This window comes from Setaria italica, chromosome V (genome assembly GCF_000263155.2).
Source record: "Setaria italica strain Yugu1 chromosome V, Setaria_italica_v2.0, whole genome shotgun sequence".
NCBI classification, from domain to species: domain Eukaryota; kingdom Viridiplantae; phylum Streptophyta; class Magnoliopsida; order Poales; family Poaceae; genus Setaria; species Setaria italica.
In genome coordinates this window covers 45238601-45306949 of record NC_028454.1, presented here as the reverse complement: position 1 = coordinate 45306949, position 68349 = coordinate 45238601, and the positions used below count along the sequence as shown (strand labels likewise).

Here is a 68349-nt window from a genome sequence, read left to right as displayed (position 1 = left end):
CCAACTGTAGTGGCTATCTGCAAGCTTGCCCAACCACTGAAACCAAATTTAATTGCTCGTATATCTATACTAGGCCAGCTCATGGTGCGGAAAGCATCTCCTGTGGTCTGTTGAATCTATTGAGGAATCTGAAGAGGTCCAAGAGGAAGAACACTCCAGAATTCTCCCAGAGGTCATTTGAAATATGGAACTGTGCCTTTGACATTGCTTAAATTGTTTGTGTTAATTTGGATGGATTATAACAATATATATTGATGTATCATCTGCTACCCCTTTCCTCTGCCCTGCTTCTGTAAGCTTGTAGCCTAAAGCAGACCATAGATCCATACATGTTTATGATATAAACTGAAATCTCATACCAATACTCGTGTATTATTTGTGATTCCACTTTATCTCCAGAGTTCCAGAAGAAATCACTATAAAGACAGTGGATGGTAGAACCTTTCAGTTAGCACATGCCAAGTTTCTTTGTAGCTATCATTGTTGGTTATACAGTACATATCACATAACTTATTGACAGAAAGTTGCATTATGACATGAATTTAGTTACACATAACTTGTGGACAGAATCTTTGTAAGGCAAAATAAGTGTCTATCAGCGAAAATTGAAGCTAACTGTATAGTAGTATTATAAATTGGCACATCTCTTCACTAACTTGTCCATTTTGTTTTTATACTTCATGTTACTACATCTGGAGTGCGACTGCATCCTTTTCCATTTCCGGTATCCTTCTCATGAGAAATCTAATAGAAACTCAACTTCTGGACTCCAGATAATTTCAATGACCTTAAATATCTCGATCAAGCTCCTTCCTTCCGCGGCAAAATGCATTACTGTAGATATGGTGCACACTACCGGTGAATTTATTTCAGAGTTGCTAAGTCTGACGGAAAGCTCAATAGTTGACAACAAGGTAAACTTTTATCTTGTACTGTGGTAGAATTAACTTGTTGAAATGGCAAAGCCAGTGGCAAACTGGCAATATATCCTGTATAAGTCAAAGATCAATTTACTGAGAAAGATTCTTTTAAACTCTTTTGCTATCAGTTCTTTAGCAGAAGTATTGGCATATATGTGTATGATTTCAGCCACACTTTACCTAATCTTGTATTATATTAGGTTATTATATGTGTTACCTTTTCATAGATATTCTCCCCTTTCCTAAAAGTAGCGCGCTGCTTATTCGAGTTAAATTTGTTACCATTCATATGATGCCCATATTCAAATTACTTACATATCTTTTAGCAATTTCAAATGGGATATTACATGAAATATTGGAAATTCATCATTAAAATGAACTTCCTGATCCTTAGTCTTGATACATCTTATCAGCATACTCTGATCATATGAATATGAGATAGTGGGTGTTCTTTTCAAACTCTTGCTGTGTTAATGTTGCAGAAATGATGTCATTGTATAATCTCTCTGACGGATATATACAACAACAACAACAATAGCCTTTCAGTCCCAAGCAAGTTGGGGTAGGCTAGAGTTGAAACCCAACAAGAGCTACAAATTAAGGTTCAGGCACATGAATAGCTGTTTTCCAAGCACTCCTATCTCAGGCTAAATCTTTAGGTATATCTCTGACGGATATATGGTCACAGAAAATTCATGGAGCTGCGCCAGATATCGCTAGGGCTGCACCTGTTTTTCTAGATGAAACAACCAAGCTGTGCTGGGCATACTCTGAGGCTGCAAAAGCAGATAACTGCAAAACGAGCATACCTGATGAAGATACTACTGTGAAACACATCGAACAAGGTCTTGCTAGTGATGTGACCAGGATTACATTATCCACTATTCAGACTTTGTGTAAATTGGGAACCTATGCAGCATCCAGTGGTGGAAGCCAGGTGACTTTGCTGAATGTATCATGGAAGGGTGTAGTCTCCTTACTGCAAAGTGGTAAAGGAATGATTGAAGAAAAAATAAATGTCAGAGAAATCATCCTAACCCTTCTCTCTCTGTCCATAAAATCTCTGAGAGTTGCTGCCGAAACATGGTGCATGCCGTTACCAGAAGCCATTGGTACCTCTGAAGCCAGAAGGGCATTCCTACCAATCAAGTTTTCTTGATAAATGCTGTAAGGATTTGTTCAGCATATCCATCTGAATCGATGATTATACACAAGAATATAATCAGGTGTGCACTAGTGATCACATCCGCAAGCATTTTACTCAGCAAGAAGCCACAATTGAAAGCAGCAAATGAGGCACTTGTTGAGTTGTTGGAGCCAACTTTATTTGTTTTACTAGATACACTTATGAAGTCATCTGAAGTAACACCAGATTCCAAATGTCAGCTTGCACGTTATTTTTTTGAAAACGAAGAAGCTAATAGTTCAGATCACATGAGACAAGCTAATCAGATAGAGATAAATTTGGCTTCATTGGATTGCATTTTCTCTACGGATTCAGATGTTGATCATAGAAATAGAGCACTTTTACCTGCTGAGTTAGTTGTGTTTTTACACCTTCTGCTTCCTCGTGGTTGACAGAAGTGGTGGTAATTGAATTATCTAAAAAGCTACAAACTCTTCTTAATATCTTAACTTCAGAAGACATCTACTCATATGTCCTTGGCTTTGAAATCCCTGCCTTATATGGTGCAGACCATTCTCCCGCAGTAGTTTGGCAACCTGTGTATGCTTCTCTCATGCAACCCTTGAAGACTTTTATGATTTCTGCTGTTGCCTCGAGTGCAGCTTGGAATGAGCTGGAAGCTTTCTTACTTGAAAACCTTTTCCATCCCCATTTCCTTTGCTTGGAAATTATTACAGAACTATGGTGTTTCTTCATGCGTTACGCTGAAACTGAGACTTCAATTAATATAGTTAGTCAACTATTCCTCCTGTTAAAATTTTTGGCATCACCAGAGGAAGTTCTTGTGCCTCTCAGTACTTTGCGGAAGGTTGCACGTTCATTGTGCATAATCTTGAGCTATGCATCTTCGGCAACTGTTGATCGAGTATATACATGTGCGCTGAATGATGAAAACTCTTCCAAGTCCTCGATCTTACACTTAGCATTACTGATGGAAGGTTTCCCTTTCGGTTCATTATCTGGAGGTATAAAGGAGCTTGCTGTGAAGAAAATGTTTAGCTCTTTTGCTGGTTATCTGGAGAGCTACTCCAAGAATCATCGAGCAATCAATGCTCCACCTTCTAACTGGGGTGTGATAGGATTTCCTGTACATGCTCTAGCCTCTGCGTTGCAGCGTTGGTAAGTCCTTTCTCTTGCTGGTAGTATTTTTCAGTCTGATGATGGTGGCTTTCTTTTACATCCGTACCGTCTTTTTCACAGCGAGATAAAGGATGATAGTATCGTAGATGAGAAGAGCATCACCGCTATGTTTAAGTTCACCATCTCTCTCATAAACATGTATGGAACTGCACCAGATAGTGTTAAGGATCACCTCGCCAAGCACATTAGCTCCATGTTGGATATTATCCCAAACACGAGGCATCTTTGCGCATTCAGTGAGATGGAGAAGTTGACTTTGCAGTTGCACACTCTGTTCTTGTCCTTCACATCTGGCAGCCATCCCACGCTGATCGATCACGATTTCAGCCAGGGGTTGGTGTCCTGGCGAGACTTTTGGGGGTGGTGCTGAGGTGACCGGCCGGTGCCATCGCCGGTTGCCACCGGTGTTATGGGCTTGGAACCAACCAGTTGCATGGTGGTTAGGCCGGAGTCCCGAGTCCCGGTCCTGTATGGCGACTTCACTTTACAGTCAAAGCTTCACACGTAATTTTTTTTCTTCTTTCAGAGAGTTGTTGACCCATAAAAAACCGTCAAAGGGAATGGGAATATCTCTGATCGTCTGCAAATTCGCAGTGCACGGTGGTGTCACCCACAACGTTGATCACGAGTTCCTTCTTGATTCCCCACGTTGATCAGACAACTGAAATTACAAGCTGCTCGTGTTCTTGAGTTTTCAGTTTACAGGGGCAGTACTGTGGTAGCATCTAGCGTGCTTTGTCTCCTCTGCTGCGTGTTACGTGATTCTTTTTTATTAAAGGTTTTACGTGATTTACATGCATGGCGCATGGTTAACCGTCCATCAAGCTCCAAACAGTTGCGCTACCTGAACGGTTACGGTTAGGGTAGGTGCCGTCCGTCCCTTCCGACACTAGTCTCAGACCACTAGAGCACAGTAGCTCACTTTTGGGCTTGCTTTCTCTAACTGACAGAGACCAAGCATGCCGCTGCAATTAACGTCCATAAACTCGCTCTGCTTCTTAAGCGATCGCCGGATTAGCTGCTTAAGCAACCTAGCGCAGCTGGTGAAGGCACACATGCCGCTGGGTAGGGTAGTCAATGCTGATGCCATGCCCTGGGTGAAGGCACACTCTCAGGGCTGGCTGAGTGAGTCAGTGAGACTGGAATATGACTGCGTAGACTTTCAGGTCTGGGTGAAATGGCCTTGCCTGTCAGTGCAGGAGGAGCTCACCGAGTGCAACCGCGACCGGGAGGTCTCGGGCGTCTTCATCACGCTGCACGACGGCGCCAACATCTCCCACCTCACCGGCACCATCGCCGGCCCCGCCGATAGCCCCTACGAGGGCGGCACCTTCACCATCGACATCCGCCTCCCCGGTGAGCCGCCCCTCCTCTTCCGATCCCTTCCCCCACCTCGCGCCTTCCTTCCATCGGATCCCCCCTCCACTCGTCGGCCTCGCCCTCGCGCGCCTGGAATTGCAGATTATTATCTTGCCATTTTGTTACATGTCTCCCCTTGTGCTCCTAAGTTCTGCTGCCCTCGCTTAGTTTTTTTTTTCAGTACAGCTCTGACTTATCCTCCAATCTATCTTGAAGGCACCCTAACATCAGTAGCCAAAATGGGGCAATTTGCTTGGACATTCTGAAAGATCAGTGGAGCCCAGCCCTTACTTTGAAGACAGCACTGCTTTCCCTTCAAGCTCTGCTTTCTTCTCCTGCACCTGATGATCCTCAGGATGCTGTTGTTGCACAACAGGTCTGAACTGGTTGTTTCCTGTTGTGGTTCTATTTTTAGTGCACTATATATTTAATTTTTGCGATTTAAGCTAAAGTTGGTTGAGAGTTAAATTGCCATAGCCTGTCAATGGTGGATTCCCAGAAATGAGTCAGAATGACTGTTTATCCAGAAAATATGTTTCTGCTGCATAATTGCCTCGTCATGCTGTTGGTTGAATAACGTCATACATTTTCACAGCAAAGTAAGCATGAGATTCAATGTGAACTTTGTTGCATCCATCACATGAGCTTGTGCCTGCAGCGCACTTGGCAATTTTACAGTTGTAATGTTACACAGGTGAATATGTTTGTGGTAGTCCTGTATGTTTTATTTTTCTGCTATAGAATTTTTCCACTAGTGCAATTAGTCCTGTATGTTCTCCATGTAGTGCTAAAGCAGATGCTAGACTGCAAGATAGGGCGTAGCTTTGTTTTATTTGGTTTTCAGCAAGCTCGTATGCATTTAGTATGGCCCACAAGGATATATAACGCTTTATGTAAAGCTGGGTGTAAGAAGTTTCTAATAAACCGTTTTTACTATGACGTATGACCATGTCCTCAGCCGAAATGAAGGATAGCAAATTCCAAGGAAATACCTCTTTGATATATTTGTCCAGCAACACAGCTAAGTTCTTTGTTGGAGTGTACTAGTGATGTTGTGGTTGTTACTTTGCTAACAGACTAGGCCACTAGGCAGTCCCAAAGGAGGCATTATATAGCCTACAGGATGGGCTTAGTAACTTCCTTCTGGAATTTGTACTGCAAGAATTAGTCCAGTGATGCAGAGTGTAAAGCATAAGCTCTGAAAATTCACTGCAAGAACGAATGGAACAGTGCGGACCCATAAAGCTGTACAAGAACTTGTGAGATTCTTAACTGAATTACTATTGCCGACCTTCTCCCATTAATTTCTGTGTGTTGATTCTGTTTCTGCAGTACCTGTGTGATTATCCAACATTCGCTGCTACGGCTCGCTACTGGACATAGGCCTTCGCAAAGAGTGCGCCCACTGGCATGGAAGAGAAGGTACTGACAATACTGCTCATCATTTCATTGCGTATGTAAGACATGTACATGTTGATGAGCCTTTTTGTTCGTGCGGAGTACAGGTGCAGAAGCTGGTTGAGATGGGCTTCCCAGAGGATCTTGTGAGAAGTACCCTTAAGAGTGTCGATGGGGATGAGAACCTGGCTCTCGAAAAGCTCTGCTCTGGCTAAACCACCCTATGGCTGATATATGAACTGTAAATTGCATCCCCATTGGGTATTATATAAGAGAACAATGCCTGCTAATTCTCCTGCTCTGCCATTTCAGTGTGGCCGTTTATTAAGACAATATATATAGGGGATTGGACCATGGGACTGAAGCGAAAACTGAAAACTGCTTATGATAACTCCAGAGTTCATTCATTTTCTTGTCTCACATTTTGATTTTATTTGTCCAGTCGCCTGAATTATCGGTGCTGTGACGTGTTTCTCTTCGCTCATGGAATCCTGTTTATATTTGATACAAATCATCAGTTTTACACAAGTCCGAGCAATCTGAATGTGACGGGTAGCATCTCATATTTGATTTTCACCATGTCCATTGTTTTGTGTCTGAATGTGATTAGTCATGTGTGCTACTAGTCGTTGTCTGAGATGCTTGTGTTTCTGTTGGTTTTGCTTGGACGCATCTTTGTGGCCGGTTACTTACTCAGCTGCGGATTGCATGCTGCTGTTTTACGCAGGAAATTCCTGGCACAGCATGCGTCAAAAGTTTTTTTATGCTTTTGGAAAGGACACGCGTCGAAATTTGATTCGTTTGAAAGAAGAGCATCAGGCATGAGGTCGGATTAAGACATGACGATGTCACGCTTGATTATTTTTCTTGTGGGTTGCATGATAAATACTGCCGAGTCGCGGTTAACTAGGATTACCTGACAATGATTGAGGCATCACAATCGCCGCTCGTAGGCGCCCTGTCTTGCCGGTTATTTGCAGTCACGGGTGTTTATGATTCTTAACCTGGTTGATTGAGGACGGAGCAGTGTGTGGTTCAGCTACCAAAACTGAAACCTGTGATGAACTCTTAATAATGTAACTTTATTTTCCTACGGATAGGTGGCAGAAACTATTGGCTAGCTACTGCACAGCTACGCTCTGTAGCACTAGAAAAAAAAAAGGTTGGTTCTTCGTCTGGTCTGGCTGTTCTGTTTGGTCAAACACGTCGAAACAAACCTCCAAGGGTTGACTAGTTCCAACAGGTCGAACTTGGTGGTATGTAAAAGACGGGCGCGTTGACTTTGAACAAGTGTTGTGTGGAGGCGTCAACACAGCTAATACAAGTCTGCCACCCTCTACTACGACGCAGTTAGAAGAAGGAAAGAAAGGACAAGTGAAACAGCGAGTCTTTTCACTCTTCACAGCCACGGTTTCACGCAGAAAAATCTCGAGGTGGCCACACAAGCACGATTTGACACGAAAATCCCAGAGGCTATCTGTCTGGGTCGAGTGCCAAGCGCTGAGTGGCAACTAGGACGCCGTGTTTCAAAAAAAAAAGCAACTAGGACGCCGGAAAAGGATCTGAAAATGGCCGTGCACTAGCGCAGCTTCCACATCTGTCTCCACCAAGCAAGCCAATTACCCAAACATCACACGCGTCGCCCTCAGCCATTGAAGACCGGCCGGGCGCTTGCTTGACCCCAAAAGCAAGGCACCGCCGCATCCATGTGTTGTGACGAGCAAGCACTATACTTTTATACTCGATACTACGAGTACTTTGCAACCTCCAGAGTCAAAGACAGGAGATGTGTCTACAGGGAGAGGAGCAACGACGACCATGACTGAAGATGACATGCACGCTGACACTGATCATATCACCAGAACGCCAGAGCACGAGCGCGGCGACCAAACCGCACCATCCTTCACATCTGGCAGCCATCCCACGCTGGTCGATCACGATTTCAACCAGGGGTTGGTGTCCTGGCGAGACTTTTGGGGGTGGAGCTGAGGTGACCGGCCGGTGCCGCTGCCGGCTGCCACCGGTGATGGCAGGCGGCCGGCCAGGCAGCCGTGCGTGATGGAGTTGGAGCCAACCAGTTGCATGGTGGTTAGGCCGGAGTCGGGAGTCCCAGTCCTGTATGTGTATGGCGACTTCACTTTACAGTCAAAGCTTCACACGCTTTTTTTTTTCCTTTTTTCAGAAGAGTTGTTGGTCCATAAAAAACCGTCAAAGGGAATGGGAATATCTCTGAACATCTGCAAATTCGCAGTGCACGGTGGTGTAGCCCACAACGTTGATCACGAGTTCCTCGTTGAATCCCACGTTGATCAGACAGCTGAAATTACAAGCTGCTCGTGTTCTTGAGTTTTCAGTCAGTACTGTGGTAGCATCTAGCGTGCTTTGTCTCCTCTGCTGCGTGTTACGTGATTCTTTTTATTAAAGGTTTTACGTGATTTACATGCAAGGCGCATGGTTAACCGTCCATCAAGCTCCAAACAGTTGCGCTACCTAAACGGTTACGGTTAGGGTAGGTGCCGTCCGTCCCTTCTGACACTAGTCTCATACCACTAGAGCACAGTAGCTCACTTTTGGGCTTGCTTTCTCCAACTGACAGAGACCAAGCTTGCCGCTGCAGTTAACGTCCATAAACTCGCTTTGCTTCTTAAGCGATCTCCGGATTAGCTGCTTATGGGGTGTTTGGGAGGAGGGGACACTAGAAGTATTAAACCTAGACTAATTACAAAACTAATTACACAACCTCTATGCTAAATCACGAGACGAATCTATTAAGCCTAATTAGTCCATGATTTGACAATGTGGTGCTACAGTAACTATTTGTTAATGATGGATTAATTAGACTTAATAGATTCGTCTCATGATTTAGCCTAGGGGTTCTGCAATTAGTTTTGTAATTAGCTTATGTTTAGTCCTAATTAGTATCCGAACGTCCAATGTGACAGGGCTAAAGTTTAGCCCTGGTATCCAAACGCCCCCTTAAGCAACCTAGCACAGCTGGTGAAGGCACACATGCCGCTGGGTAGGGAAGTCAACGCTGATGCCATGCCCTGGGTGAAGGCACACTCTCAGGGCTGGCTGAGTGAGTCAAGGCCTGTTTAGTTCCTCCCAAAATCCTAACTTTAGCACTATGCAAAAAGAAGATTCTCCATCACATTAAACTTGCGGTACATGCATAGAGTACTAAATGTAGACGAAATCAAAAACTAATTGCATAGTTTTATTGTACCGAGACAAATCTTTTGAGCCTAATTAGTCAATGTTTGGACAATAATTTACAAATGCAAACGAAATGCTACAGTTGCACATTTATGGCAAAATGTCAATTTTACTACTCCCAAATTGGGAACAAAACAAGACCTCAAGGCCTAAGTGAGGCTGGAATACGACTGCGTAGACTTTCAGGTCTGGGTGAAATGGCCTTGCCTGTCAGTGCATAGGAAAACAATCTCCTTTTATGAGGAATTGACTTGCCATACATGCGACCAAACGGTATGATTTGACAGCCTTCGTTAACACCGAGAGAGCAAAAGGAAAAGGAAAAGGAAAAAAGATGTCACTAGGGGGCGTTTGGATGTCAGGGGCTAAACTTTAGCCCTGTCACATCACACGTTCAGATGCTAATTAGGAGGACTAAATATGAGCTAATTAAAAAACCAATAGCAGAACCCATAGGCTAAATCGCGAGACGAATCTATTAAGCCTAATTAATCCATCATTAGGCGAATGGTTACTGTAGCACCACATCGTCAAATCATGGACTAATTAGGCTTAATAGATTCGTCTCGCGATTTAGCCTAGGGGTTGTGCAATTAGTTTTGTAATTAGACTATGTTTAATACTCCTAATTAGTGTCCAAACATCCGATGTGACAGGGGCTAAAATTTAGCCCCTCCCTGCCAAACACCGTCCTCCAGCGTCACTGCAGAATGCAGGTGCTGTTTAGTTGGGCTGAATGAATGGATTCGTGGCTGTTGCTGCAAGTAACTGTGCCGTGGAACGGATGCACGCAGATGGCAACTCTTTAACAACCCATCCAACCGGCCGTCGGCCGATACGATCTACATGCCCCTAATTTTGTCATGGACAGTCTGAACAATGTTTGATCGAGAGAGCATGGAGAATCTTGCGTGAATGCCCAACTGTTCTCAGGTAAGCTCTACATGCGATGGCAATACACACATCGACACAGGTGGATGGCAACTCGCGAACAACCGGAACCGCCTGAACATGATCTACAGGCATCTAAACTGTTTGCAGGTCATAATCTAAAACGAAAGAAGCTATTTGCAAGAAAACTCTTAGATTGCCTGAATATTGTTCAGTTGTTTCAACCAGATTAAAGGATGAGAAGTCAGGCAGTTATGATCTACGAAGTCTCGAGCACCAAATCTGATCGCTTGTGGAAGGATTCGGTGACTGGTTGGTGTGTGAGTGAGCAGAGCACTACCACTTATAACCCAATAATGATCTCCATCATGCTATCCATACCATACCAACAGCAGTAGCAGCTGCTGATTGCTGAATCGTTCGTCGTCCGGCAGAGATCGATGTGATTCAACTAACCCCTGACCTAAAAGTTTGGCCGCCCACTCTCACTAGTCACTACTCACTAGGCTGGGCTGGCTACACTACACCAGTGTGATGTTACTGTCAGCCATGCTGTGATGCTCAAACCATGGCTGCTGGTATAGCTGACACGCGGCAGAGGTGCAGGGCCCGAGATCTGTGAGAGTGTGCCTGGCTATTTCGACCCGTCAGGGATCAAGGGAGGGAGATTTCGATCGATGATGCAGGGGAAAGGAGAAAGAGAAGGCTGCAAAAGGAGGAAGAAGTTCTGAAAAGAGGTACTGCTCTACAAATTTGATTTCGGTTCCTACTCTGAAAGCTACTGTACGTGCATGCGGCAGGTCCATCACGCATGCATGGAAAACTGGGTTCAGGATCCAGATATCCGTGAGGAAAACAGCATCTATTTGGAAACTTGCTTTGTTTGTATGGAAAAATCGTATACCTGGTAAATGAGGGGGATTGCTTTTTCTATATAATTTACGGTAGCAAAAATGAACGTACATGAGGGATTTAAAATGAATTTTAGTTGTTTCGCAAAAAATGCATTTAAATTCTGCTGCCGGTCAGTAGTATGAACTGAAATATATTTATTCCCGTGCGAAAGGAGCTTTTGAATTTTGCCAGCACTTCCGTGTCAAGTGTGAACCCCTTAATTCCCGGGAAACCTTTTCTTGCCAAACAGATGGGTCCCCCTCATCTATCAACTCTAATCTTCAAACACTACTTATTGGGCACACAAAAGGACTTAACACAGTAAAAGCCGGCCATTTTACTAACCTTAGAGCAAATCCTATTTACCTTTCCATTTTTTTAATAATTATTAGGATAAATAAATAATCCATCCCGACTCACCCTAAATACATACAGCAATTAGATTGATACCAATAAAAGAGATATTGGGACATCCCATCAGCTAATTATTAGAAAGATATTTATTGGAAGATTACTAAAGACGCTTTTATTGTCCTACATATGATTCCATAAAAGAATCCTTCGAGATATATTATTTCATAAATTCATGTAAGGTCTTACTTGAGATGGCATCAGGATGAGAACCATCTGTTTTCTAAATGCATTTTTTCAAGCTGTTTTTTAAGTATATGACCTCATATATTTTAAAAGGAGCGTGTCATACTTGGTAAGTCTTTCTAAATAATTATTTAATTAGCATAGAATGGTAAAACAAATCATGCATAGCTTAGGATAAGCTAAACAAGCCAGCTTGGAAATGGTACAAAAGTAGAAGGTAAAAATTGTTTCCCTTTTTCTTCCTTGTTACAGAGCCCATGCTTGGATTGATAGAGGCTGTAGACCGGCCTGTGAGCACACGACTTGTGTGTCTCGAAACCGGGTGTCTGCCTCCAGCACGAGAAACATTATTTGCAAAAAAATGTAATAGTTTTCACATTTTATCCAAAAGTCAAGCTGCACTGTAACACTCTGGCAGGTAGTCCAAAATCCAGAGTGCCAAACCGTCATCACAAAAGACCCGTCACGTAGCACACAGTTGAGGCGGTCTCCCATTTCCCTCCCTCAACTTCCCGCGTCCTCCCGTCGTTTCCTCGCAACCGCCCCACGCCGCCGCCGGCGACCGCCCGCGCGGCACATGACGGCGGCCCCGCCATGGGCTGCATCCTCGGTAAGCTCTCCACGGCGCCCGGCTCCTCCCTCTTCTTCCCCGCCGCCGCCGCCGCCGCCGCTGGAGGAGGAGGGGAAAAGGCGGCAGAGGTGCAGCTCCAGGCGCCGCCGCAGGAGCACATCGCGGCGGTGAGGAAGGACGCGTCCGGGTGGCCGCTCTGGCTCTCAGAGGCCGCCGGCGACGCGCTCCGGGGATGGGCGCCCCGCGGCGCCGACGCCTTCCAGAAGCTCGAGAAGGTGAGGACGATCCTTTCCGCCGCGCGCCCGTGCTTGCTGATCGGCAATTAATTACCGGAAAAAGTTTGGGCTTTTCATGGGAACAGCGGGTTGTTGGGGAAAGATTTGAACTTGCCTTTTCTCATCCTTGTTTCGATTTGTTCGTGCTTGTCGTACGCGATCGTCGGTTGTGGAATTCGGCGAGTAATTTGAGTTCTTGCTTTTTCTGGTTATCGTAATTGAGTTGTTGGCGTGTCACCTACTCCAAAAAAAGTCCTTCCTCACTTTCTTGTTCTGAGTTCAAGAGAGCAATGGATTCTTTATTGTTCTGTTATTATGAGTTGTAAGAGTCAAAGAGAGAAAATAAAGCAAATGATGATCTCAGCACATAAACAAGCTCCGAATTCCTAGAAGTGCTTAAAAATAAGCAGGGATGAGCAAATCCCCAGCTTTCCTGAGATTTAAAAACGACACAGCTCCATCATCTACGTTCATACTTTATATGCTTGTCCGTGTCACAAGAATTCGTAATTCGTAAGGACAAATGGAAAAGGTCAACTTGCAATGTGTCTATTGATTCGATTGGAGTACCTGTAAGTGTTATCCTCTCTGGTCTTTTCAAAGAAACGAGTTGCTGTAGATTTTTTTCTAGCTTTTTTTTAGAGCCGAGTCAGTGAAAAGAAAGAAATCAGTTAAATTCCATTGCTTGCCTCATTCGATTGGAGATATTTTCTAAAAAATGGTTGCGATCTTTTTTCCCTGTGCCGCCAGATTGGGTCAGGAACGTACAGCAACGTGTACAAGGCGATTGACGTGGAGAGCGGCCGCGTGGTGGCGCTGAAGAAGGTGCGGGTGGACGGCGTCGGCGAGGCCGAGAGCGCGCGGTTCATGGCGCGGGAGATCGCCCTGCTCCGCCGCCTCGGCGACCACCCCCACGTCGTCCGCCTCGAGGGGCTCGTCACCTCCCGCCTCAACACCGCTCCCTCCCTCTACCTCGTCTTTGAGTACATGGAGCATGACCTCACTGGCCTCACCGCCTGCGCAACCGCCTCCGGCCGCCGCCTGTCCTTGCCTCAGGTATGATCACTGCGTTTGCTACATACTGCCCCCAATGAAGACATGGTCAGTGGCCTGCTATACTGATCTCTCAGTTCCTGGAAATTAGTTGTACGGTAGTTTTCAGAGGTAATCTGTGTGTGACAAGCAATACAAATTTCAATCATTGGTGATGCATAAGATTGATAAATTAGCTAACTAGGATTCTTGAGTTCTGATCGGTGATGTGGAGAGTTTAACCAACCTTTTGGTTCCCTGGTAGCCTGTGGTTAGGGAATTTATCACTAAAAGAAAATTGGCGTCGCTTAGGATTGCCAGCAGCCAGAACTACTGTGCCTGCGAATTCAAATGCGGAGAAGGGATGATTTCTAATTGAATCTTAAATTATTTGCTTAAAATTAATTGCATGTGTTTTAAAGAACTTGAAGTTTACTACTCCCTCTATTTCAAATTGTAGTTCGTTTTAACATTTTTAGGTTCATAGATATTATTATGCATCTAGATATAGTGTATGTCTAGGTGCATAATAATATCTATGAATCTAGAAAAGTGAAAACGACCTACAATTTGGAACGGAGGGAGTATTTACTAATAACTTAACGTGGGCCGTTCCAATGTCATTTGCTCTGAGATATGACACCTCTTTTCAAGGGAGCATAAAGGGGTACTAAGACATTTGCAGCGTTGTCAGCATATACCTGCCAGTCAAGTCTCCTATTTGGGAGACCGAATACTTTGTAACTGATGTAACTTCATTCTTTGGTTCTAGAAGAAGCATCATTGACTGATTATCAGCTGGGGAATTTTGCTTTAGCTTTTTGCAAGAAGCAAACAAATCCATTAGACCGGAACACCGCAGTGATGTCGACCTGTAAGTCTATTAGACTAAGTGAAGCAGAGTATTTCCTAGGTTTGAACAGAGGAGTCCAATTGACAGAGACAGGTATTGTATTCTTTTTGCACGCACACTGCTTCCCAGAAATCCCTTCACCGAACTACAGACATTTCAACTGTCAACATTGGCTGCAGTTAACTGACTGGAATTTACCTCTGAAACTCTCTATCCAGTAAAACTCTGTATTGCCGTTTGGACTATATGGAAATGACTCAACTCGGTTCGGTAAAATTGACTCTGTATTAATAACTGTAAAAGGTTGTCAATTACTTTCTTTTCTGAGAAGGAAGGTTCCAACAGGAGATGTTTTTCAGCTACACGGTTATTGACAAATGTATGCCTGACTTCATTATATGTGGTATTCACGAAGTCTAGTTCCTTGTTTGCAGGTGAAGTGCTACATGAAACAATTACTTTCCGGGATTGAACACTGCCATAACAATGGTGTTCTGCACCGTGACATCAAGAGCTCGAACCTACTTGTCAGCAGTGATGGAATTCTTAAGATAGCTGACTTTGGACTTGCCACCTCTTATGATCCTGACAACATGCAGCCAATGACGAGCCAAGTGATCACGCTTTGGTATCGTCCACCTGAACTCTTGTTAGGAGCAACTCACTATGGTGTTGGTGTTGATCTTTGGAGTGTCGGTTGCATATTGGCAGAATTGCTTCTTGGTGAGCCCATATTTCCTGGAAGAACAGAGGTACTTGGTTTGGTCCAGCTGAAATGTTAATTTTGGATAAATAGTGCAGGATGTCACTTGATTTAGCTATTAACGAGTGGTTTGTTTAGGTGGAACAATTGCACAAGATTTTCAAGTTGTGTGGTACTCCATCAGAGGATTACTGGGAGAAAATGAAGTTCGCTCATCCTACGTTCAAGCCATATGAACGGTGTCTAGCTGAAAAATTTAAGGATGTGCCACCATCTACCCTATCACTTCTTGAGACTCTCCTGTCAATTGACCCAGATATGAGAGGCACTGCAACTGATGCTCTGAACAGTGAGGTTAATACTACCCTATCAATCCTCAAGCCATTTAAAATGAACTGCTACATGAACAAATAAAAAAGGAGAAAAAATTGTGGCAAACAGTATACAGAACAATGGGTTAGGCTTAGTTTGCATTGATATAATATAGAGATTAATTTTGAGTAGGAACTCATGAGGTGGTCCTTGTTCAACTGTACTTATCATTTTCTGTGGACTCAGTTCTTCAGGACAGAACCGTATGCCTGTGAACCATCAAGCCTTCCGCGGTATCCACCATGTAAAGAAAGAGACGTGAAGCTTAAGTACGAGAAGCACAAAAGGTTTGGCGCCACTCTTTGCGCTTATCTCAGCTGTTTTATTTTGTTTGCAGAAAACTTAAACATTTGTGTGTTTTTCAGGAAGTCAAGGGTCAATGGGTCAGTAGAACGTCATAAAAACCGACAGCATGCATCACAAAATCCTGGGCGCAGAGTATTTACTCCAGATGTCAATAATAAGCCGCAAGCAAATCCAAAGGTGTGTTTGTTGCCCCTTTTCCTCTGCAAGAATCTTTTACTCAAACCTCAATAGCATCATGCTTAAATTGCCACCACTCCTGGCAATGCTTGCATCAAAAGCCATATTCAAGCAACTATTTGGACATAGAAACAATGAATAAATGGTGAATCGTGTTACTTTATCTTCAGGTACCAAGATTGGTAACAAGCACGAGTACTACCAAACTTGAGAGATTTCCTCCACCTCATTTGGATGCATCGATTGGTTATAGCCTAGATTCATCGGCTGATGGAACCACTGAAGAATTCTTCACATCTTCAGTTGTTGAGCTAAAGAAAATGCCGAGCGTAATATTTGGTCACATGAAATCTTACCTGAATAGCCCAAAGAAGGGCATGCAGAAGGCCAAGCCAAGCCTCAATATGGCGCCTTCCACTGTTCTCATCGGTGCATTTCGGCCTTACTCGCTTGGCCATCCCATGGAAGTGAGAAGAAAGAATAGGGAGCAATTCAGAGGCAAAGGGAGAAATGTAGTAGGTGCAGTCAAATGAAATTGTAACCATGTTCCTCCTTTTTTTTTTGCCCTTTTTATAGATGCTAGTCGACAGCTGGTGATTTTCAACCACAATTGATAGGTTTTACTTGTATAGTTCGGGAGTACTATAAATTAGGGCTGTGTATAGTGCATTTGTTATGTATAATGGGTCGCCAAATTTTATCAGCAAAACAGAGTATGAGAACATCCCCACACAGTTTTGTAGCTTCAATATCTGCATCAAAATCAGAGGGAAAAGAAAAGGAAGCGATCAAAGGGAATGCTATTGCTATTGCTGACGATCTTAATCTCGCACCAATGTTACTGCTGCACAACTGTCTAGAATTCAGAAATACATAGAATGAAATCACGGAAAACTTGGATGAACAGCTTCCAGATTGCTCTCTTTTCCAAACGCTAAATTTGTATTTTTCTCTATGACAACAGGAGCAGTCCGGTGCTGCTGATGCTCCTTACATCATTTACAGGATCAGTTTCTCAAATACAGGGTTAGCTAAGCACTAACCAAGATCAGAAGAAGAAAAAAAAGGCAGCAAATGATGCAAAGCTAGCATCGTGAACGATGACTGAATCAGCCATTGCATGTGTTTTACAAGCTGAGACGTAGTAAAAATGAAAAAAGATCCAATATACAGCGCTGCGTGATCAGAGATGAGATCTTACAGCTGCAGCAGCAGCAGGGGGAGGCTGTGATTCTGCAGCAGGAGACGGCGAAGCCTTGCTGGTGTGGCGGCTGAACAAGTTGTGCCAAGTGGTGGTGACCATCGACAAGCCTCTGAACCGAAGCCACCTGGCTCCCTCTTTAGATTCGGTTTTAGGTTCGGGCACCTGCAGGTTTGTGTATCGACAGTTAGGATACCAAGATACCATAGCTACATGTGCAAATGCGATGCTTAGATGTCACTAGTTGTAGTAGCTCATGCGTGACGATGCCAATTAGGATGGATCATCACCTGACTGGACTCCTGTGCATTGGTCGTGGTGACCTCGTTCCTATTGCTCGCCTGACGCGTCGTCGCTGCTGAGAAGGAGAAGGAGAAGGATGATCCCAAGAAGTGTCAGCACCAATGGATGGCAGCTCAAGAAACGACCAAAGGAGGAGGGAAGAACCGAGCGCGCGTTAAGTTTAAGCACCTCTGGTCCTGACGGAGCCGTCGCTGCTGGCGTCGGCGTCGGCCACGATTTTGTCGACGAACGCCGTCTTCTGGCAGTAGTACCTAAAGCTGGGCGATCCCGGCGTCGACGGCAGCGCCGCGCGGCCGACGGCTTCCTCCCCCTGCTCCTTGGGCTCGGGTGCCACCTTGCTGCCTCGCCTCCTACCCGCCGCGGGCGACGACTCCGCCTCCTGCCCTTGCTGCCGCTGCGCCAGCAGACCCGTGGTGGACGCCTCGCTGTTCCCCAGCGCCCGTTCCCGCGCCCACCCCCGCCGCCGCCGCCGCGGCTCGGCCCCCTCGCCTGTCGACGGCCCGCACCCCATCGCCGCCAGCGTAGGGGAGGGCCGGTGAGCGGGGGCGGGAGCCGGAGGAGGCGGGAGCGGCAGACACAGCGTGGGGTGATCGGAAGGGATGGCCTCGGATGCCGCGCCGCGCGGCGGCCTTAGTAAGGAGACGCGCCCGGGGGGCGGTGTGGACCGTTGCTGCCGGCGAGCGGCGACGCGGGTTCCTCGGAGCGGAGGCTAGATTTGGCGGGCTGAGGATAGAGGGGTCCCACCTGGCCGAAGGCGTCCGGAGATGGGCTTTGTTGGGCCTGATGAGCTGTCATGAGATGAGCGTGCACAAGATGGGCCAACTTTCGTCAAACAGCAGCCCGGCGTTTTTCTTCTTTAATTTCCTTTCCTGGATGTCTCTCAATTTGTTGGCTGTTGGTCATTCATACACCTAAGCTTCATATGTGTAGGAGAAAAGCTTCTTTTATCTGCGTTTTTTTTTTGCATTTCTATGTATGGGTGTATATTTGACATTTTTAATTTGGCAATTTTTTTTGGCGGAAACATTGGGCAAGGTGTTTTTTTACCTAAAACAACTTTTGGCTACGAGCAGGTAGCTCAACTGCTGCAGGCTATTTATGCAGCTCCATGTGAATGGAACCTACTCCTTGTTGAATAACAGTAGACCTCATCCGTCACAATTCTTAGGGTTTTGTGAAGAACTAGGACTAGTACGTGAAAAAGCGACTGCGGATCTTGAAACAACCAAGACCTGCTGGTGGAATTCATTCTACAGACAAGAAGAGATGATGCATTCCTTTCCTTCTTCAAGGACTCGGACACTAAAGCAGTGAACAGACAACTGAACCTGAACGTGATCTTCTGCAATTTTATTTGGCCATGTTGGTATCCAGATCGCATTTCGTGCAAGGATCAGGGCTCCTCTGTTCTGTTCACGTTCTAGAAGCCATATCCATGATCCATCCGATAGTTCGTCCCAGGATCCTGAAGGCAAGCAGGCAGCACAAGTGGTTGAACAGAGTCCATTGATTGCGTCTCCCTGTTGCATTTTCGGGCAGGCAACCTGTGCACCTCACACACTGACACTGTATGGAGGAGTGCGGATTGATGTTGAGTGCTGCTAATGCCTAGAGCTATAGCTTGTAGCCTTGAGCTAGGCAACTGTCATCGACACATGCATGGCACACCCTTCTTCTTCTTTCTGGGTGTTTGATACCAGAGGTGAACTTAAATGCCACGTCGAATGTTGTTCGGATGCTAATTAAAAAGATTAAATATAAGCTAATTATAAAACTAATTGCAGAACCCCTATACTAATTCGCGAGACGAATCTATTGAGCCTAATTAATCCATGATTAGCACATGTTTACTGTAGCGGCACATTGTCAAATCATGGACTAATTAGACTTAATAAATTCGTCTCGCGAATTAGACTCCACCTGTGCAATGAGTTTTGTAAATAGTCTATGTTTAATACTAATTAGTATCCAAACATCCGATGTGACGGGAGCTAAAATAACTTTAGGAGGTATATCCAAACACCCCCTTCAACCTCCTGCGAGCTTTGAAATTAAAGTTCTGAGCAGAAGGAGGTAGGAGTTATTATCCATTGCCGTCCTTGCTGCCGAGTTGCTTTCATGTGTCTGCATGCTGGTTAAAGCCGATCACCATCAGAGTTCAGAGGATTCTCATGGGAGAACGGAGACGGAGATCCCTGTCTTGGACTCCGTCCCTTCCCTCCAGGGGAAGGGAAGGTAAACCCAACCACCTTCCCTGCCGGTCTAGCTCTGCGGCCACTACTGAGGGCCTGTTTGGCTCCACCCTGTTAAAGTTTAACACCATCACATCGGATGTTTGAATATTAATTAGAAGTATTAAATATAGACTAATTATAAAACTAATTGCACAGTTGGAGTGTAATTCGCGAGACGAATCTATTAAGCCTAATTAGTCCATGATTTGACAATGTGGTGCTACAGTAACCATTTGCTAATGGTGGATTAATTAGGCTTAATAGATTCGTCTCGCGAATTAGCACAGGGTTCTGCAATTAATTTTATAATTAGCTCATGTTTAGTTCTTCTAATTAGCATCCGAACATCCGATGTGACACTGTTCGTATCCAAACACCCCCTGAATGTATGTATTGATGGATGGATTAATGGAGAGGGGGTGGAGTGGTGGTTCAGTCCCTGGCTATTCCGATCCAAAGGAAGTCTCTTTCTTCCACTCCACCAACACCTTTTTCCTCCGTTCCTCCGGGCTCCGCCGCCGTGCCCCCATCCCCGTAGGGTCTGGGGCTCCACTCCGGCCACCACATGGGCATTCGGGCCAATGCCTGTGCTGTGCTGGGTTGGAACGCTCACTCTCCCGGTCTCCCTCAGCAGGCACTGCTCCCATGCAGAGCAGGTGCAAAGAGAGACGTCAGACGTCTCCTTGGCCTTGGGCATGGTACGGTCAGCAAGCAACAACAAAATAGCGTTCGGCTTGGGGTGGCTTGTTGAGCTTGCAGATCGCAAGAATGCAGCAGAAAATTAGTACTCATATCATATGCCTGGAAATCAAAAGGACAGTAGTAGTAGTAGTAATCTCAACACTTGAGCAACTGATCATTTGACTGATGATTAACAAACAAACCACCGATCCCCCAGCACACAGGTGGCGTTCACTGAACCCAACCCAACCTGCCTATCATTGGGCCATCGATCGATGCAAATCTCTCCCCTTTTTTTTTCAATCTGTCCATGCGCGGTAGCGTCTGCAGGAGGTCTGCTGCGTGCCATTTTTTTCTGGTACCTTTTTCGCACATCATCGAGTTCTTTTCTCTTTCGTACTCGTACGAGTGCAATGCATTTTGTGTGTTTCCTTCCTTCCTCTGGTCCACGGGACATGACTCGGACGAGATGCCGCCGTGGTGGTGGGTTGTCAGTTGGTGGAAGCAACGAAGGCTGGAAGGGGCAAGCCGCGGTACTGTACCTTCCCGTGTCCTTGCTCGGCGTGACGCCCTGAAAACTAGCGCTCCTTCCTTTGCCGTGTGGCACGGCGCACGGCGCGCGGCATGGCCCTCGCCTTTGCATTGCATCGGAGTGGAGTGGTGACGATGACTTGCGAGGTAGGAGAAGGTAGGGCTTGCTGTAGCCTGTAGGGCAAGGGCAAGGACCCTCTGGTGCCCATGATCCATGGACTTTTTGGCCTGAGCTGTGAGGTGGGCAGGAAAGCGACGGAGCGAGATTGTGGGTTGACATTTGATGAGACGGACGGGAGGGAGGACGGGGTGACGACGAGCGGTGACGGATGGACGGATTTGGTCTTGGGAAAGGGAGCAAGCAACCGCGCTGACACACACATTTCGCCTTGGAAAAGAGAGCCGGAGGTGAGGTGGCGTCTGGCAATCCGCGACCCGACCCTCCCTGCTGCAGTGCTTGCATTGCCTCCCGGCTCCCGTCTGTGGGAGAGTGCCGTGCCGTGACGTGAGCGAGCTCCCAAGATCTTTTAGCTGGGGCCGGGCGGCAGCGGCAGCGGCACACCGCACGGCGGCGGCGGCGGCGGCGGCGGCGAGGCCGGCAAGCAAATAGCGGTCGGCGCGTCGTGGGGCAGAGCGCCACCGCGCGCACGTAACCACATGCATGCCGCCGCCTCGCTGGGCCGAGCCGGCCGGCACATGCGCTCGGTTGGTTGATTTGTTGGTTAATCGTACCGATCATTCCCTAATCATCAAGCGCCGGGCCTCGGCTGCCAATCGCCGCTCCGATCGGTCACGGCCTCTTCGCGCAAGCAACTTCTGTGGTGATGACTGGTGAGGAGCCGTGCCGAAAGCACATTAATTGGGTGGCAGCGGGTGTGCCGTCACGTAATCTCTGATGCCCTGCTTCGTGGGGGAATTAGAGGAGCAGTAACAAGGGCCGGTGTGTGCTAATGGTAGGTTATTAATGTGTAGTGCAGGTGATCGAGTTGATGCTCCATGGACCATGGCACTGCCACCTGCTTTCATTCAGAATATTTTCAGAGACAACAGACAAGGAGGCACCGCCACAAGCAGCACTTGGGATTCAGAATCCATGTGCTCGCTTCAGTCGCTCGTACTAAAAAAGTGTCAAGAATCCATAGATGGGGACAGGCTCGTAATAGGGGTTGTTTTTGTGATTGCCCACTGATTTCCTGCTCATTGTTCGAAAGACAAGGGAAGCACCCGGGCACACGCGCAAGGAGGCAGAGCCATCTTTGTTTATTTTTTTTTGTTTGAACAATGGCCATCTTTGTTTATGATTATTAGAACATGTTCCAAGAGGATAATTCTAGCACTACTTCGAGCACGAACCGCCGCTTGGTCACCGTTTGTTTGACCAACAACTGGGCTCAACTAGGACGCATTCCGATCTGGTATCCCTGCTTGATCCGCAATGTATGGCCCAACGACCAGATTAGCATCCCTTTCAGTTTCAGGACATGAGCTCGAGGAGAGATGCTTGTCACCAATGGCAACTTGTGTAATCCATCCGATAAATGCCAAGCAGATGTGCCTGATAACCAGCAGGAGTATCCGTTGCCCTGATTGACCTAATCATGCCACAAAACACTTTTGTATATGTCACCTGTGACCAGCAGGCAATGAATACAAGGCTCGTCTCATCTGCTGCTGGTTCCATCCATAGATGTTTACAAGTGAGTAGTGACTAGGGTACTGACTAGTCATTGGTTGCCCATCTCATTCAAAACTTTACATTTGCTGTGCATGTACTTACTGTTGGCAGCCAGCCATAATTCCTCGGTGCTGCGTCGCCTATTCAGATTCAGATCCGCAGCTGCCAACCTTTCAAACGCGGTGGTACTCGAAGAGTGGGATCCAAGCTAGCAACCCGCTGCAAGAAACCACCTCAATCCGGGACGTTCTCCTCCCAAACGAGCTTCCTCCCGGTACCAACTGAACCCCCCGGATCAAACGTGTGTGCTCCCGTCAGGCACCCGCCTCCGTGACATCAGTCTTCCCCCCATGGCGTTGCGTTGCGTGAGGAGGGCACCAAACACGCACGTCGCGATCAGCAGCCGGCAGCGAGCGTTATTGTTATTGTCACAGTGCACGGACACCTATGGCGTCTGCACGGCGCCGCTCGCTCTTCCTTTGCAAGGCTCCGGCGTCCGGCGGTCTCCCGGCTGCTCCGGCGGCCAACGGCGTCGTGACACCTGCCGCTCGCTTGCGTCGCACCCTGTCCGTGCGACGCCGTGCTGCGGCCAAGGGAGCGGAGGCGGAGGCCGGAGGAGGGAAGGGAGGAGGACACTGTACCCGCATGGCCGGCATTGAATCGGGGGGAGCCGTGCAGAATCAATCAATCCGTCCGTCCAGCGGTTGATGGCGATCTCTGCAGTGTGATTGCCGCTGTCTCGTCCGTCGCCCGTCCGTCCCCTGCGCGCGACCCTTGCTGCTTGCCGCCTGTGCCTGCGTGGGCTGCCTTGAATTATTGGCAACCTCCTGCGAGGCAGCAGCGTCTTGCTCGATGAATCAAAGATACCCTTCCTCCATCCCCTCATAGAGTCATGGTCATGGCCTGCTGTTACTGTCCGATCAGTACGGCTTTGACGCTTTATGTTTTCCCCGATGCTGACCAGCTGTTAACGACTTGTAAACCATGTCCGGTTCTGTCATCTGCCTCCAAGGTCCAGTAATCAATCCCTGGTCTGAACCCTGACGAAAAGACAAGGAGCCCGCGGCGCGAGTCAAACACTCAAATTGCTTCATGGCAGCGATTTTTCTCCTCCTCCGTGGTTGAAATCAAGAGGGGACAGCGATCACTCAAGAGTTGAGCTGTCCGGCTTCCCTTTCAGCGAAGAAAAAAACCCTCCGATGATGCTGTCTGCTAAGCACCGAGTCAATTTCAGATGCTCACGCTCACTTCCTTTTCACGCCGGCTTGCAGTTTGCTTCACAGGAGCAAGCAAGCAGCTCGGTGGTGATCTCACTCGTGCGTCATGGCACCCCGCGATCCTCGACGCCGCTGCACCGTGGCTCTTGCTTGTCGTCCCCGGCCGCAAACGGAGCAGGAACCGAATCATCGTCGGTTGCAGAAACGCATCTGTCTCTAGCTATTACTTAGGGACAGCGACGGTGTGAATCAGCCAGCCGCGGGCTCAGTGCGCGGGAACAATTCCCCCAAATCTTTCATCTTGCCCCAACAAATATTCGCTTCGATTTGATTCAAAGCTGGGGCTAGGTGATGAGCTTGCTTGTGCTTGGCATCTGCAGCCGTTGGACACTTGGACCAGACCAGACCGTGGCCAGCCGTCAGGATTACACCACCAGCGAGATTATTCCTATTCGTCTTCGTCTTCCTCTCGCCAGTCGCCAGAAGACCAGCAGGTTTCTTATTCCTGTGAGAAAGGCCCCCCGAGGAAGAAAGGTATCTCGCCTCTGCCTCTTGCCAATCAGTGGGAGTATCAGGAACCTTATCATCGTCTCCTTTCTGCATCCCCTCCCCTCCTCCTAAGTGCACTGCCCTTTCTGGCCTACCTTTTTTCTCTCCATGCTCAAACCTTCAGCTTTATTCTGCCTCCTTTCCGTGCCTGATTCTTGCTTTGTATATATGCCCTGTCTTGCTGTTCCTTGCACTGAAGCTATGCCCTGGTCTCTCTCTCATCTCTGCATGTGTCTTGCAATGCTGGGGCATCAGTTCCTTGTGGAGCTTGGCTTGCTTGGCTTTCCATTTCTGCATAGTTTTATTTGCAGTTGGTTTGCAGTTGGCACAAGTGTTTGGTGACAGCAAGAAATCGAAAAGAGGATGAAGCAAAATGCGTCAGAGTATAAAAGAGGTTGAGCGAATAAGTGAGGTTGTTCTGGTTCACACTTCACTCCAGACAACATAAGATGAACTCAGGGAGGACGTTGACAGAGCACATGATGATTGATTGCCAAAAGGGAACTGATTAATTTCTCGCTAATTAACATCCTTGATTCGCGTCGAGCTCAAACATAGCAAAGCCATTAGCTTTTTTCTTTTCTTTTCTTTTTTGTTTGAGCTCGATCTTCTTCTTCCTCTCTCTATTGCTTGCTACTAGGTGCTTAGGATTCCTACGGCGACATTAGAAGGGCACGGGAGGGCGTTCCTTAGAACATGGCGCCCGTGATTAACGGCCTAGTCAACTCTACTCCTCTCAATTGGAGGCGACGCTGCAGCTGCTGCCTCCATTGCTGCTGCTGCTGCTGCTCTCCTCGTCGTCACCGTCCTGCTCCTGGTCGCCAGCCTCGGAGGTGTCGGTGACGCATGACGACGCGGACGACGGCGACGAAGGCTCCTCCGCATCGTCATCTTCCTGGCCGCGGTGCGCCGCCGGCTTGGTCCTCTTGAATATGCGGCAGACCACCCAGTCGGCCGCCGCGCCATGGCAGCTCACCTGAATCGATTTATCACCACGAAAGAGCAATTAGCCGCCGTGGCAATTCACAGGTTACAATCTGGATCGTGCATGCTACAGTACGCTTACATGGGCCGTGGGGGCGTTGCCGGCGGCAGCGCAGCCGTGGAAGGGGTGGAGTCCGGAGGGGAGGAGGCGGTACTCGTGCATGGCCCAGTCGGTGCGCGCGGCGGCGCGGCCGCGGCCGCGGTAGAAGACGAGGGTCCGCTTGGTGCCGACCGGGCGCTTGCAGCGCGGCGAGACGACGAGCTTCTCCTTCCCGGACGGCCTCCAGAGGCCGGTCCCGGCCGCCCTCGCCGCGCCGCCGCCCTTCCGCCAGCACCGCGTCGCCGGGAGGTGGAAGAAGAAGCGCTCCCCGTCGGCGTCGCCGCCTGCTGCTGCTGCGTTAAGTTCAGACTTCAGATCAATGCCAATGCGGGATGCGGCGATCGAGTTCGAGAGAGCGACGGATCGACGGAGTGGTACGGTACCTGGGGGCAGGAGGTCCCACGGGTGGAGGCGCGCGAGGTCGGCGTCGGGGATGATGCCGGCGGGGAGCGGGCAGGCGAGCGCCTTGCGGCGGAGGTAGTGGAGCAGCAGCTCCTCGTCGGTGGGGCGGAAGCGGAATCCGATGGGCAGCCCCGCCGCGACGGGCGCCCCGGCGGGCCCCTGCACCCGCCACGCGCCGGCCGGCCGCCCCTCCATCGCCGGACACGAGAGGGGGATCCAAACGGATAAGGAAGCCGATCTGCTGGATGGCAGTCGGCGGATCGATAGGCACCGGCGGCGGCAATCGGCGGCGGGCGGGATTTTTGGCCCGGTGAGATCTCGTCGCCTCGTCGTGTGGAGGAGCGGAGACGGAGGCCGTCGGGTCGGCCGTTTTATAGGTAGGGGGGGCAGTGGCGTGAACCGGACTCAACCTCGAACTCAACTGCCCCCTCCCGTCTCGGCCCTTTATTAAAGCTCTTTCTTTTTGGAGTCTCCTACCCCTGCACAAAACGAAAGCCCTCCTCGCCTCTCCCTCCTCAACAAGGCACTGGCACTAGGGCCAGGAGAGTGTCCCGTGACCATGGGAAGCTCGAAGCGGTGGCCATGGTTGATGGCTCATAGCTGTGCCTGGTGAATTCAAGCTTTGCATTGCATTGCATTTGCAGCAGTGTTCTCTGTTTTTTTTTTCCCGTTGTTGCGACGATGAGTTACACGAGTAGGAGCCGTGCTCTTTTCATGGGCCTGGGATTTGCATTGCCCATGAAACAAGGCATCCATCTCGTGTCATCTCTAGGCAGTAGTTGAGTTCAGTGCTTTGTGTGCTACCGTGCTCTACTGCTCTCTCTGTTCTCAAGGTACGGTGCGGTTTCTTCCGGGGCTTTCCTTGCCTCCTTTTTGCCTTTGGTGGCATCCCCCATTGAATTCCTTGTGGTCTTCCTCGCTGCCTTCCCGAAGAGGAGGAGAGGGAGAAGCTTCCACGCCATGGCCACCGCCCGTTGCCCCTTGCCTTTCTTAACCTTATTACGTCCTGACCTGACGCACCTCTACATTGGATCCCCCACATTACTGTTTACCTCCCGCTAATCTTTTCTACTCTAGTAACACACCGGGTCCGAAAAGGAATCAAAAGTTACTGACACCCCTCGTGCTGTGGTAGACCAGTAGAGACTCGAGACAAAAAAACAAAAAGAATCACAAGTAAAAGTCGTCGCCGTTGTTGTCTCTTCTTCTTTGCCGACCGATCGACGCCAAGCCGAGCTGCACCGTACCGCGTGAACGGCGAGGCACGCGCGTCGCCGTTGGATTGGAATGTCAGCGTGCTCGATCGGCCACCTCGTGGCGAGCTTCTCCACCGTGCTGGTCGGCGCATCAGGCCAAGCAGGAGCACTGATGGTTCGTTGTGCCGTGAGGAGGAGAGGAGAGGAGAGGAGATAGTGCACCACCTTGCCAGTCACGCAGCACGACGACAGGTCGAGGAGAGGCGCCGTGGTTTTGCCTTTTTCCGGGACTCCCGAGTCCTGTGACGACGAACAGACGGGCAAGCCGATCTGCCGGTGCGCCATGCAACGCATCCTGCTCGATCGCTCGACCCTGCCCGGCAAGCAAGCGGCGCCGCTGGCAGGCGTTCACGGATGCGCCCCTTCAACTTCCGTCACATGCAGCAGGTGGCCCGTGGCCGGCCGGTGCGTTCATCCATCCCCCATTGATTGCGATCGCGTATTCCTCTCCCGCGAGCTGCTTGCGGCTCCCTCCGGTGCCGTCCCGGCAAGTGCCAGCGGCGGCGAACGGAGTGCCCACCAGCGCGCGCGTTTTGCCGGCCGGCGAGGCGGTAGTGTCCGTGGCCGCCGCGCGTTACTGCGTTCTCGAGGGTCAAGGCCAAGGGGAAACTTTGCGAGGTCACGGCACGGCAGGCAACGATCGGGACGGTTTCCGATCCGACGGCTCGCGGCGCATGGAATGAACCGCACGCATCGTCCGTACGCGTAGAGTGATACGGCGCGGCAACAGCCGAGAGCAGCGTGGGACCTTGCGTGCGCCCGCCGCCCGCGCTCGCCGTCGCCGCGCTGCGACCCGCGCCGCGCAGAGCCATCCGTGCGGCGCGCGCCCACCTCGCCACGGCCTTTTGCCGAAACGGGACGCCGCGGATTGCTTTGCTCGGCTCGCACGCAGACTGAGCCTGAGGAGTGAACCCGGCCGCCCGGCGGATGGGCCACCGCCGCGCGCGACCGTCCACCCACGCCGTCGTCCCATCCGCTGCTCGGGCGCGGGGGGTGCTGGCTGACACGGACGGAACGTGCCACCCGCTTCGTTCGTTGCCGTGGCGACCCTTCCTTGGGGGGCGGGTGTGGCGGCGCACTGGTTGCCGTAGGGCAGGGGAAATGGTAACTTGAGCTCGTGTGCAAAGCACATTGCGTGCTACTGTTCACACAGTTTGGTTGCTGCATCGCTTGCTCACACCAGCAAGGGAAAAAGGGGAGAGAAAAGGTTTCGTAAAAAAATGGTACTAGAGAGGAGAGCTCCAAAGTTTTGTTTCCACTTTGTTTTGGTAGCAGCAGACAAATGTTTCGTGTCCCTAACCTGCTGAAAGTAGTGGAATGGAGCCCAGCGACTTTTCAGCCTTGTTGTCCGGCCCAACGCTTCTTGGGCCAATCCGCCCCTCGGCCACACCCTCCCTTCCCCAGACCAACAACCACCCATTTGGACGTGTTAGTTTCAATCAAACACCTGGCCCACCGAAAGATCCTGGGCCCTACTTCCGCACTGGGCCGACATGAGAGCTAATCCGTTTGCTGCTACAAGTACAGTTCGTGGTCCAGGCTGCTCCTGGTCCGATACTCACAGAAGATTTCAAGACGATACAGTAGTTTATCCCTGGACAGTGGAAATGATTGGGCTCGGAAGGTTCACAGCGGCGGCCGGCTGTCAAAAGCTTTCGGGAAAGCGGAGATTGAGATGCGCCGGCCGCAGCGTCCAACTGGCTCCGCCACTTTTCAGCCTGGTTTCACATTTTCACACCCTATGCTTCATGATTGCCTTTCTTTCTTTCTTTCTTTCTTTTGTTGGCGATAGCTGATATCATATCCTATTTTGCCTGCTGATTGGTTGATGACTCCATCGCTCATATCCTTGTTTAGTTGCCCTGAATTTGTATGTCCAAAATTACTGTTGTAGCACTGTAGTACACTGTAGCGTTTCGTTTGTATTTGTGAATTATTATCCAAATATTGACTAATTAGGCTCAAAAGATTCGTCTCGCAAAGTACAACAAAACTGTGCAATTAGTTTTTGATTTCATCTACGTTTAGTACTCCATGCATGTACCGCAAGTTTGATGTGACGGGGAATCTTCTTTTTGCATGTACAGCAAGGAGCGCTATTTTTTTTTGCGGAAACTAATGCTCGTGATGACAGGCAATGATCACTCAATTACCATACTACATTTGTGTGTGCATGGAGGTCATATAATCCATCAAATCAGTAAAAAGATCATTTCATTTTCCCCCAGCCTTTCAGTTAGCGCTTTACTCTTTTTTTATTTGCGCTTTGGGCCTAGACCTTGTTTAACTCTCCTCTATTAATTAATAATCTCTACGTTTCAAAACAAAAAGTTTTTCAGTTAGCACTGTACAGCCCAGCTGACTGCACCTGAAAAGTCCTGTTGTGACACATGCCGAAGAAAGGGGCATTTGATTTTCCTTTGACCTGGCAATGACTTGGGCAATTACAGTTGCAGCTGAACAGTTGAACCGAACAGCAACTTCCTGGTACACTGCATTTGAAGGAAGAATTAACTGCCACAAATCTCAAAATAGAGTATCTGGAGGCACAACAAACCCTCTCAGCTTTGTTCACCAACTTGCCCCAAATTCTCCTGCCTGCCTGCCAGCAAGGATGTGGTGGACAAGTAGCCCCCCTTCAGCTACACTAACCCCAATCAAACAACTTTCTGCACACACACAAAGTTGGCACAAATCCATTTTATATTGAACAAAAAATATGAAACAAACATTATTCCTCAACGAAGTGGGGAGGCTACCTCTGCTGCGCATAGCGCAAATGGCGGAGCTCTGCTGCTCGCTGCTGCGTACGGGGAGCAAAATTCAGAAAAATCCGGAGGGCTTTTATGCAAGAGTTAGACGAGAAGGGACCATGGCATATTTACTACACGTCCCCAGCAGAAGGCCCTTCCATTTTGGTGTCATCTCCCCTCCCCTCTCTCTCTTCCCGACATCAGCGGCGGCGCAGCGGCGGGGGGCGGCATTGCGAGCTGACATCACGAGGGGTGCGGCGATCCCGGGAGGCGGAGGGTGGAGGGAGGGAGGTGGCTGCGCCGCCGGCTATGTAGTGATCTGTGCCGTGATCTCGACGGCGGTTTGCGGCTGAGCGGGCGGCGGCGATGAACGGAGTGAGCGCCAGCGCCGGGGCCGGCGCCGGCGCTGGCGGGGAGGGGCCGCTGGTGTACGAGGCCTGGAAGGGGAGCAATGTGAGCGGAATGCCCCTCCTCTCTCTATCTCTGTCCCTCTGCGCCTTTCTTCCTTCCCTCGTTTCCTTGTTGCGTGTGTGGTGTGGATCTGCGCGTTCCTGGGGTGGCGACTCAAATTAACTGTTTGTTTCTTACTAGGGACTGGTACTAGATTGACCTGTTTCGTAGGCATATGTTAGAATTCCCTTGTTGAGCTTGGTGAAATCGGTTGGTCATTGTTGGTCCAAAAAAAATTGATTAGTCAATTTTTCTCATTTATTCTATGGTTTTGTACCTCAGAATGTAGGTTCTGGGACAGGTTAAACGCCTGTAGTCTTGTCCAGGACAGCAAACCTGAGTGTTAGGACTGAGTACTAGTGCATTAATGATCCTACTACCGAATGCCAGTTGTAACTCAGAATGATTTTTTTCCACCTTTTCTTTCTTGAGTGAGTTATGCATACACAATTGGTGATATGGCTTGAGAGAAGTTCTTTCTTACGAGATCTTCAAGCTATTTTTGTGGTGTTAGAAGTGGAAAGTGTGATTAACAGTAGCTTCCATTCTTTTGCAGGTGTTTTTCCTTCAGGGGAGATTTATATTTGGACCTGATGCGAGATCCTTGTTTGTCACCATGTTCCTCATTGTCGCGCCAGTATCAATCTTCTGTGCATTCGTTGCGAGGGAATTGATGGATAATTTCTCTTATGGTATGGGATTGTCTGTAATGATTGCAGCAGTTCTATTCACAGCATATGTGAGTATCATTCTTGGTATTTTTTCAACTCACCACCTTCATTGATTTCCTGGGTTGTGTGATTCCACTACTTAATATATGCAATTGCTGGAATACTAGTATGAGTCTTAATGAAGCTGGTAGCCTCAGTTCTTCAAATGACGGGTGTATTGTGCATTTAACTGCTTGTTTCATGATTATGTGGTTAGTTTCGTTACAATCAAAATATATGTTTAGAAAAAGGAAATGCAACTTTCCCTTTTGCCTTTCTTATACGTTGCATGCTAATAGGGCAAGTGGCCTGCCAGACAATATACTACTTAAGAGCTGTCATTTAATTGTTCCTAATGGCATCAAACTGCAATATTCTGCCTTTATCGTGTGCCATACTATGTTAAATGACAAAGTGATTCCTGAATCCTGATTATATAAATGTAACTGGGTTTTGGATATCACGAAAAGGATCCTTCCCCCCTCCCCCTTGTTATAAGAGAGAGGAAATATCCAACTCTGCTTTTGCATTTATTATTTGGTGTATGTTAATTGGGCAAGTGACTTTTCAGATGGTATAGTACTTGAGCGAGATATTTAATTGCTCCTAATAGTATCGAAATGTGAGAATCCGCCTTTATTGTGTGCCATGTGTTAATTGAAGCGATCCCTGATTATGTAGATATACCTGAGTTGGATATCAAGAAATGGGGGGTTATTCTTCCTGTTGTGTCCTTTTAGCTTGCTGTGTTCTAGGCTTCTAGCACCAAGCATGTTTTGCTGGTCCTATCTTGATCTTTTAATTTGATACATACACAAATTATCTTCGAGTATGGTCATGCTGGCAAAGAGAAAAAAGTATATATGTAACATATCCTCTACCTTGTTTAAGCATTTTGCCACTTTTCAAGATCTGAGTCTTCTGCTTCTAACTTCTGGAAGAGATCCGGGTATCATACCTCGCAATGCACATCCTCCAGAACCTGAAGGTTTTGATGGCAATGCAGAGGTTGGGGCTAACCAGACTCCACCTTTGCGTTTGCCCCGAGTGAAGGATGTTGTTGTCAATGGAATCACTGTGAAGACAAAGTACTGTGACACTTGCATGTTATACAGGCCTCCTCGTTGCTCCCATTGCTCAATCTGCAACAATTGCGTGGAACGTTTTGACCATCACTGCCCATGGGTTGGACAATGCATAGGACTGGTAAGTTCATTAACTAAACACATGTGATTCAGGAAGCCTGTCCTTCTCTCTTACATAGACTGATTTGTTTGCATATGGCATTCCTTGCTGTTCGTATACAATCTTTTGCCAACACTTTATTTTAAATCTCGTATCACCTGCTGTCTTATCATTTATTACTTTTATTATATTCGTTTATTGCCTCACATTATTAAAATAGACAGCACCTTTGCTGTTTAGAATGTCTACATTCCTGCTTAAATTTGATGGATGGATTGTTAAAGACTTGAAATACCTTACAATATTTCTTATTTTCGTGCAGAGGAATTACAGGTTCTTCTATATGTTTGTGTTCTCAACAACTCTGCTCTGCCTTTATGTATTTGGGTTCTGCTGGGTGTTCATTGTTAAGATCAGAAATGCAGAGCAGATAACAATTTGGAAGGCAATGGCAAAGACCCCTGCATCTATTGCTCTAATCATCTATACATTCATTGCTGTTTGGTTTGTTGGTGGCCTCTCTGTGTTCCACTTGTATCTCATGAGCACAAATCAGGTAAAAGCTGTTCCTCGCAATCACAAGGATATATTTGTACTCTTCATGGCAAGTATATTGGGCCAATTGCTAATAAGTCGCGCCTCAACATCTGTAGACAACATATGAGAACTTCAGATATCGCTATGATCAACGAGCCAACCCATACAACAGGGGAGTTGTAGAAAACATCAAGGAGATCTTCTTTACACCCATCCCTCCTTCCAAGAACAACTTCCGTGGCAGGGTCCTACAGGAGCATGGTCTACGGCCTCGTGCGACAAATGGTTTCATGAGTCCAAACATGGGGAGAGCTGTCGGCGACATTGAGATGGGTAGAAAACCAGTGGCTTGGGATGAGCCAAGGATGGCAGCTGAGATTGGTGATTTAGGAGCAGGTCTGAGCAACTTGTTGGAGGACAAGGATGGGAGGTTTCGTAGTGCATCTCCAGATCTCAGCCGTGACGCCCTCGCTGTTGGAGGAGGCTTAGAAGAGCAAGGCTCCTCGGCAATGAACCCTGGGCGGACAAGCTGGGGAGTCGAAGCAGGTCGATGATGGCAGTGACCATGTAAGCGGCTGTAGTGAGAGACTCAGGGTTGTTAGTGCCAGTTCACTGCTAATTTCTTGTTTGGTTTGAGATTTGAGGCCACTAATGTTATAGACCCATGACTTGTACGGCGGTTGTTTCCGGATTTAAGTTTCTCCTTTCTCTTAGTTTGAGACGTCTTTCCTGTATGTTGTTTGAAGCAGTTGGTTTGTGACGTCTCCAGTTTGGCACCGTCTGCTTTCGTCTGTATATATTGGTGCGGTGGACCTGAAACAGTTTGAGTTGCTTGGCTTTGGATGTTAATGGTTGTGAACAGTATTTGACCTTCGCAGTTAATGAACATCGCTCTATCTGAGCAACCCATGCTAAGATTAATTTATTTGTTTCTTTTTGGGTTGGCATGTTGTTTATTTTGAGTATATATTTGAAAATCTCTCGAGTTACTAACATGCTGCAATCTTGTTCCTGCTCAAAATTTTTTGGCCAAACAGCTCATCCAAAAGTTTTTGGATATACTGATTCCTTGCCCGTTCGCAGCAGTAATAAGTTCAGACTTTCACCTTGTTATGCTGGAACTGACAAAATGGCAAGAACAATCAATCATATGGGGGATTCAGCGAATTGGGGGTGATCAATGGAAGTGTTTCAGGTGGGCTGCTTGCCCCCCGTTGCTTGATCAAAAAAAAAAAACTATATCGTATATGATGCCGAAGAAATGACACTGTGTACGAGCTGGAACAGGCAACAGAACAGGAACATCCTGGGATCATCTGACGTAAATCAACCAAAACAACTTCGGTTCGACTTGATCCCCGACAAGGATGGATGTTTCGCCAATTGCAACCACAGATGGTACTTCTACTTCCTGTCTACTTCTGACACCCCACTTTATTCTTTTCACTTCCTTATGCATATAGAGGTAATAGTATCTGATCATTACAGCTTTGAGAACACAGGCTTCCGCTTCTCCAGGAAGGCTCTGATGGCCTCCTTCAGATCGTTAGATCTCAGCATTGCCGCGTTCCATGTGGCGACATGCTCCAGGCCTTGTTCTACAGTCACATCCCTGCTTCTCAGCAAAACAGCCTTGGTTCCCATCACTGCCCATGCCGACTTCTCAGCTATCTCTGAAATGATAGGACAAATTCAGTTCAAACTGAGAATTAACAGGTCATGCTTGCGTGCGCTCAAGATAATTTGCAGTTAACCTAGTATGATGAACTGAGAAAGCACTAATCTGCAATTCAAATTTCAACACGCTTAATACCAAACTGACAATTTGTAGAACTGTGTCTTCTCATTATAGAATGGGAATGAGCACCGCAATCTAAGGCCACAATCACTGAACACCAAGACTGCCACATGGTTGCCTTGGGGATGGATCTATATGAATTCCACGAGCATAAGACTCACATGGTGGAACAATATATAAGCTTCGATGCGCCGTTTACCAATCCTATTACTACTCCATACATTAGAGCACCAGTGCATTTATTGCTTTCAGCTCTGTACACATGAACTACATAAACATCCAGAGGCATTTCAGCAATTCAGCTCCTTGAAACGTTTAAAGCTCTAATTCAGATTGTTTAGTTCATCTTACACATTTTAATGGGGAAAGCATTTAGCAAAGCAAGAACGACCATATGAAGCATGCACAGATAGAGATGCTCTTACCTTTGGCGATCTTTGCAACGCCGGCATCCAACTCTTTCTTGGAATCGAACACCCTGCTGACGAGCCCCATCTCCTTGGCCTCCATGGCGGTGATCTTGCGTCCCGTGAGCGCGAGGTCGGCGGCGTTGCCGTAGCCGACGATCCGCGGCAGGCGCTGCAGCGCGCCGAGGTCGGCGACGATGGCCATGTCCACCTCCTTGAGCACGAACGTGGCGTCCCTGGAGCAGCACCGGATGTCGCATGCCGCGACGACGTCGACGCCGCCGCCGACGCAGGCGCCGTGCACCGCCGCGATGACGGGCTTCCGGCACCGCTCGATCGCCGTGAGCGCTTCCTGCATCTCGAGGATCGCGCGGCGGAGCCCCTCGGCGGCGGCCACGGGGTCGGAGCCCCCGGACGAGGACGCGGTGAGCGGGTTCCCAGGCCCGCCCAGCTCGATGCCCGCGCAGAAGTGGGGCCCCGCGGCGGAGAGCACGACGGCGCGCGCGGTGGGGAGGCGGTCGAGGAGGGACATGGTGCGCGGGATCTCCGCGAAGGCCGCCGGGCTGAGCGCGTTGCGCTGCGCCGGGCGGTTGAGGCGGACCTCGTAGACCGCAGCCGCAGGGTCCGGCTGCGATACGGCGAGGGTCTCGAAGCCCCGCCGGAGCTCCGCCTCCGCGTCGGAGGAGCCGCGGTCGCCGCCCGCCATCTGAGTTGCTGTTGCGTGGGGGCAACTGCCACTGCTACCTCTCCCCCTTTGCTGCTGCTGAATATGAAGCGCTCCCCCCCCCCCCCCCCCCCCCCCCCCCGCGCGCTTGCGTCTCTTGTTCTTGTTTCGGATTTCGGACACAGCGAGATAAGCATCCGATCGCCATCTCCATCACTAGTCTGGCCGCTTTTGGATGGATTAACAGCGGCGCTAAAACCGATTACCTCGTGGTGAATTGACAAGGAAAATCTCGTCTCCTATCCAGCACGGTGACGGCAGAGGCTGCACCGGCCGGCGACGCCACCGAGCGCATCGCGCGTCCTCGTCGTCTTCCACGGCAGGAGCTTACGGCTGCCGGCTGTATTTTTTAAAAAAAAACATCGGCAGAGCACTGTCTTGCATTTAAAAGAGGTTGAAGTTCCAAATTACAGGGCTGTTACGTGAGAATATTTATCTCTCTCACTTACATTAAAATGCATGGAGCTCATCTCATAACATTGGAGTCCCACATGCCCGTCTGCGTGTTATGGTATCATTTTAAATTAACCGAACACTTGATCGGGCCGAAACGTTTTGTCATCAAATACCCTTCGATTTCTTTCCTTCCATAAGTTCCAGGTTGTGTATATCAAGATTGATGCTACTGATCTTCATTGCTTACCATGCAGTGGCGTCAAAATTTTGTTCCACCACTCTTGAATATCACCGTCATCCCCTCCAGTTTGAAACAAGGAGCCAGATCTCTTTTGCATAGTAGTACTGCAGACAAATATGTGATGCAATTTCTAAGGCTTGATCACATAGTGCAAACATTTCTAAACATGGCCGGTTTCTTGCCATCAGTTTATCAGTTGTGTGGATCTTGCTTTGGACTAGGAGCCATGCAAAGAATTTTGTTTTCCTTTAGCATGAGCTCTCCAAATGTTACTGCCTTGAAAGGTTGAGTATGTTCCTCCTAACTGTATGAGATACGTCGATTTTGAAGTGTATGCATCAGTTGATGTCCAACGCCACCGTATGCTGTCTTCTTCTCCGTTTAACTGGAAATTTTGCACCATATCCCACAATGTAACAAACTCAGCCATTTCTTCGACAGAGTTCATACGCTAGAGCCCTCTTATCCAATTGTGATTGGTTAATTCCTCCTGCACCGTTCGTTGCTTCCTCCAAGCAAGCTTGTAAAGGTTCGGTGCGATGTCCATTGAAGCTGTGCCATTAAGCTGGATAGCAAAGTTGGAACGCTGATCTGGCTTGCACCGTTCCATTTCCTTCTCGAGCTATAGTTTCTTGGAACTTCCAAACTTTGCCTCTTATCCTTCCTCAGCATGAAGCCAGCCATAGCCAGACCTTGCTACTTCGGCTGCTCCGGTAGTGTTCTTTGGTCCCTGTCCGAGGGGTACAACCACATTACTCGAGACGATCCCATAGAACAGAGAGTTCGTTGGGGTGAGCATATTGGTGACATCGAGACCCATTTTTCAATGTATTGGCGAAAAGGATGTTGAGACCGCTACCACCGTCGATGAGTACTTTAGTAAGTATGGAACCAGCGACAACCGGGTCCACGACAAGGGGATATCGTCCTGGATCTGAGAAACTAGTCCATTGGTCCTTCCTGGAGAAGGTAATTGGTACCTCAGACCATTTGAGGAACGTTGGCGTCGCAGGTTCAATAGACATTATCTCTCGAAGAATGAGCTTCTGGGACCGCTTCGTAGCAGTATCTGGGGTTCCGCCGAAGATGACGTTGACGGTGTTGGATAGGTTCTTGAACTTGCCATTGTCACCATCGTCTTGGTCTTCCTTGACCTTGCCCTTGTCTTTGGTGCCAGATGGCTCTAGCAGGTCCTTTATGACTCTTCGTAGATTGAAATAATCTATCACAGAGTGCTTGTGGTATGGATGCCATGGGCACATTTCTTCAGGAGCTCGTTGAATGAGGGCCTGTCTTGATTCTTGCCGCCACCTTTCTTGGACGACTGCGAAATTGCCGCGACAGTATTGTCTGGCTTGCGCTTGCGGTTGTGACCTCTCGAGTAGTTATTTCGGTTGTCACTGTTGGGGTGATCGTTGCGGTTCTTATCGTTGCGTTAGCCATTGTTCTAATTGTTGTTGTTCTAGCCCTTGTTGCAATTGAACTCGAACCTTTAGATCTCCCTGTCTTCTTCATCTGCCCACGTTTGTACCATGATCTTGAGAGATTTGACATCAGCGGGACATCTTCTGTCAAAATCCTAGAACATCTGACGGTCGTGGAGGCCGTTCTAGAAGCAGTCAATAACATCGTGCTCCATGACATCCACGATTGTGGCCTTCTTGTCGAAGAAGCGACGTAAGTAGCTCCACAGGGTCTCACCTCCTTGTTATTTAACTTGAGACAAGTCGATCCTGTTACCAGGACGCTGCATTGCTCTTGTGTAGTTGTTCGTGAACGCTACCTTGAGGTCATTCCACAAGTCGATGGAGTTCTTAACCAACGATTCGAGCCATGTGAGTGGCGTCGCCTCCATGCAGACGAGGAAGTAGATAACTTTGGTGTCGTCATTTCCCCCGGCTGCTTTTACTGATAGCGAGTAGCACCGGAGTCATTGGACTAGGTCCTGCTTGCCATCGTACTTGGTGATACCCGGGGGTTTGAACTTTTCAGGTAGAGTTGTCCTCCTCACACATCTTGAGAAGGTGGGGAACTCGTCAGTATCATCTCCTAGGTGTTCGACTTCTTGCTCGTGCTCGTGGCGCCATCCGTCGATGATGGTACGGGCATCGCGACTGGCGTTGATCTTGTTGCGGAGGTCTCCTACTGGGTGTTCAGGCTCTGGGTTAGCCCCACGATGGCCACAGCCTACGAGTTGACTTGGTATAGATGGAGGGCCTCTATGGCTGCTGCCATGTTGACTTCGTTGGGATGAGGAGCATTGGACTGACTGTATCAAATTCTACTGATCGAGTTGTTCGTACGTGAGTTCTGCCAGTTTAGCCAACTGTCTTGTGTACTTGTTCTGAGGTATCGTGCGGGTGATAAGATCAATAGACGCGACGGTAGCCAGGGTAGTACAATGGTGATGCGTTTGAACTGCTTCAAAGGCGTTATCTATGTTCTGGATTGGTAGGTCCGCTGCAAGGCGGTGGTGTCGCTCTACTCTTGCGGTGTTTCTTGCTCGTCATTGAGTTCTTTGAGCTTCGGTATTTTCTCTGACAACGTTGGCGGTGAGTTCATCCTGCAAGACATCATCCGAGTGACACTCATGTCGTAGGTTTCTATCCCGTTGCTCTTCTTTTTCGTCCTCTTATCCAGTAATGACGGCGAAGAGTTCTCGCTCTGGTGAGTGGCTTCCTGAGCTTGAAGTAATGACCTTCGTGGCGATGCCTTCCTCGTAGATGAGCGACAGAGGAGCTCCCTCCTGGTACGGGAGAGTGTTGAGGTAGGCTATGAGGCGTGAATTGTCGTCTTTGGCAAGAGTGGGTGGCTTCATGTTAGGCTAGTAGATGAATCTACCTTGGGGAGTTGATATGATTACCAGACCCTTTTGCGGACCTGATAAAGGAGTCTCCTCGTTCGGATCCGAGTAGTAGTCGAGGTTCTCAATCGTATCCATATTGGATTGTAATCTGGACAGGGTAGCATGATAAATAGTTGCTGCGTTGCGAAGTCCAAACGGGAATCGACTGGGGTGGTAGTTTGACTCACATGATGGATGGTTTATGTGACGGCTCGTGAAAGTCAATCCGATTGGTGGAAGAAGTCGAGTTGAACTCGAACTCGTCCCCCCAGCTTCTGACTAGGTTAGAAATTGAAAATTCACCGAAATTTTCAGCGAGATCCTCGAGAGCTTGACGCTGGAGTTTCATGGTTTGCTTCTTCTTCTCTGGGGTCAACGTAATATGGCGGTGGAAATTTTCCAACGCCGTCTGCGATGCAAACCCAGAAGCTGAAGACAAACATCGCGCCTGCTTCGAATGCGATGATTGACTTGATGATGACTTGTACCATCGAGTTCGCCATTGGATTCTTGACAAAGTCCCCTAACTGGTGCGCCAGCTGTCGGTGTTTAGACCCGGCAACGTACCGACGGGGTTGCTGAGGTAGTATTTTGGTTAGTGGGGCTCGTCAAGATCAGGAACTCAAAGGTAAATGCAGACATAAGATTTAGACAGGTTTGGACCAGTAGATTGCGTAATACCCTATGCCCTATGTGTTGGTTGGATTGAATTGCTTTGGAGGGGGTCCCTACCTCACCTTATATTACCGGGAGTAGGGTTACAGCTAGGTTGGTTACAAGAATACTAATCAGATACGACTAGAGGAGTTCTACTCTTATTGCAACGAGTACTTTTCTAATCCTTCACTAGTTCCTATCTTTCCATGTAGACTACGCCATCCTGCGTCGTGGTCTTTATGTTGGATGCATCTCGGTATCCAGCCCTATATTTAGGACTGTCCAAACCTTCTGGTAGGCCCATAGATGCATGTATGACAGTAGGGTATTACTCTCTTCTGATAGTTGGCGCGCTAGGTAGGGGAAGCCCCCTAATGGACTGCTGGTCAACAAATCTGATAGTTGGTGCGCAAGGTAGGGGTGATCATGAGATCCTCCCCAGCGAGCTCGATTGCATCCTACCCCAGCGTCATCTTCTCCGAGAGCGTGAAAGACTTCCTCATCAATCTGATCGAGCTTCGCTTTGGGAACATGCCGGTGGACTCCAACTTCGCCACCTTCATCGACGACTCGGTGTCCACCGCCAACACGACATCCATTGGACCTGCATCGATGGAGTAAGGTCTTGACCCGAGGATCATCACGCCATTTGCCCAGCAAGTCGGCGTTCTCTCTCTCTCGGAGAGGATCCCGCACATCCTCACGGCAACCCGCTCACCCACACCCTCCGATCTAATCGCAGGATTAGATCGCATCAACAACACCATTGCTGAGTGCATCAATTTCTCCGAGGTGGCACTACGCCCCGGAAGGTCGGTGCATGGCTCTTCCCACGCAACCGCACCCCTTTTGGCATCAAGAACTCAGCTATTGTGTTTTCTGAAAAAATCGTGCAGTCTTTCCAGATCCAATCTGACGACCCACCTGAACCCACCCAATTTTCGGACTATGGAGAATATCCAACACTTGCGGTGCTTCTACCCTTAGGACCTATTGAATAAATAAAACCTTAGAGGTTCTTTGCGAACCTACTACCATTTTGCTTTCTTATCCAAGCTCTTAATCACGCTCGAGGGCTATTCGACTTGTTCGATAGACCACACCCTTGCCTTTATGCTTGGGGTCTTCCCCTGCTAAGCGCCGACCTCCGGATCCCAACTTTTCTCCTACCCCTCTTAAGGTTGTGCGACTAACTCGTGTGGACGACGTCCTAGCATGTGAAACCTCGATAACCTTGCATTCGCTCCCTCTACAAGTTCGAGATCTGCTTTCAGCAGAGTGCTGACCAGGCAAGACTAGGTGCTTAGAGGCTACATGCCTAGGCCACACGGTGTCCTGTCAAACATACCAAGGGAGGGAAGGAGTTTTGCCTTTACATGAGTTAATCAACAAGTTTTCTTGCCCCACGGCACATATTGATACATTTTACTATTTTTTCATTATAGGTCTAGTTCCTTAACTACATCATCCGTGGCTTGTTGATATTGCTCGACTAGCTCCGGGAGGTTAGCAGCATCAAAGTCCTCGGCAACGCCCATTCCGACGCACTCCACAGCCAGCCAGGGGAATTGCATCTTCAGAAGCGCCATGACACTCTTAATGCACTCCACGGTGGTCTCCTTCATCAAGGCCTTCAGCTGACTTGGCGCATTTTTCGACTCGGCCACAAACCAAGCTAGTCATATATTCATTTAAATATATTATGGCTTCCATATATCTCCACATGACTCAATTCTCCTATGTCTCCGTCACTTTCGCCGACCACCCTGATCGCACCTCCGACTACTGTATGAGTGCCTAGCGCATGCTCTTTACTTTTCCACACAGTTCCTCCTACTTTGCGGCTCATCCGTCTCTCTTAACGGTTGCTAAACTACTTAGGTAGCACACGCATTAATCTGCGAAACCTCGACTCAACTTGTGATGCCCTGTCTACAAGCTCGAGATCTGCTCTCAGCAGACTGCTGGCTAAGCAAGGCTAGGTGCTTTAACGTAACAGGCTAACTACCCAAGGAAATTTTATGGCCCACAAGAGTAGGACGCGCCAACTGTTGAATTTGGTGACCGACAGTCCACTAGGGGGTTACGGAGGTGGTAGATTTGTAGGCGGGGGAGATCGTAAGACCAAGAACTCAAATGGTAACATAGAGACGCAAGGTTTAGACAGGTTTGGGCCTCCGTAGAGTAATGCCCTACGTCCTGTGTTCTAGTGGATTGTATTGTTGATCGCAGATGTGAAGAGTTAACATGAGGTGGGATGAGTGTAACGACCTCGGTTAAAAATCCTTCACGTTAATCTTAATCCGAGTTCCTGATTCCCTGTCTCAGTTTTACCAAGTCTAAGTGCTCAACCTCCAGTTCGGTCCCGACCCCTGTGATCCGACCCCTCGCCGTTTTTCCCCCAGTTCCGACCCCGCCGACCCCAACCCACCGCCGGATCTTTCTAAGTCCTCCCACAACGCCTCCCTTCAATCTGAGCAGTGGACCACCGAGACTGACCGGTGGACCCACGAGATCTTTCTCCCAGATCTCCCGTGACAGGTGCACTCGAGTTGCATGCCCGCTTCAGAGTTCCCTAGCCGCGTGGCTCAACTCCTCCGACGCCCGCCGCTCCGCCTCGTCGCCAGCCACGACCGGATGGATTCTCGCGCCCCCTTCCCCAATCGCAGCGGAAGCTCCTCTGCTACCCTTTTTGTAGCACCTCGCCGCCCGCGCCCATCATCACATCGCCAGATCCCGGCTGCAGAGCCCAATGCCGCCCGTCTTTTCCGTCGCCCCTCCACAGTCGCGCCGCCCCGGTCCTCGCTACGCGACGATTCCTCCTCCGCCAACCCAGACCACGGCAGCGACAGCTCCTTTTCTGCCTTGTCAGAAGTTCCGCCCCGACAATCTGTTGCTCCGCGCTTGCCCGCGCGACCGCAGCCACCTGTCTTCTCACCTGTGCGCCCTCGTTTCTAGCGCCGTTTCCCGGGTCACTTCCATCAGATCCATCGCATGACGACGCCCACCTCCGCCAAATCTCAACCACCGGCAAACCCGCGCCTGCGCCGCCCTGTCATCGGTGCCCAATGACCGTTGGTGTCCTCCCCGAAGTCCTGCTCCACCGCCCTCGTTGCTCAATCGCCGCCCCGGCAGAGCACTCCATCGCTTCTTCCCCGGCCTTCGCACCACTCCCCCTTCTCTCTTCCGCGCATCTATAAAAATGGAATGCCGAAGCCCCGCCGGAGTTCCCCTTCGCCATCGCTGCCCTCCCGTTTGCTCCCTGTTCGTGCTCGCAGCACCACCGCCTAAGTCTGAGGAACTTTCCTCTCCGCTCAAACACCACCTTCCCCAATCCACCAGCCACTGCTCCCCGTGCTGCACAAGAGCTTGCTTGTGATCCACACGAAGCACCGTCGCCGCCGGAGTACCACCGGACATCCTCGCCGCTGTCCCAAGCCTTAGTCTTTCCGCCCAAGCCTGTTCTTTACCGACCCCAAGCCTTATCTGAAAGATGAAGGTAAGCTACCGACCCTTTGTTCGCCTCGTCCGACCCCTCCTATCCGCCCGACCCTGGTTCCGTCTCGCCCGACCCTGTCTGTTCCGCCGACCTTTCTCCGCCTCGCCCGAGGGCTCGGCTGTATCTTTTTCCTTGAACCGAGGGTGTATGTGTAAAACTTGGGGACTTTTCAGCGTTAAGTCTGAGGACCCCTAGCACATCTATTCCTCTAGATTAAGGGTCAGATCATAAGTTCCTTCCCATCCGACCCTTATATCTTGATCTCCACCAACTCAAGCGAACTTCCCACCCTCCTGTAACTTGCCGCAAGTTTCTGGGCTCAAACTTGCAAGTGTTGCTGTTGAAATAACCGTCTAAATGCTAACCAATGCATTGCATTCGTGTAGAGCTGCGTCTCGCCAACGGCTTTTACGAGCTGCACCCGGCGCCAGAAGACGAAGGTGTAGCCGAGCTCCTGCCTCCAGAAGCCGAAGCCGCCCAAGCAGAAGAGCAGCTTCCCTCCTCCTTGTTCGAAGGCAAGCCCCGGATGCATGAATCCCCTGTGTTTTCCCAAACTTGCGCATACCTTCTTTAACATGCTTGTGCATTTACGTATAGGAGTTGTTTGGAACCATAGATGCATAACTTAGCTCCCTTGATCTGAACACTACCTGTTGAACCGAGTAGATGCCTTGCTTAACTAGAAAACGGTAAAAGCCGAGTGATTCCCTATCACTCGCGAGTTGTAGGAGTTGGTTGTTTCCTCTTCTGTGGCAACTATAAGGACGATGGACGGGGCAAGGTGTTGGGTAACTTTTTGGTGGTCGGCTGATCGTCCCGTCTGTCTATGAAACTTGCTAAGGCCCGACAGTGGTGGTGTTCGTGATCAAGTGTTTGAAAGTACTAATCTCATACCTAGTATGGGATGGGGAAGCCTAGTACCTGATTGAACTAGGGCGTGGCTTATACCCCTGCTGTCCCTGGAACGAGGTTCCCATGGTCCATCATGTGGGTGCAAGTGCGGTCACAGTACGGTGGAGACCGGGACTGTGGAGCATTGCATGCTAAGGGAGGTTTGGACCTGACACGCGCCTGGGAATTGATGGGGACGGCCGACACAGGAAGCGACCCTTGTGGTGCGCGGATGTCGTGAGATTAGGTTCGCCATGCATGGTTAAGAAACTCGAATCGATTCGTCTGCCTCTCACAGTTTGAGATTGCTTGATCACTATGTCACCCTGAGTAAGAAAGGAATCTGATGATGACATGTTTTGTGATGATATATATATATATATATATATATATATATATATATATATATATATATATATACCTTTTGGTTGATTCTATGATTGCTTAGAATAGGTTGCAAACTTAGACCGGATAATGAACATAGAACCTGAGCTAAAACTTGAAAGTAGGGATACGCCTAGCGCTTTTGGCAAACAAACCCCTCAGCCAAAAAGCCTTGCATGTCTAGAAGTGGTGGAGTAGCGTACTCCCTGTCGGTTAAGTCTTGTTGAGCTTAGTAGCTCAGCCTTGTTGTGGCTCTTCTTTTTCAGGTGAAGTTTCTGCCTCTGAGCCTTCCTCTGTTGGCACTTGGCCGCCCCAACTCCCTCCGGGTTGGACGGTTGAGTGGGATCCCTTCTCGGACGGCGATGAGAGGGATCACTGATGTCCCGGTTGGCCTCACCAGGGATGTCCGACCCCGACGAGTTAGCTTCCGCTAGTTGTTTTACCTTCTGTTGTTTTTCTTCTGAACCTTGTAAACTCTGATGTTGTTTTATGGCCAAACTAAATGGTTAATTTGTTAACTCGGTGGACTTGTTGTATTCTCTGGAACCGCTCACCTTCGTGTGGGATTGCTATTCGATCCTGTTCAAGTGGTTAAATCGGATGAAATCCGACGGCACTTCGTGGTTACTTGGTTAAGGCATGAGAGACGCATGGCAGGCGGCTTAATCATGACTAATAAAGCAAATCCGAAGTGGATCCATCACAATGAGTTACCCTCGGGGGGCGCCCCTGACCACCTTATATAGGCTGACGACCTAGGGTTACAATTGGATAGGATCTAATCCTAGTCGATTGTTACATGGAAAGCAATCCGAGTCGGTTTACAACAAGTATCCTGTGATATTTAGGATGAATTGATTCGCCGGGCCTCCTGGCTTATGCTCCATACGTCTTCATGTCTTGGCCTGCACGACATGGTCGGGCGGGCCCACTTGTCATTGTCAGGACCGACCAGTATCCTGGTCGGTGGAGACCCATGGATATCCTTATCCCTCAAGGCTGTCTCATCTTACCACGGCATGGAATATCTTGAAGCAGTGTAACAGCCTAACAGGAGAGTTTTTGCAGGGAAAGTGTGAGCAAGCTTTTCAAGTGCTTGTGTTCATCAAGGACGAAATGAACAAAATACTGCAAAAGTCACTGCATGAGAGAGGGGTTTGAATTAATGATATGTTGGTGTCAGGATCCCCGATCACATATGCATATCAATCAACTTACCATCAGGAAACACTAGGCAGCAACACTACGCACTTCCAAAGACATGGACCCATTGTCATTCCCATTTCTTGGAATAGCTCTGCAGCTCACCGTTGAATTGAAACATTTGATCTAGTTCAGCAATAAAGTCATCACAGCAAGTCAACTTTGTAAGGTTAACCCCCCAATTGCACCTAACTTGAGGACCTAAAATATAGTGAAATGGGTTAAATGTTGTCATCTTCAACAAGCAAAAGCAAGCACATGCTGCAAATAGAAGTAATTGAGCAGAAAATTACATGTTATCCTTACTATCACGACCATAATCCTTGGCAATTATGAGCATTTCTGGTACGTAAGACTTCAATATCTGTAAGCTATCTATTCTATAATGTAAATGATTATGAATACACACACAAGAACAATTAAGCAACATTTGGAATAGCAGTACAACACTTGTACTACCCTGAAGTGAACACATACAGAACTTGTTTTCCTAAGGTACGGTCTACCACTAGCCATGGCATGTAGCATATGGTGAAGCTATCCCAGCGACCTGAATTCTGTCGTCACCTTCAGGTCTGCAGTGGTAGACCAAACGCCGGACCGGGCACTGTTGTACACCTTCGGGCACCCCCTCGCGGAGCTATAGGTCTCCCTCACCGCCTCAGCACAAGGAGCTCGCCACGGCGACCGAATCGAGCAGAGGATGCGAGGGTCGAGACCGAGAGTTCTGCAAGGGAAGCTGGAGGCCGCAGCTAGACGGGTGATATCCGGAGCGTAGAGAGGGATCCATTGTGGCGATGTGAGCGGAGATCGCCGATTGCAACGCAGGCCCGTCGGCTGCTCCGACGCCGACGTCGAATGTTTGCAAAATGCCCCCTCGGTTTGGATCACGATCAATAGTCGCGATCAAATTGAGGGTCCTTCCGTAAAATTGAAGATCGTATATTTCCAAAAATCCTCTAATTTGGATTGCGATTAATAATCGCTACCCAATCCAGGGTTCAGTTTGTAAATACCGGGTCAAATCCAGGATCCGACGGCACCGTGTGCAAAATGGCGGCCAACACTCGCCGATCCTTGGCGCGCTCCTTGCAGACTGCCTCCACGGCGTCCCAGAGCTCCATCGCCTCCAGGGATACCTGCATAACCAACGACCACTCATGGTAATTGGTCTTGGTCAACAGTGGCAACTCGACAGTGCCGGCGCTCGCCACCGTGATCGAACGCGGTGAGCTGCTAGAGCTGTCGTCATCGTCAAGATCAATGCGCGGCTTCTTCGGCCCAAGGGACGACATCTTCGATCAACCTAGCTCTGATACCAAATGTTGGAACCAAGACCGCTCGTTTTCTCTCACTCTCGCGACGATGACACGAGGAGGAAGATGAAATGTGGTTTTTGCCGGTGACAAACTCGTCTGTAACTTGGCAACTTTATGTCTCTGGACTCGGCAGCAAACAAAGAGGAGCACGGGGCTACATACAGACCAGGAACGCCATAGAGCTAACCTCCACGCCTGGCTTTCTCGCCATGACCTGCAGGACCTGCTCGACGTTGCCTTGAGCCATCGGACGATGCGTCTTCCCCCATGCAAATCGGCACCACGCACACCTACGCCTCCTAACCGCTAACAAACTCAAACTTGATGTCGCAGCTATCCTGCACACATACATACACGTGCACATACGCCCGGCCAACTCGGCTGCCTCTCGTCGTGAGCCAAAACTCCTCTACGAGACCTGGGCAAGGACCAAGTTCAACTCATGCGTATGGACTCATGCTGCTAGACTGTACCCAACAACTAAAACAAACTCACGCGCACACATGCTATGACCAGGACGCACCATGGTCAAGGTTATTTCCAACAAAAACTCCCTGTTCGACGATTCCATCTCCGGCACCGACGGCCGCCGCCGTCGTCCGCCAGCCAGAAGCGAAAGTCCCATACTTAGCTCAACCGGAAGAGAAAGCGACCGGGCATGGCCGGTTCGGCGGAGCCTCTCGGCCACGGCCACGGGGTCGGCGCCCCTGGAGGAGGCCGCGGTGAGCGGGTTCGCGAGCCTGCCGAGCTCGATGCCTCCGCAGAAGTGGGGACCCGCGGCGGAAAGCACACCCGCGTGCGTACAGAGGGGAGGCGGTCGAGGAGGGACATGGCGCGCGGGATCTCCGCTAAGGCGAAGCTGATCGTCATCGCCTTCACTAACCGGATAGCTTTTGGATGGATCAGTAACAGCGGCAGTAAAAGCGATTAGCCAGCCGATTAGCTCGTGCCGCGAAGCATGTGTAGCCTGTTTAAGGCTGCATTCCGTGTCCGATTCAGCGATCGAGTTAAGGCCATGTTTAGTTACTCCCAACTCCCAACTTTGACACTATGCAAAAAGAAGATTCCCCATCACATCAAACTTGCGGCACATGCATGGAGTACTAAATGTAGATGAAATTAAAAACTAATTGCACAGTTTTGTTGTACTTTGCGAGACGAATCTTTTGAGCCTAATTAGTCAATATTTGGACAATAATTCACAAATACAAACGAAACGCTACAGTGTGCTACAGTGCTGTAACAGTAATTTGGCACCTCCCAAATTCCCTAACTAAACAAGGCCTAAATCGATTAGCCTGGTAAGGTTTAGTGCTCAGCCTTCAGAGTGGTCAGGAGGACACGCAGCGGATCCTCCGGTGGCAGGGTGGCACTGGAGAGTGGAGACGGAGGAGGACGACGCAGGCGGTGAATCAGGGTGACGCAAATCATGTGTGGAACAGTAGCATTCACCTTGTGCGATATTTTGGCACAAAGCTTCAACGCTGCAGGTTCCAACAAGACTCTTTTGGGTCTAGTCCTCGGACGGCAGCAGCAAGTGGCAGTGATTTTTTACTTTTGTGCGTTCTGTACGAGCCGTAGGCGATGGCCCTGCTGCACCAAAAGCCAACGCCACCAAATCCATGGGATTTTTCGACGGGGAGCCGTCTGTGTCAAGCAGGACCAAAATTATATTTTTTTTATTGGTCCTTGTCAGCCACCTCGCTGCAGATACATGGTAGTAGGTGGTTCGATCCTTCCCGGCTCCTTCCGCCTGCAGCAGCGGCCAAAGCAGATTCTGCATCTGGTGTGCCAAAACGGCCTGCAGACCGTGAGAGCACGAGCCAACAAACAGTCAGTGTGTGTGTCCACACCACACTGCGCGAGTGGCGCACGAGCACCGCGGACCCCTCGCTCGCGTCGACTTTGACTTGGTGCGCCACACTGCCCAGTGCTAGCCTCGTCGTACTTTATACGGCGGCGCGCCACGGCGATCCAGCAGCAGCAGCACTGCAGCAGCTGGTAGCGGTGGTGGAGCATGGCGGAGACGGCGATCACGACGGTGCTGGCGAAGGTGGCGGAGCTGGTGGCGTGGGAGGCGGCGGTGCTGCTGGAGGTAGGCGACGACGTGCGCCTCCTCCGCGACAAGCTCGAGTGGCTCCACACCTTCATCCGCGACGCCGACCGCCGCCGCCGCCTCCGCGACGACGAGTTCGTCGCCGTCTGGGTGCGCCAGACACGGGACGTCGCCTTCGAGGCCGAGGACGCGCTCGACGACTTCCTCCACCGCGCGGGCCGGAGGGGGATGGCTCCTCGTAGCCGCGCCGCCGCCGCCCCGGGCTGCGGCGTCGTCGGTTGGTGGCCACGGTGCACAGGCCAGGTCGCGCTCCGCCACGACCTCTACGGCCGCATCCGCCAGATCAAGAAGCGGCTCGACGAGATCTCCGAAAACCGCGCCGCCTACAACATCGAGCACACGCCCGCGCCGGCCTGGGCCGCCTCCTGCTCCTCCGCCACCACCCTCGCCGCCTGGTACGCACTCTCCGCACAACCAAAAATTCACGACGGAATTACTCTTTAGATTGGCTGCTACAGATTAGAAATTACAGGCTGAACACATTAAATGGATGCCCGCTTGTGAGGATTAATTGGCATCAATTGCTGGTCAATTTTAGTGGATGTATTGGAGAAAAATTGTCAAAATGTGTTTCATTTTTTTTTCTGTGACCAATATTCTTCCTGAACTTTCAAGCTGATTCCTGCCTGGCTGCTAACTCACAAAAATGTCAGCTTTACCTTTACTTTCTTCCTCGTGCAGCTGACTTTTCTCTTCCTTTCATTCAACGGACAAGATTCCCCTGATTTATTATCTTTCAAAAAAAAATGATTTCCGCTGATTTTTCCAGCCACCCTCCCTCTGAATTCTGAAAATGACATCACTGTATGCAGTGCCGTTGATCTTGATTCTGAAGTCTGAACCATACTTCAGTTTACTACTGAAGCTTTTGCTATCCAAATTCAGTTTGATCGATTATTGCAGCGTCATGTGCATAGAGCATCAACGCTTTTAGATTCAGCGAGCCGTTGCGCAAAGCAATCAACTGACTGAATTTCCTTGCAGGGACGACCTGGAGGAGTACACGGTTGGCTTGGACAAGTACAGCGACATGCTGAAAGAGCAGCTCCTCGACGACGCCGTGACCGCGCGCGCCGTCGTGTCCATCTCCGGCGAGAGCAGCATCGGCAAGACGACGCTGGCGCGGAAGGTGTACCAGAGCCCCGAGGTCCGCAACCACTTCGAGATCCGCACGTGGACGGTGCTCCCGCACAAGTGCCGCGCCGCCGACGTCCTCCGCGACATCCACCGCCAGATGACCTCCCAGCTGCGGCGGGCCCCATCCAGGCAGGCCTCCGAAGAAGGCTGCGACGGCGCCGCCGCCAGGGCGTGCGGGCCCGGGAAAGACATCAGCAACCAGCTGTACAAGAACATGGCGGGGCGGCGGTACCTCGTCGTCGTCGACGGCAGCATCGCCGTCAGCGACTGGAACAGCCTCCGAACCTCGCTCCCCGACGACGGCAACGGCAGCAGGGTGCTCCTGATCACGGACTCGGCGGGCCTGGAGGCGGTCGGACACGCCGGGCCCGCGTACGACTCGGTCGAGCTGACCCGGCTCAGCCCGGAGAACACGTACGAGGTGTTCCGGCGCCGGGTGTTCGGCCGCGGCGACTGCCCCGGCCGGTACAAGTCGCGGTACTACCAGGACGTGTTCCGGATCACCCGCGGCCTGCCGCTGTCGGTCGTCATCCTCGCCGGCGTCCTGCGGTCGAAGGAGCTGCCGGCGGAGTGGGACGAGGTGATGGCGCAGCTTGCCCCGGCGCGGGAGCAGCAGCACAAGGGCGGCGGCGCCGGCAGCCACAACGGCCGGCGGATCATGTCGCTGGCCTTCGACGATCTGCCGCACCACCTCAAGTCGTGCTTCCTCTACCTGGCGGCGATGCGGGAGAGCACCCCGGTGGAGGCGGCGCGGCTGGTCCGGCTGTGGGTCGCCGAGGGGTTCGTGCGGCCGCGGCGCGGGAGCACCATGGAGGAGGTGGGGCAGGAGTACCTCAAGCAGCTCATCTCCCGGTGCATGGTGCAGCTGGTGGACAAGGACGATTTCGGCGCCGTGCAGACGGTGGTGGTGCACGACCGGCTGCACGCCTTCGCGCAGGACGAGGCGCAGGAGGCTAGCTTCGTCGAGAGCCACGACAGCACCGACGTGCTCGCGCCGGCCACCGTGCGCCGCCTCGCAGTCCTCGGCTCCACCACCAACCGGTACGTCCAGCTCAGCAACGCGCTACCCAAGCTGCGCTCCATCATCTGCGACTTCGTGGAGGGCCGCAACAGGTCCGGCGGCAAGTGCATCCAGGGCAGCGACCTGGGTTTCCTCCATGCCTCCAAGTTCCTCCGCGTCATTGACATCCAGGGGCTCGAGCTCAAGAAGCTCCCCAACGAGATCGGCTCCATGATCCACATCAGGTACTGAATAAGTACTCCAAAGCACTGAATGAATGAAGCAACAGAGATGAGATTATTAGAGGCTAGTACATAGCTGATTAATTGCTGGTCATGATGCATTTTGGTATGATGAGCAGATACCTGGGTCTCCAATGCGGCGACCTGGAGAAGCTCCCGACCACCATAGGCAACCTTGTCAACCTGCAGTCGCTCATCCTCGGCGGCCGCCGCGTCCTGGAGGTGACCGCCGCGTTCTGGAGGATCCCCACGCTGCGGCACGTCGTGGCGCCGTTGGCGCTGCCGAGCAGGGCCCTGGGCGACCTGCACAGCCTCCAGACGCTCCACGGCGTGCGGCCCTGCCGCTGGTACGGCGGCGACAACCCGCTGGCGAAGGCCGCCAACCTCCGCTCCCTGGAGCTCATCGAGCTGACAGCCGAGCACACCGGCGCGCTCGAGGCCGCGCTCGAGAGCCTCGACCTCCTGGCGCACCTAGTGCTGCGCGGCGACTCGCTGCCGGCGAGCGTGTTCGCCGTCCCGAGCCTCCGCCGGCTGCAGAGCCTGAAGCTGTTAGGCCCCGTGGACTCGCCGGAGGGGCCCGACGGCGCGGAGGACGCCCGGTACATCCGGCCGAACCTGACCCGGCTCTCGATGTGGGGCACCATGGTCAAGCAGAGGTTCGTGGACATGCTGGCGGAGCTGCCGAGCCTGGCCGAGCTGACGCTGATGAATGACGCCTACGACGGCGACCGGCTGGCGTTCGGGGAGGCCGGGTTCCGGAGCCTGCACGAGCTCAAGCTCGGCCTGCCGAAGCTGGAGGAGTGGGCGGTCGGCGCGGGCTCCATGCCGGGGCTCGCGACCCTGACGCTGTACCGGTGCGCCAAGATGCAGATGCTTCCGGAGGCGCTCGCCGGGATGACGGAGCTGGAGGAGGTGGTGCTGTACAGCATGCTCGACATTGTGGGCAGGATCAAGGAAGGCGAAGGGCAGGATCACCACAAGGTCAAGCACGTCCCCGTCATCCAGACTATCTACTGAGCTCACTGAGCTCTGAGCATCTGGTAGATAGCTCAGTCACAGAACTAGTTGAAGTCATGCACTCACAAGTCTAGGCATGGACTACGATATGAAGCGAGGAAGGCATCATTAGAATTCGAGTGTTAGTGGCATTGTTTTAGAAATTAGAATTCTTATGGGCTTGGTAAATCCCAGTCCACTGAAATGAGAACGTTTCACTGCATTCTCAGTGTTGCTTCATGGTTGGGAATGGGGATACCGGATACATGCTTGTCGAGGCTCTTCCGCTCTCCCTTCGTGCCCAAGGTACGCCTACCGCGCCACCGACCGTCCTCAGCGTGGCGAATAATGCGGCCGCCGCGGCTACACCGGCGTCCCCAATGGTATGGACGAAGGGGAAACATCAAAAGTGCAATGGTACGGAGCCTCGCGGGCACGCCGGCCGCCGCTCCGGCTCGTGCGTCGTGGACGCATGCGCCGGCCGCATCGCCATCTCCCACGGTCGCCGGCCATCTTACCGCTGCCGCCCGCCGTGTTTGAAGAAGCTCGAACTTTTTTTTTTCGAAATATTGAATCTTGTTTGTCAAAATGTTGAATTTGTCAAATTGTTGAAATAGGCAGTAAAAATAGTTGAATGCAATGTTTTCTTGCAAAATGTTGATCTGCATCTTTAATAATGTTGAATCTGGTATTTTTGGATGTTGATTTAACGTTTAGAAAATGTTGAACCCGATTTGTTAAAATTTTGACTCTATCTTCTAAATGTAAAATTTTAACTCTATCTTCTAAGTGGGTCTAATGTGCTTTCAAGTTGTATAGGAGCCCCGTTAGCATCCCTCTTACTTACTTCATCACTTCTGTTACTTTCTTCTCTCCTTTTTCTATTTTCCTTTTTAAGCAACAAATCAATTATGCTAAGTGCTCTTCGCGTGTGGATTTTTGAAAGCTAGATGGATCTTCGGTCGAGACCCCGCGACATCTATATGCCACAAAAAAAACATCAATAAATATCCTCGTGTGGACTCCATTTACCTTATCTTCTTCCTCCCCTGCCCCCTCGCATTCTAGCGGCGCATCTTCTGCATTCCAGATCCGCTGCACCCGCACGCGCCGCCTTTGAACGATCCGCCCCCGCGGCCAGCCTCTACCTCGCCTCCAGCACCGATGAGGATCCAACTCCTCTACCCACTTCTCCTCCTCCTTCGCATCCCTCGTCGTCGTTGTCTTCATTTCCGACGAGTGCTCGGACCTGGTCGACGACAAGTGGCCCCGCCCCCTGCTCCGCCGACCTTATCGGTCTCCGGATCCACCATCGTCGAGCATCACCGCGCTAACCCGGCGTCGCTAGGGTGTCATCATGATGCCCCCACTCCGACGACGGTGCCCGCCGCCTTACCTTACTGCCTGCCTCCACCACCGGGGCGACCACCTCCCCGATGCTCCCTCTATGTCCGGGAGCACACAGGTAACTCGAGAGATCCATACCCCAATCTCGAATTTTAATGTCGCCGGAGCGCTGCCCTCACTGGAGCAACATCCCTCACGCAACCGGGATCTGATCTACTTCTTTCATCTTTACTTCATCCACCCATCTTCATTTTTGGCAATCAATCCTTAACACATGCATTGATTTCAAATTGGAGGGCTATCGTGAAAGCGCTATAACAAGAGTCCTTTCAGTATGGATTTTTTTTTAAAAAGTTCAAAGCCGATGTCCATTAGCTTGAGAACGCATAAACGCCTATCAACCGGTGAACATGCCACGGGCCACGGGAGGGAGAACGCAGAGTCCTTGCGCAACTGTAACAATGAGCTGTAGTGCACATCACTGCCGCGTCCTATGCTCCTCCGCCCTCTGACACGCGCACAACGACAGCACACCATCGCAGCACGCTGCGACTATATATCGCATATGCGACAAATCCACATCTTGTCGCCGCCATTGCTAGGGTTAGGGGCTCGCCGCCGGTAGGGTTAGGGTTCTGGATAAGGGGCTTCGGAGTTCGGTTTGCTGGGGTGGGGTCTCTAGTGAGCTCTAGCTGTAAAGGGAGGGTCTTGGGCGGCGGCGGACCGGCGGTAGCGATGAGTTGTGGGCGGGGTGGCGATGCGGCAGGTGCCGCCGGCCACGGGTGTCGGAGGATACCGATGAGCGACGGAGGAGGCGGGAGCGTGACGGTGAGCTCCCCGGCGGAGCCGGGTTAGGGCGGTGGTGCAGGAGGGCGGGGCGGGGGGATCGTGAGGAAACAAGTAGGGATCGGAGGTAAGGGCGGTGGCCGACGGCTGCGGTCGCTGGAGACGGAGGTGGATGGTGGTGCGGGAGAGAATTGGGCCGAGCGGAGGTATTGGATCCGAAGACGACAACGTTGAATTTTGTCACCTTCGGCGACGTACACCCATTGCAGAAGGCCAGCCGGTTTACACGGTGGCGTCGCGCTTAACGGAACAACCCAAAGCCCAAAGTAGGTTAGCGCCAGCCGCGAGGGGAGGGGAGGAGACAGGGATATGACCGTCAGGCAGGCCGCGCAGCCCAAACCCAGCCACCTCATCCTCGCGTCGCGTCGTCATCCAGGCTCCAGCTCACTTCCCCGCGCGCCCCTTCCGGACTCCCCCCCCCCCCCCCCCCCCCCCCCCTCTCTTCTCCTCGCCGCGGGGTCACCACGCAGCCAGCAGGAAGCGCCGACCAAGTAACTGACGCCTCCTCCCCCTCAGGCCAGACCCCAGAACTCCCCCTCTCCCCTCCCGGCCTCCCCAAATCCCCGATTAAACCCTAGAATTCCCCTCCCAATGCGCGCTCCCTAGGCGGCGCCCCCGAATTCGGCACCGGTTCCGCTAAAGGTTCGGGATCTCTCTCTCTCTCTCTCTCTCTCTCTCCCTCTCTCTCTCTCTCTCTCTCGCGCGCGCGCGCGCGCGGTTTTGATCTAGCTCGGAGCTCTCTGTGCCGCTGCGTTCCTGAAGTTTGCCACGGGCTCTGGGATTCTAGGAGTCGCTGGCGATTTTTGTTTGTGTTTTGGGGTGCTCGTGCGCCGGATTTCCCCCCCTGATTCGGTTTGGTGCAGCGGCGGGATGGTCTTAACCGGTCGAGGTCTCGAAGGATTTTTACTGGCGGACTGTTTTTCCTCTGGTTTATTTGTGATGTTGTGCGTCAGTGTTGTACACGTACACATCTTGCTCTGCTGCTGTGTGTTTTCCTGGGGATAGCTGCCACCCGTAGCTTCAATGTTTTGGTTTGGCGTCGGGGACGGTCGTGTGCTGCTCCTGCTGTTACAGTTAGACTGGCAGGCCTTTGCTCCTGCTCTCTCTCCAGGCCGGTAGTAAGGAGAGGCAGCTTTCATTTACGGCTTGCTTGCGTGGTTCTGCATCCTATCTGGGGCCGCTTTTACTGCCTGAGTGAAAAGGCTGGAGTTTTGTTACCCTTCTTTTGCAATGTTAGAGTATAGGACAACCTCTATGTGGGCAACTAATACTTGGTTGGTGAGTTAGTAAAGGATTTTCATGTGGCTTCCAGGTGCTTCTGTGGATTACTTTATGTTCTTTTAATTGGCAATCCATAGGAGAACCTGGATGTCCAGTTCAATCACAGTGTCTGCTTGCAAATAAGGATGTTGAATTATTTTACCATTTCATTTTTCCATGTTTTTTTTTTATCTTCGCCAAATGATTTCAGTACCGAGTCAGCAAGTCCTTTATGTACTGTCGTTCCCTTGTAACATGAACTTGCCCAATGTTGTTGTTCTGCAGGTGTGCGATCCAGAGTGGACACAATGAGTGCGGGTTTCAACAAGCAGATCTTGGCTCAGAAGCTTGCAAAGCTTAATAGCTCACAGCAGAGCATAGAGAGTATCCTTCTTGACAGTTTCTCAGCCACCATTAACTTGGTGCCTTCTTTTCTGCACACGCTTCACTGTAATTGTGACCAAGCTGTTAATGGCCGCTCAAGCTGCATTATGATCAGTTGATAGCATTTTACTAATCATTCATTTGCCCTCGCTCAAGTATGCCACCCGCTGAGCATTGTACAAAGATAGCTACTATTGCTGACTGATTATTTACTCATGTGCTCCATTCTTTTAATCATTCACATAATGTCATCCTTAACAGAAGAAAAGCTTTATCACATTGGTGTGTCTTTCATCATCGTTACTGCCGACTAGTTGTAGAAACATGGGATTGTGAGTTCCATGCTTCTTCTAGTGAGAGGAGGTTATCTTTGCTGTACCTCGCAAATGATATTATGCAGAATAGCAGAAAAGAAGGTAATGGGTATATAACTGAATTCATGAGGGTCATCCCCGCTGCCTTGAATGAAGTGTTGACTATCAGAGATGATCTTGGACGGAATGTCGTAAAAAGACTGGTATGTCGTACATATTCTTTATATTGTTGTTCATGGAAGAGTATAAGTACCCATGCCATTCATAATTGTGTTTTTAGTTATCATTGCATAACAAATGTGTTGACAACTTCATGTCCATTTCTATGTTCTTACTTTAGGGTCAAACTTACTAGAATGGCAAGTGCTAAACTTATTACTCAATGAATTTTTATTGGACTTTTTAGGGTAATTTTTATTGGACTTTTTAGGGTAATTTTTATTGGACTTTTGTGTGCACAAGATATACAGAACATTCCCCTAGAGTTGTAGGGAGTCACGAGTAACTTCTGACCCCTAGGAAGGAGTGCGAAAAGCACTCCTGTTCTCTCCCTCTCCCTCCCTCTTAGTGCACGAATGTTCTTCTCCATCTTTGTAATGATTTTGGCTAGGATCAGTGCCATCCGAGTTGAGAAAGATCTCTAGGTTCTGATGAGGGCCAAATGTTGGCCGCGGTGTGGTACACTTTAGTTTTTTAATGGGTTGGCTATGTTATGTAATAGTGTTCTCGATTATTTTGACAGTGTTTGGTGCATCTATGCACTTCTTATTTATTGACTTGAAAGCTTTTTGCATATTTGTATAAAAAACATACACCATGCGTTTTTCACAATCTCTTTTCAAACATCTCAATACTAACTAGATGATTACACATTTTCTTTACATTTTACTGGGTCCCAGAGGGACTGTTGCTACAGTAAAAAGCCCACCATTAGTGTGCTGTGAATAAACATGGAAGTGACGGTCATAATTGGAAAGATTTCTATTCGTACAATCTTACTAAGTTAGATCATCATCCGCTGAGTCAGTGCTAAGCTATGTGCATTGAAATTTGGAGTGTCGTGGCTAACTGGCTAATGTTCATGATAGAAACATTGCACACGACTAGTCTTCAAGTAAACTAGCAAGGATAACTACTTCGATTTAGGTGAGGCAATCGACTTTTTTTTTTCAAGCAAGAATGTAAAAGTCTAGATAACTATTGCACTATACGCAGCAAAGCATGGCCAGTTTATGACCTAACTAGCAGAATTAAAAGCGTGGATCCTAGCTATTCTCTGGCAAAATAGCAAAACTTACGAACAGCGATGTCGCAGCCTGTTTTGTTTATAGTAAACCAACAAAAGGTAAAAACTCTAGGCTATTCTTATGAGCAAGTTATAGCTACTCCGAGAAAAGTCCTATGCAATTGTGGCAGCTTGTGATGCTGCTAGTTTAGACAGCATATTGCAGTCATCCTACTTCCTCATGACTTACCACATCATCTTCCATGCGTCACTAGACCTGCCATCCTGTCGAGCGCTTTAATCACCACTGGGCCAATGCTAAGTTCTCTTGTAGCCACTCCCTGTCCCTCATCCACTGATGTTGAGCTTGTCCAACCCTAGGTAGGAGGTGGACAAAAGGTCCACTTAGGCTTGTCCTCATCAGAAGCGGCAAAAGAGGACAAATGGGTTCCTCAGCCTGCTAAGTTGATTTTGTGGGTTTCATCAAGCCACCTCCTGAAATTCAAACTCCAGTTATTGTTACCATTTCAAACACAGTAAAATTTTGTTCAGTGCAGATTTCGTATAATTCAGGAAATTGCTCCTTAAAAGAGACAATTCCACACCAACTCAGGAAATTCAGAAAGTAAATGATTTATGAGCTATAATGGTGGCTTTGGGTTCCTCCAGTTCTAGGCCCTCATTTTCCCCTACTCACTTCAAACCCCATCAGTTCTAGACACTCTGGTTTCGATTGTGGCTTTTTTTGTTTCGCTATCTTTGGAATATGAGTGTATGACTTGTTAAAGCAATATTATAGGACAAGTAGAGGGGGAGAACTTAAAAAGGAAACGGAAGAAGTTAGAGTATAGGTTTTGTGTGTAAAACAGACCATGAGTTGCATTGTTTATTACTTGCACTTTTCCCTATGTATCAGCCCTCTCTTCTTCTTTGTTACTCTTGAAGTCTTGATCCATCTAATGTAGGTCGTTACCATCTCTGGTGACCTATATCTTTCCGCTCATGAACTTTTCCTTTTTTACTATTCAATGAGTCTGCCATCCTTTGGTTTGCACTGGTTTGCTTGTGCACCTGGCGCACAGTCAAACTGAAAAGGGTGAAGAAAAGTTATGGACCATGAGCTACTTATGCTAAGCTCTTTGTGCCTCAAGCTTGAACCCTAATGTGAACCAAGTTTTCTTGTTTTTTTTCTCAAACAAGATCCCCTTTATTTATTTATCTATACCTTTTTTAATATAGAACTTAATATATTTCAGCCTTTTTATGAGGCGTCTAAATGAATATGAACTTTCCATTTATGCACAATTTGATGAAGTCTTGTACACTTCATCTTCTGTTCAAAAACACAAGCAGAGGAAAATGTGAAAAAAAATTCTGCTTGAGGAGCACATGTACCAGGGTTAAAAAGATAAAAATTATCCCGTCTTTCTAGTGGAGGGAATCGCTTTATGTGGACTTTTATCTTGGACTCCCGCCTCCTTTTGGCAATAGATGCCCCAAAAATTTGGAGCGAGAAAGCAACAGACCACAACATTACAAACTGTCTTTTTCTATGCTTGTGATTTTGGGTGTTGACCTTCAAGCTCAAGTTTGAGTCAACCAAGCAATCTGCTTTTGGAATGAAATATTTTTTTTACATGTCACTTTACGGTCCCTCTTAGGTAAGTTTCTTGTGTTTCCTAGTTCTGTTCATTTTCCCCCGTGCTACCTGCTGCAGAAGCAATTGCATGATCATCTTTTCTTGTCCTTATTTGGGCCGACTTATGCTAAGCTTACTGAACACAGTGAACTGTTTTGTTAGATCTTCCCTAGTGAACTGTTGAGGTGCTCTTGCACCTGCCCTGTTGAATCCTTGTGCAAAACTCAAAAAGTGGTTGTGTACTCATGTAATTCTTAGCTCCATAGTAAATGAAAATCATCTATGGGTTTATACCTTGCTTTTATGACAAATACTTACTGTTTCATCTCATAAATTTTTCTCAACATTACAGATTGACATATGGGAAGACCGTAAAATATTTGATACTCAGGGACAAAGCCTCAAGGATGAATTTTTTAGGAGGTTAAAGGACATAAGAAACAAGTTGGTAAGTGAGTTCATTTGTTTCTATTTTCATATGACATTTCGACCTCCGTTGAGGTGTACAATCATGATTTCACATATGTACAGAAAAATCCGGCTGGTGAGCTGCTGGAGAAGGTCGTCTCAAGCTACAAGCATGTCCTGAATGCTCCTATGGATGAGGACACTCTGATGCAAAAGTGCCAAGCTGCTCTTATAGATTTTGATGAACTCAATAAAGCGTACAGAAATAACTCTTTTTTAGGTAAATATATTCTCATGCGTTCCATTAGTATTTAGTAGTGATTATATGGAGTTTGGTTTTATTCTGGAAGTCTGTGAGTACTTCCACAGCTGTACTGCTGTAGGATCTCCACAGAACCATCCAACTACCATGACCTCAAGCCATACAAACTTGTGTTGACCTGCATGGGTTTGTTGTACCAAGGTCGATCCAACTAATGAGCAAACAGTTCAAAACCTCTCCATCTCAAGCAAGAGGTGGTTCAGTGACTAGATTTATTGTGTTTCAACGCTCTTCCCATATATCTGATGCCTGATGGCAGTGTCAATGGGACTTCTTAGCAATCTCCTGACCTTGACTTGCCATCGCAGTGGAGACAGCTATTGTATTTCTCTGCTCTTGCGTTTCTTCAGCCTTACTAAGATCTGGGGGTTGGTGGAGGTGTCAGTGTCTTTCCTCTTAAGTAAGGGGAGAAAAAAGAGCTTTGATTTTGATGACCCTTTCATACTCACTGTTGATTTATTGGCCTATCACAAACAGTTTCAAGGTTAGCTTTGTGGCCGCAATGAAATTGAATATCATGTATGCGCGGTGTGCTACAGAAATTGTTTCACAAGTGGGTTATGGCCCTTTCCGTAAAAATCATTCACCAATCAAGAGCCTGTCACAACACAATCGCCATCCCAACCTCAGCCCAATCTGCATAGATGGAACTGTATTTAATTATGAGGTTGCAATATAATATTTGATTGTCTTCTTTCTGCTTTAGCTTGAATCCTTCTGTTGCATTTTGGCAGGTAGTAGCAATCAATCTGGCTTTGAGGAGCTGCAGCAACAACATAGTATTCTCAGAAACTCCATTGAACAACTCAAAATGTCAGAATCACTCAGGGCCACTCTTATTCATCATTTGAAGGAAGCACTGAATGAGCAGGTGGGGAAGCAAATGGCTGTGTAAGGCCTATTTTATTTGTTAAATTGATCTTTTGATGCTTACAGTGATTCATTTATTTTCAGGAGCTCAAAGTGGAACAAGTGAGAAGCCAGCTTCAGGTATTCTCCTGCATTCAACACTGCTGTTTCTTCTGATAAAAGTTTGCCTTGTCGATTCCTTGATACCTTATGATTATTTTTTTAAAAAAACATTGATATATTACTTTATGCTTCTGAAGGAATATGAGTTTTGTATCGTAGAATACTTCAATTGTTTGCTATATTGATAATGTTTTCCCATCATGAATCAGGCAGCTCAATCCCGATACAAGAAAGCTGGTGAGCTCTGCCGTGGACTTGGAATTGACGTGGAAAGACATCAGCCATCTAACCAAGGGCTTAAGTCCAGTCTCTCTGAAACACCTGCTTCCATTGCCCCAGATTCAGCTAACACGAAATCTTTTCAGAAGGGACAATCAAGTGCAGTATTGTATTCACAGGAGGGAAATGGTGCTGAGCACAACGCTATAGCAGCTAATGTTTTGACAAAGCTTGCTGTAGGTGCTGCTTCAGACAAGATCCGCGATGGTGTTTTGCCTTCACGAGCCAACGGGGGCAATACTGCAGTGAAAATAGATGAACACTCTTCTGGTAACAAGAGGCAGAAGCTAGAGGATGACATACATACTTCTCAGCCTCAATCAGAGTCACCACCACCACCACCTCCGTTCCCGCATCCAGACGCATTTCAACCTCCACCACCACCTGAGTATCCTCCAGACGCATTTCAACCACCACCACCACCACCTGAGTATCCTCCATCACCAGAGCCTAGCCCACCACCACCGCCAACTTCAACACCACCCCATATAATCCCCCCGCCTCTGCCGACCACAATGCCACCCCAAATAATCTCACCTCTACCACCTACAGCTGGTACATATGCACCTTTTCCTGCTGGACCTCCTGGTCCAATGTATGGCACTTTTCCGTTTACTCCTGTGGTCAACTTTCCCATGAACATTCCACCTGGTTTCCCCAGTCCTCCAACCCCACCTCCAGCTTTTCAAGGATTAGCGGGTACATTCTATGGCCCTCCTCCATTCCCCACAGCAACCCCACCAACAGACAAGAAATAAAAGTAGTACCGTACCTGCAGATTTGTAGCGCCAGACATCACACAAGATTGTAACATGGGGCTTTGCTTTGGCAAGTATCATAGTTTCTTTTCATCGAAGGATATGACCGTGGGGATGCATCGCCATGTGTTCAGTGGAGCTCAGAAGACTGTTCTAGTGTTGTGCATTTAGTCAGCCAGCGTGCAACGGTGAACTAATTGTTCTGGTCTTGGTCAAGAAGTAGAACCTGCAGATTTCAACTGCCAGAGGGAATTTGCAATTCTGGGAGCCGATTGCAAATGCTCCCAACAGTTTAATTCACTGATTTAGTTCTTGTCTTGGTTATGGAGTAAAAACTGTAGATCTCGACAGCTAGAGAGAAAATATGGAACCCTACAGCGAGGGCAAATGTTGTAGCATGACATGTTTGTAACTTAATCATAGCTATGTTATTTGCTAGATCATCCAAGAATATGTAGATGTTCTTGTGATGTATGGAGCGTGTAGTTCTGTTGTTTGGTGTAAGATATAATTTTAGTGGCTGCCGATTGTTGAAATTTTTGCTCTGTTTTAATTCCCTTTTAGCACTCAGCTATGCTAGTGTCAATATTGTTATGCCTATTTTCGGATACCTCGCAAGTAATATTTCCTGTCTGGGTTACATGTGCAATAAACCTATCATATCCTGGTGCTTGGGCATTGTTTTTCTCCTGCTGCATTTAGCTGGGATGTTTCCATTGCATCCATGTATTGCTCTGTGCGCAGATTCCATGTGTCTCCAGCAAAAAGTTCTTTTTTCTGGGCGCAGATTCCAGGTGGTGGTTGCTGGGCACTGGTCATTTGTGCACTTGCCTGTCCTTGGTGATTGATATTGGCCTCATTTCAAGTGATCCATAGGAACAATAATGCATTGCTTTGTGCAGCTCCACCCATTCCGGAAGTGCTCCATGGTTGACTTGCCCGAAATCTTGACTTGCACCCATGCTGATAGTTCTCGTGCCATTTGGCTTAATAATGCAGACTTAAAACCTGCAATTTTCATCGAAAATAAGATATGTTTGCAGTTCCTTCTGTGCATTCGAGAAAAAAGTTCGTTTTGTGCCCATCGTTCTACGTCTAGCTGAAGTTTTTTTTTTTGTTCCTTAAGGAGGGAATAACAAGAAGCAACCCCGAGTCACTCGTCGTAATCTTGAATTGCACATCCATGCTGACTTGGGCCGAAATCTTGACTTGCTTATCCGTGCTTACGCAATATATAGAGCTACATTACCCAGATTGACAGCGGATTACCTTGTGCTGAGTCGCTGTCGAGTGCCGAGATACGCCGAATCATGTCATCCAATAGGCCAATAATGAATGTACCATTGAACAAGTAGCAGAAGCCTATGGAGAAAATGTTGCATTTCACACTAGAGTTTGAATGGCAGCATGGGCCTTGGCCGGGATGTCTACCTGATGTGCATGTTCATGGGGACATCCGTAGATTCCTCGCTTTGACCTCGCTCATGCATAGAGTTTCGTAGTTGCGACTCGATCATGAGCACTCCCAAAGCCGCAAGTGATGACCCCCAATAATTGCGAATCGAGGGAAAGCAACGTGACACGGGCACGGTTACTTTTTTCCTGCACTGGTGCTAGTTTTCTTTCACACCTTTTCGTTCTAAGATGGCACCATAATTGTATGTTTCCATTGCCTCCTGGGCCCCGCTAGCTACACCTCCAAACACGAAAGTGAGGCAGGGGAAGGTATCTCTCCACCATGAGTCCAAGATGTGCTTAAAGGTGTACCCAATGCCAAAAGTTCCACGGCAACATGGTCTCACCATTTTAAAAACATGCATGCACATTCTAACGCTATAAGTATCTCCGAGAGGCTACGAATTATTGACATATTGCAATTGTTTCGCTATCGAGGGATGTGATGTCTATTATTGAAAATATAGCACAATCAATTCATAGAATGGATCAAGCACACATTCTGTCTATTAGTACACTAAAACTCAAATTCAAGTGGATAAGTTCCACCACAAGAAACATAACCAACCGAGCTACACTCAATATACTCATGATCTATATATCATGTCGAAATATACTATAAAACTGTATACTGAGATTGGCCTAAGCTGCCAGCTAGCGTGGCACCTGAGCTGTCTGGCTCGAAGGCCAGAGTTTGATTCCCACGAAGTGCAACTGCTGGCCGGTCTTTTATTCAAAGAGTTGGTGTCGACTTTTGGTTGTGCATAACTGCATATACATATTCAAATCGTCCCGCCGCAACTTGCTGGTCGCACAAGGTCATATTACAAGACTTTGGGTCGATTTGCCTTCTCGACAAGCGTAAAAGGCTCTTGCGCGCTGCATGTCGCTCGCGTTGACAATCCTTACACGAGCGCAGGACCATCCGATCGATCCCAGCAGCCTGCAGCTCGGCGCCACCGAAAATAGGATTGGGTCAATGCTCATCATGAGCGCACGCGTTGGCCTTTTGACCCTCGCCTGGGATGCAAGTCAAAAGCTCATGCGCCACTTTTGGTGGACAACACGCACGTCGTCCAAGTCCAGCCAGGAATTCTGCTGTTCAAGAGCAGCCCCAACCTGTGACCGAATGATGCTACTTGTTGGATCCTGTGGTCATGTTTTTGCTAAGGAGACAATCCTTGGTGCAACCATATGCTGATTTCTTTAATTTTGCATGACGTACAAGGGTTTAATGCTATATACATTTCTAACTCAAATAATCCAGTGGTTCCACTTTCCAGTTTTTCCTTTTTCTTAAAAAAATAGAGAGAGGTAGGTTATGTACGTAGGATAATCAAGGGCTATATAATCCATGAAGAAATTGAGATGCACTAGCTGACCATCGCAACTAATGCAAGGCGTATTTTGTTTCGAAAAGTCAATCTTTGCAAATTTTGATCAATAATTAGTAATTTTTTTATGAGTTTAGTGTACAAACAACGTTGCATCAATATATTCATATTAGATTAATTTCAATATGATATTAATTTAATAGCAATAGAATATGTAGTGTAAAGGGGAATCAATAACGACTCTCTCATTTCGATGTAAGATTTTCTAATTTCAACGTAAGTCTCTGTAGTGCCTAGCCCTTAGACTTAAGCAAACTAGTCCATCAACCTGTGCTCCCGCACGGGCTAATATTTTTAGAAGCTATTGTATTTGAAAATTATTTAGAAATTAAACTTCTAGCTAATAATCAAAATTGTCTACCTACTACTCTCTTATTTTTTCAATACTTTAACATAATACTTATATAGATATGTACATATCTTTGTCCAGTTGTGATTGATTTTTAATTAATAATTACTCTATGCACTTTTTCATCCATATTCATACTTTTTCCATTTTGTATCACACCTCCAATCCTCCATACATTATGTTTAGCATACAAATCAATATTTTTCATCAATTCCTCGCATACATGTATAAATGGTCTAAATGGTGGCACTCATCATGTGTATATACTTTAACTTAGTATTTTTTATACTAACAATAATATAAATAGGTAATTTAGAATCATATATTAATTTTTTAATAACAACATACGTGGGTAACATAGATAAAATTGTAGAATGACATTTTAAGTTATGCTTTATAATGATGTGTATTAGTAAATTGGATGAAGATTATGGGGTTACTTTAGATTATTTTTTATAATAGCTGAGCTCAGTAATTTAAATATAGTTTTAGAGATTATTTTTGAATATTTTCACAATGACAGTGGTGGGTAAGTTTTTAGAAAATATAATAGATCAATGCCTATAATTATTAGAGTTTACAGGATTGGTGTTTGATATTTTTAATTTTTATGAGAATTTGTCTCTTTTTTTCTAGCTTGTCTCATGGGAACTAATGTGGAGTCTCCAATAGAAAAAAATAAGACTACATTGCTACAAAACTATTACCATAAGCTACCTCTTGTTTGTTAAATATTAGAATACAATACTTATGTAGATATATACTTAATATCTTCATCCAATTGTGATAGATTTTAGTTATTAATTACTCTATAATATTTTCATCCACATTTATAATCTTTAACTTTTCACTTTGCATCGTAGGTATGCGCTTGAATTTGTTTAATGAAACCTAAGTTTGAGATGCAATTTTAGCATAGAAATCTATATTCTCATCACTTTATATCCTTATAAATGGTGATACACATCATGTGTATAGACCTTAATTATTATATCGTATTATAGACCTTAATTATTATATCGTATACCAATAGTGCAAGATATAGATGATTTAAAATCATATATTGCTGTATATTTTTAATTAAGGTTAATTGATTCAAACGTAGGGTTACCTTATGTTATTTTTTAATAATGGCATGTGTAGGTAATATAGATGCAAATTTAAGGGGTTACTTAAGTTTTTTTAAGTAATAGTGGTAGGCAATTCAGTTGCAAATTGGAGGTTATTTTAAATATTGTTTATAATGGCATAAGTGGGTAATTTGGATGAAAATTAGGGGGATTACTTTAGTTTATTTTATATAATGGCAGATGTGGGTAATTTATATATAGATTTAGGGGTTACTTTAGGCTATTTTCATAATGGCATAGGCAGGTAATTTTTTAGAAAATATAATAGATCCAATGGCTATGATGATTTGAATCTATCGATTGATGGTCGGATGTTTTGCTTTTTTGTGAGAATTTCTAGGATTTCTCACTTTTTCTAGAGTGTCCATCTAGGAATCCTAGGTGGCTTCACCTGAAGGCTTCAAGGAGCCTCCAATAGCCTCCAGTTAGTAATAGCAAGATAAATAGAAGTCGTCCTACTGATGATAACAGTTTTCCTTGTAGAGTAATTAATGCAGGAAACAACTGATAATATTGGCGCCTTCTGTATTGTACGAAAAATAACTTAGTTTCCTTTTTTTATATATGTATATTCTTCAACAAGCAGGGCTACGAATCAAAGATTCCAACCGACGACAACGATATCAGTGACATCATTGATGAGAACTGCTTTCATTTCCTCTCTCTTCAGAACATTGCGACATTACAAGTAAAGTTGCCCCGTATTTGACTAATTGCGGAAGATCCCGCTACAGCTTTCATTCTCCGATTTGCCCCATTGCGGAATCATTTGACCCATATGCAATGAAGGAGAAGAACAGGGTCAAACGAGATAAAAGCAAACATCAACACATCTCATGGCCGAATTCAACGATGCACGAAGTACGATCTCTGCACCTGTAGTTTTCACAGAAAGAGCGTATACATTGATCAATCTACACATTCAACGCAGAGCGCTGTCTGCTAGCCCTGCACGCTTCTCCGTTCCTACCTCCGTCCTTTAAATATATGACGTTTACACAAGCTGACTAGCGGCTACCAGCAGCCCAGGCCATCATTGTTCACAGCTCTGCGTGGTCGCCGAGGTTAATTCAACTTAAGTGGCGGCGGTTAATCCGGTCACCCGCTGCCGCCTACCCCGTAAGCTAGCTCTAGCTGAGCTGCCTGCGTCTCCATCACTTCATCTCCTCATCAGCCAGTTGCAGCCTGCTTTCTGATCATTGCTTGAAGAAGAACAAGCAGACTGAGGGGGTGTTTGTTTCTTTAGCACCTTCTAAAATTCCTATCACATCGAATGTTTAGATACTAATTAAGAGTATTAAATATAGGCTAACTACAAAACTAATTACACGGACGGAGACTAATTTGCGAGACGAATCTATTAAATCTAATTAGTCCATGATTTGACAATATGATGCTACAGTAAACATGTGCTAATGATGGATTAATTAGGCTTAATAGATTCATCTCGTGAATTAGCCTCCATCTGTATAATTAGTTTTATAATTAGCTCATGTTTAATCCTTCTAATTAGCCTCCGAATATTTGATGTGACATAAATTTTAGTCAGGACTAAAGATCCAAACGACCCCTGAGATAACGAACCGAATCGAGCCACGCTGCTCGCATTCTCCGCAGAAATTACAGTAAATATAGTACCATGCACCGATGGAGACACGCGGAGAAACCCAGCAAGTGTACAAGCTAGCTCCTGATACATACTGCTGCAGTCTTCAAGTATTGCAAGAAATGTCATTTAATTTTCTGCTCCAAAA

The 68349-nt window shown here is 48.3% G+C and overlaps 7 protein-coding genes and 1 pseudogene across 9 annotated transcripts; 5 read left to right on the top strand and 3 right to left on the bottom strand.

Annotated features, from left to right (window-relative positions):
- LOC101786493 overlaps positions 1 to 6410 on the top strand; it is a 6769-nt pseudogene extending 359 nt beyond the window's left edge.
- Positions 6411 to 12080: 5670 nt separating this feature from the next.
- LOC101784750 (probable serine/threonine-protein kinase At1g54610) lies at positions 12081 to 16701 on the top strand. Its single transcript, XM_004971071.3, has 7 exons — positions 12081 to 12447; positions 13198 to 13503; positions 14767 to 15084; positions 15174 to 15389; positions 15594 to 15694; positions 15773 to 15890; positions 16061 to 16701. Exons 1-7 carry the CDS (start codon positions 12196 to 12198, stop codon positions 16421 to 16423), a joined length of 1674 nt encoding a protein of 557 aa, XP_004971128.1. The 5' UTR covers positions 12081 to 12195; the 3' UTR covers positions 16424 to 16701.
- Positions 16702 to 16785: 84 nt separating this feature from the next.
- Positions 16786 to 18164, bottom strand: LOC101785403. The gene is made up of 3 exons (XM_004971072.4): positions 17563 to 18164; positions 17382 to 17449; positions 16786 to 17256 (listed from the first exon to the last, which is right to left on the bottom strand). The coding sequence occupies exons 1-3, from the start codon at positions 17903 to 17905 to the stop codon at positions 17074 to 17076; spliced, it is 594 nt and encodes a 197-aa protein (XP_004971129.1). The 5' UTR covers positions 17906 to 18164; the 3' UTR covers positions 16786 to 17073.
- A 6584-nt stretch (positions 18165 to 24748) lies between these two features.
- Positions 24749 to 26194, bottom strand: LOC101783799 (NAC domain-containing protein 83-like). 3 transcript variants are annotated; one of them, XM_004971067.2, is made up of 3 exons: positions 25749 to 26194; positions 25348 to 25658; positions 24749 to 25257 (listed from the first exon to the last, which is right to left on the bottom strand). In XM_004971067.2, the coding sequence occupies exons 1-3, from the start codon at positions 25960 to 25962 to the stop codon at positions 25018 to 25020; spliced, it is 765 nt and encodes a 254-aa protein (XP_004971124.1). In that variant the 5' UTR covers positions 25963 to 26194; the 3' UTR covers positions 24749 to 25017. The 3 variants fall into 3 exon arrangements, with proteins under 3 accessions (XP_004971124.1, XP_004971126.1, XP_004971125.1); XM_004971069.4 differs by having other exon boundaries at positions 25348 to 25652; positions 25749 to 26164; XM_004971068.3 differs by having other exon boundaries at positions 25348 to 25655; positions 25749 to 26161.
- A 3750-nt stretch (positions 26195 to 29944) lies between these two features.
- LOC101783398 (probable protein S-acyltransferase 7) lies at positions 29945 to 33579 on the top strand. Its single transcript, XM_012846610.2, has 5 exons — positions 29945 to 30229; positions 30783 to 30965; positions 31846 to 32142; positions 32444 to 32677; positions 32775 to 33579. Exons 1-5 carry the CDS (start codon positions 30143 to 30145, stop codon positions 33210 to 33212), a joined length of 1239 nt encoding a protein of 412 aa, XP_012702064.1. The 5' UTR covers positions 29945 to 30142; the 3' UTR covers positions 33213 to 33579.
- A 305-nt stretch (positions 33580 to 33884) lies between these two features.
- On the bottom strand, positions 33885 to 35643 carry LOC101782993 (delta(3,5)-Delta(2,4)-dienoyl-CoA isomerase, peroxisomal). The gene is made up of 2 exons (XM_004971065.3): positions 34882 to 35643; positions 33885 to 34331 (listed from the first exon to the last, which is right to left on the bottom strand). Exons 1-2 carry the CDS (start codon positions 35567 to 35569, stop codon positions 34141 to 34143), a joined length of 879 nt encoding a protein of 292 aa, XP_004971122.1. The 5' UTR covers positions 35570 to 35643; the 3' UTR covers positions 33885 to 34140.
- Positions 35644 to 48776: 13133 nt separating this feature from the next.
- Positions 48777 to 52740, top strand: LOC101782581 (disease resistance protein RPP13). The gene is made up of 3 exons (XM_012845772.2): positions 48777 to 49533; positions 50123 to 51520; positions 51637 to 52740. The coding sequence occupies exons 1-3, from the start codon at positions 49040 to 49042 to the stop codon at positions 52532 to 52534; spliced, it is 2790 nt and encodes a 929-aa protein (XP_012701226.1). The 5' UTR covers positions 48777 to 49039; the 3' UTR covers positions 52535 to 52740.
- A 2395-nt stretch (positions 52741 to 55135) lies between these two features.
- LOC101782175 (UPF0400 protein C337.03) lies at positions 55136 to 62867 on the top strand. Its single transcript, XM_004971064.3, has 8 exons — positions 55136 to 55348; positions 56252 to 56350; positions 56620 to 56867; positions 59881 to 59976; positions 60060 to 60216; positions 60993 to 61129; positions 61213 to 61248; positions 61440 to 62867. Exons 2-8 carry the CDS (start codon positions 56275 to 56277, stop codon positions 62265 to 62267), a joined length of 1578 nt encoding a protein of 525 aa, XP_004971121.1. The 5' UTR covers positions 55136 to 55348; positions 56252 to 56274; the 3' UTR covers positions 62268 to 62867.
- Positions 62868 to 68349: the final 5482 nt, after the last annotated feature.

Coding starts and splice junctions, on each gene's coding strand:
- LOC101784750 (XM_004971071.3), top strand. CDS start 12,196: ATGGGCTGCATCCTCGGTAAGCTCTCCACGGCGCCCGGCTCCTCCCTC. Junction 15,390..15,593: donor CTGATGCTCTGAACAGTGAG/GTTAATACTACC, acceptor CTGTGGACTCAG/TTCTTCAGGACAGAACCGTA. Junction 15,695..15,772: donor AAGTACGAGAAGCACAAAAG/GTTTGGCGCCAC, acceptor TGTGTTTTTCAG/GAAGTCAAGGGTCAATGGGT.
- LOC101785403 (XM_004971072.4), bottom strand. CDS start 17,905: ATGGGGTGCGGGCCGTCGACAGGCGAGGGGGCCGAGCCGCGGCGGCGG. Junction 17,450..17,562: donor CGGCTCCGTCAGGACCAGAG/GTGCTTAAACTT, acceptor TCTCCTTCTCAG/CAGCGACGACGCGTCAGGCG. Junction 17,257..17,381: donor ATGCACAGGAGTCCAGTCAG/GTGATGATCCAT, acceptor ACAAACCTGCAG/GTGCCCGAACCTAAAACCGA.
- LOC101783799 (XM_004971067.2), bottom strand. CDS start 25,962: ATGGAGGGGCGGCCGGCCGGCGCGTGGCGGGTGCAGGGGCCCGCCGGG. Junction 25,659..25,748: donor GTGGGACCTCCTGCCCCCAG/GTACCGTACCAC, acceptor AACTTAACGCAG/CAGCAGCAGGCGGCGACGCC. Junction 25,258..25,347: donor GCAACGCCCCCACGGCCCAT/GTAAGCGTACTG, acceptor AAATCGATTCAG/GTGAGCTGCCATGGCGCGGC.
- LOC101783398 (XM_012846610.2), top strand. CDS start 30,143: ATGAACGGAGTGAGCGCCAGCGCCGGGGCCGGCGCCGGCGCTGGCGGG. Junction 30,966..31,845: donor CAGTTCTATTCACAGCATAT/GTGAGTATCATT, acceptor GCCACTTTTCAA/GATCTGAGTCTTCTGCTTCT. Junction 32,678..32,774: donor ATCTCATGAGCACAAATCAG/GTAAAAGCTGTT, acceptor CAACATCTGTAG/ACAACATATGAGAACTTCAG.
- LOC101782993 (XM_004971065.3), bottom strand. CDS start 35,569: ATGGCGGGCGGCGACCGCGGCTCCTCCGACGCGGAGGCGGAGCTCCGG. Junction 34,332..34,881: donor CGTTGCAAAGATCGCCAAAG/GTAAGAGCATCT, acceptor CTATCATTTCAG/AGATAGCTGAGAAGTCGGCA.
- LOC101782581 (XM_012845772.2), top strand. CDS start 49,040: ATGGCGGAGACGGCGATCACGACGGTGCTGGCGAAGGTGGCGGAGCTG. Junction 49,534..50,122: donor GCCACCACCCTCGCCGCCTG/GTACGCACTCTC, acceptor ATTTCCTTGCAG/GGACGACCTGGAGGAGTACA. Junction 51,521..51,636: donor GGCTCCATGATCCACATCAG/GTACTGAATAAG, acceptor TATGATGAGCAG/ATACCTGGGTCTCCAATGCG.
- LOC101782175 (XM_004971064.3), top strand. CDS start 56,275: ATGAGTGCGGGTTTCAACAAGCAGATCTTGGCTCAGAAGCTTGCAAAG. Junction 56,351..56,619: donor CTCACAGCAGAGCATAGAGA/GTATCCTTCTTG, acceptor ACAGAAGAAAAG/CTTTATCACATTGGTGTGTC. Junction 61,130..61,212: donor AGGAAGCACTGAATGAGCAG/GTGGGGAAGCAA, acceptor ATTTATTTTCAG/GAGCTCAAAGTGGAACAAGT.